General features: G+C 49.7%; 4 long non-coding RNA genes across 5 annotated transcripts; all 4 read right to left on the bottom strand.

Moving 5' to 3' along the window:
* Positions 1–21,201: 21,201 nt before the first annotated feature.
* Positions 21,202–23,275, bottom strand: LOC114815599. The gene is made up of 4 exons (XR_003763397.1): positions 23,067–23,275; positions 22,401–22,530; positions 22,007–22,128; positions 21,202–21,282 (listed from the first exon to the last, which is right to left on the bottom strand). It is a non-coding gene; the product is annotated as an uncharacterized LOC114815599 (long non-coding RNA).
* A 2,431-nt stretch (positions 23,276–25,706) lies between these two features.
* LOC114815600 lies at positions 25,707–33,044 on the bottom strand. Its single transcript, XR_003763398.2, has 3 exons — positions 32,339–33,044; positions 27,150–27,231; positions 25,707–25,860 (listed from the first exon to the last, which is right to left on the bottom strand). It is a non-coding gene; the product is annotated as an uncharacterized LOC114815600 (long non-coding RNA).
* A 2,652-nt stretch (positions 33,045–35,696) lies between these two features.
* Positions 35,697–59,369, bottom strand: LOC114815466. 2 transcript variants are annotated; one of them, XR_005660646.1, is made up of 6 exons: positions 59,333–59,369; positions 42,509–42,639; positions 41,344–41,467; positions 41,081–41,206; positions 40,345–40,423; positions 35,697–36,060 (listed from the first exon to the last, which is right to left on the bottom strand). It is a non-coding gene; the product is annotated as an uncharacterized LOC114815466 (long non-coding RNA). The 2 variants fall into 2 exon arrangements; XR_005660647.1 differs by lacking the exons at positions 42,509–42,639; positions 59,333–59,369 and adding an exon at positions 42,341–42,393.
* LOC120638745 lies at positions 51,042–54,275 on the bottom strand. Its single transcript, XR_005660648.1, has 4 exons — positions 54,003–54,275; positions 52,890–53,015; positions 51,900–52,024; positions 51,042–51,762 (listed from the first exon to the last, which is right to left on the bottom strand). It is a non-coding gene; the product is annotated as an uncharacterized LOC120638745 (long non-coding RNA).
* Positions 59,370–72,089: the final 12,720 nt, after the last annotated feature.

The raw sequence follows: 72,089 nt of genomic DNA, 5'->3' as shown, positions 1-72,089 counted from the left end.
TCTACTCTACTCTACTCTACTCTACTCTACTCTACTCTACTCTACTCTTCTCTACTCTACTCTACTCTACTCTATTCTACTCTACTCTACTCTACTCTACTCTACTCTACTCCTACTCTACTCTACTCTACTCTACTCTACTCTACTCTACTCTACTCTACTCTACTCTCTACTCTCTTCTCTCTACTCTCTACTCTACTCTACTCTACTCTACTCTACTCTACTCTCTACTCTACTCTACTCTACTCTACTCTCTACTCTACTCTCTACTCTACTCTCTACTCTACTCTACTCTACTCTACTCTACTCTACTCTACTCTACTCTACTCTACTCTCTACTCTACTCTACTCTACTCTCTACTCTACTCTACTCTACTCTACTCTACTCTACTCTACTCTACTCTACTCTACTCTACTCTACTCTACTCTACTCTCTACTCTACTCTACTCTACTCTACTCTACTCTACTCTACTCTACTCTACTCTACTACTCTACTCTACTCTCTACTCTACTCTACTCTACTCTACTCTACTCTACTCTACCTTACTCTACTCTACTCTACTCTACTCTACTCTACTCTACTCTACTCTACTCTACTCTACTCTACTCTACTCTACTCTACTCTACTCTACTCTACTCTACTTTTACTCTACTCTACTCTACTCTTACTCTACTTCTTACTCTACTCTACTCTACTCTACTCTACTCTACTCTACTCTACTCTACTCTACTCTACTCTACTCTACTCTACTCTACTCTACTCTACTCTACTCTACTCTACTCTACTCTACTTCTACTCTACTCTACTCTACTCTACTCTACTCTACTCTACCTCTACTCTACTCTACTCTACTCTACTCTACTCTACTCTTCTTACTCTACTCTACTCTACTCTACTCTACTCTACTCTACTCTACTCTCTCTACTTCTACTCTACTTACTCTTACTCTACTCTACTCTACTCTACTCTACTCTACTCTACTCTACTGCTACTCTACTCTACTCTACTCTACTCTACTCTACTCTACTCTACTCTACTCTACTCTACTCTACTCTACTCTACTCTACTCTACTCTACTCTACTCTACTCTACTCTCTACTCTACTCTCTACTCTACTCTCTACTCTACTCTACTCTACTCTACTCTACTCTACTCTACTCTCTACTCTACTCTACTCTACTCTACTCTCTACTCTACTCTACTCTACTCTACTCTACTCTACTCTACTCTCTACTCTACTCTACTCTACTCTACTCTACTCTACTCTACTCTACTCTACTCTACTCTACTCTACTCTACTCTACTCTACTCTACTCTACTCTACTCTACTCTACTCTACTCTTACTCTACTTACTCTACTCTACTCTACTCTACTCTACTCTACTCTACTCTACTCTTCTCTACTCACTCCTCTACTCTACTCTACTCTACTCTACTCTACTCTACTCTACTCTACTCTACTCTACTCTACTCTACTCTACTCTACTCTACTCTACTCTACTCTACTCTACTCTACTCTACTCTACTCTACTCTACTCTACTCTACTCTACTCTACTCTACTCTACTCTACTCTTACTCTACTCTACTCTACTCTACTCTACTCTACTCTACTCTACTCTACTCTACTCTACTCTACTCTACTCTACTCTACTCTACTCTTCTCTACTCTACTCTACTCTACTCTACTCTACTCTACTCTACTCTACTCTACTCTACTCTACTCTACTCTACTCTACTCTACTCTACTCAACTCTACTCTACTCTACTCTACTCTACTCTACTCTACTCCTCTACTCTACTCTACTCTACTCTACTCTACTCTACTCTCTACTCTACTCTCTACTCTACTCTACTCTACTCTACTCTACTCTACTCTACTCTACTCTACTCTACTCTACTCTACTCTACTCTCTACTCTACTCTCTACTCTACTCTCTACTCTACTCTACTCTACTCTACTCTACTCTACTCTACTCTACTCTCTACTCTACTCTCTACTCTACTCTACTCTACTCTACTCTACTCTACTCTACTCTACTCTACTCTACTCTACTCTACTCTACTCTACTCTACTCTACTCTACTCTACTCTACTCTACTCTACTCTACTCTACTCTACTCTACTCTACTCTACTCTACTCTACTCTACTCTACTCTACTTACTCTACTCTACTCTACTCTACTCTACTCTACTCTACTCTACTCTACTCTACTCTACTCTACTCTACTCTACTCTACTCTACTCTTACTCTACTCTACTCTACTCTACTCTACTCTACTCTACTCTACTCTACTCTACTCTACTCTACTCTACTCTACTCTACTCTACTCTACTCTACTCTACTCTACTCTACTCTACTCTACTCTACTCTACTCTACTCTACTCTACTCTACTCTACTCTACTCTACTCTACTCTACTCTACTCTACTCTACCTCTACTCTACCTCTACTCTACTCTACTCTACTCTACTCTACTCTACTCTACTCTACTCTACTCTACTCTACTCTACTCTACTCTACTCTACTCTACTCTACTCTACTCTACTCTACTCTACCTCTACCTCTACTCTACTCTACTCTACTCTCTACTCTACTCTACTCTACTCTACTCTACTCTACTCTACTCTACTCTACTCTCTACTCTACTCTACTCTACTCTACTCTACTCTACTCTACTCTCTACTCTACTCTACACTCTACTCTCTACTCTACTCTACTCTACTCTACTCTACTCTCTACTCTACTCTACTCTACTCTACTCTACTCTACTCTACTCTACTCTACTCTACTCTACTCTACTCTACTCTACTCTACTCTACTCTACTCTACTCTACTCTCTACTCTACTCTACTCTACTCTATCTACTCTACTCTACTCTACTCTACTCTACTCTACTCTACTCTACTCTACTCTACTCTACCTACTCTACTCTACTCTACTCTACTCTACTCTACTCTACTCTACTCTACTCTACTCTACTCTACTCTACTCTACTCTACTCTACTCTACTCTACTCTACTCTACTCTACTCTACTCTACTCTACTCTACTCTACCCTACTCTACTACTTACTTTACTCTACTCTTACTCTACTCTACTTACTCTACTCTACTCTACTCTACTCTACTCTACTCTACTCTACTCTACTCTACTCTACTCTACTCTACTCTACTCTACTCTACTCTACTCTACTCTACTCTACTCTACTCTACTCTACTCTACTCTACTCTACTCTCTACTCTACTTACTTCTACTCTACTCTACTCTACTCTACTCTACTCTACTCTACTCTACTCTACTCTACTCTACTCTACTCTACTCTACTCTACTCTACTCTACTCTACTCTACTCTACTCTACTCTACTCTACTCTACTCTACTCTACTCTACTCTACTCTACTCTACTCTACTCTACTCTACTCTACTCTACTCTACTCTACTCTACTCTACTCTACTCTACTCTACTCTACTCTACTCTACTCTACTCTACTCTACTCTACTCTACTCTACTCTACTCTACTCTACTCTACTCTACTCTACTCTACTCTACTCTACTCTACTTTACTCTACTCTACTCTACTCTACTCTACTCTACTCTACTCTACTCTACTCTACTCTACTCTACTCTACTCTACTCTACTCTACTCTACTCTACTCTACTCTACTCTACTCTACTCTACTCTACTCTACTCTACTCTACTCTACTCTACTCTACTCTACTCTACTCTACTCTACTCTACTCTACTCTACTCTACTCTACTCTACTCTACTCTACTCTACTCTACTCTACTCTACTCTACTCTACTCTACTCTACTCTACTCTACTCTACTCACTCTACTCTACTCTACTCTACTCTACTCTACTCTACTCTACTCTACTCTACTCTACTCTACTCTACTCTACTCTACTCTACTCTACTCTACTCTACTCTACTCTACTCTACTCTACTCTACTCTACTCTACTCTACTCTACTCTACTCTACTCTACTCTACTCTACTCTACTCTACTCTACTCTACTCTACTCTACTCTACTCTACTCTACTCTACTCTCTACTCTACTCTACTCTACTCTACTCTACTCTACTCTACTCTACTCTACTCTACTCTACTCTACTCTACTCTACTCTACTCTACTCTACTCTACTCTACTCTACTCTACTCTACTCTACTCTACTCTACTCTACTCTACTCTACTCTACTCTACTCTACTCTACTCTACTCTACTCTACTCTACTCTACTCTACTCTACTCTACTCTACTCTACTCTACTCTACTCTACTCTACTCTACTCTACTCTACTCTACTCTACTCTCTACTCTACTCTACTCTACTCTACTCTCTACTCTACTCTACTCTACTCTACTCTACTCTACTCTACTCTACTACTCTACTCTACTCTACTCTACTCTACTCTACTCTACTCTACTCTACTCTACTCTACTCTACTCTACTCTACTCTACTCTACTCTACTCTACTCTACTCTACTCTACTCTACTCTACTCTACTCTACTCTACTCTACTCTACTCTACTCTACTCTACTCTACTCTACTCTACTCTACTCTACTCTACTCTACTCTACTCTACTCTACTCTACTCTACTCTACTCTACTCTACTCTACTCTACTCTACTCTACTCTACTCTACTCACTCTACTCTACTCTACTCTACTCTACTCTACTCTACTCTACTCTACTCTACTCTACTCTACTCTACTCTACTCTACTCTACTCTACTCTACTCTACTCTACTCTACTCTACTCTACTCTACTCTACTCTACTCTACTCTACTCTACTCTACTCTACTCTACTCTACTCTACTCTACTCTACTCTACTCTACTCTACTCTACTCTCTCTCTACTCTACTCTACTCTACTCTACTCTACTCTACTCTACTCTACTCTACTCTACTCTACTCTACTCTACTCTACTCTACTCTACTCTACTCTACTCTACTCTACTCTACTCTACTCTACTCTACTCTACTCTACTCTACTCTACTCTACTCTACTCTACTCTACTCTACTCTACTCTACTCTACTCTACTCTACTCTACTCTACTCTACTCTACTCTACTCTACTCTACTCTACTACTCTACTCTACTCTACTCTACTCTACTCTACTCTACTCTACTCTACTCTACTCTACTCTACTCTACTCTACTCTACTCTACTCTACTCTACTCTACTCTACTCTACTCTACTCTACTCTACTCTACTCTACTCTACTCTACTCTACTCTACTCTACTCTACTCTACTCTACTCTACTCTACTCTACTCTACTCTACTCTACTCTACTCTACTCTACTCTACTCTACTCTACTCTACTCTACTCTACTCTACTCTACTCTACTCTACTCTACTCTACTCTACTCTACTCTACTCTACTCTACTCTACTCTACTCTACTCTACTCTACTCTACTCTACTCTACTCTACTCTACTCTACTCTACTCTACTCTACTCTACTCTACTCTACTCTACTCTACTCTACTCTACTCTACTCTACTCTACTCTACTCTACTCTACTCTACTCTACTCTACTCTACTCTACTCTACTCTACTCTACTCTACTCTACTCTACTCTACTCTACTCTACTCTACTCTACTCTACTCTACTCTACTCTACTCTACTCTACTCTACTCTACTCTACTCTACTCTACTCTACTCTACTCTACTCTACTCTACTCTACTCTACTCTACTCTACTCTACTCTACTCTACTCTACTCTACTCTACTCTACTCTACTCTACTCTACTCTACTCTACTCTACTCTACTCTACTCTACTCTACTCTACTCTACTCTACTCTACTCTACTCTACTCTACTCTACTCTACTCTACTCTACTCTACTCTACGCTACTCTACTCTACTCTACTCTACTCTACTCTACTCTACTCTACTCTACTCTACTCTACTCTACTCTACTCTACTCTACTCTACTCTACTCTACTCTACTCTACTCTACTCTACTCTACTCTACTCTACTCTACTCTACTCTACTCTACTCTACTCTACTCTACTCTACTCTACTCTACTCTACTCTACTCTACTCTACTCTACTCTACTCTACTCTACTCTACTCTACTCTACTCTACTCTACTCTACTCTACTCTACTCTACTCTACTCTACTCTACTCTACTCTACTCTACTCTACTCTACTCTACTCTACTCTACTCTACTCTACTCTTCTCTACTCTACTCTACTCTACTCTACTCTACTCTACTCTACTCTACTCTACTCTACTCTACTCTACTCTACTCTACTCTACTCTACTCTACTCTACTCTACTCTACTCTACTCTACTCTACTCTACTCTACTCTACTCTACTCTACTCTACTCTACTCTACTCTACTCTACTCTACTCTACTCTACTCTACTCTACTCTACTCTACTCTACTCTACTCTACTCTACTCTACTCTACTCTACTCTACTCTACTCTACTCTACTCTACTCTACTCTATTCTCTACTCTACTCTACTCTACTCTACTCTACTCTACTCTACTCTACTCTACTCTACTCTACTCTACTCTACTCTACTCTACTCTACTCTACTCTACTCTACTCTACTCTACTCTACTCTACTCTACTCTACTCTACTCTACTCTACTCTACTCTACTCTACTCTACTCTACTCTACTCTACTCTACTCTACTCTACTCTACTCTACTCTACTCTACTCTACTCTACTCTACTCTACTCTACTCTACTCTACTCTACTCTACTCTACTCTACTCTACTCTACTCTACTCTACTCTACTCTACTCTACTCTACTCTACTCTACTCTACTCTACTCTACTCTACTCTACTCTACTCTACTCTACTCTACTCTACTCTACTCTACTCTACTTACTCTACTCTACTCTACTCTACTCTACTCTACTCTACTACTCTACTCTACTCTACTCTACTCTACTCTACTCTACTCTACTCTACTCTACTCTACTCTACTCTACTCTACTCTACTCTACTCTACTCTACTCTACTCTACTCTACTACTCTACTCTACTCTACTCTACTCTACTCTACTCTACTCTACTCTACTCTACTCTACTCTACTCTACTCTACTCTACTCTACTCTACTCTACTCTACTCTACTCTACTCTACTCTACTCTACTCTACTCTACTCTACTCTACTCTACTCTACTCTACTCTACTCTACTCTACTCTACTCTACTCTACTCTACTCTACTCTACTCTACTCTACTCTACTCTACTCTACTCTACTCTACTCTACTCTACTCTACTCTACTCTACTCTACTCTACTCTACTCTACTCTACTCTACTCTACTCTACTCTACTCTACTCTACTCTACTCTACTCTACTCTACTCTACTCTACTCTACTCTACTCTACTCTACTCTACTCTACTCTACTCTACTCTACTCTACTCTACTCTACTCTACTCTACTCTACTCTACTCTACTCTACTCTACTCTACTCTACTCTACTCTACTCTACTCTACTCTACTCTACTCTACTCTACTCTACTCTACTCTACTCTACTCTACTCTACTCTACTCTACTCTATCTACTCTACTCTACTCTACTCTACTCTACTCTACTCTACTCTACTCTACTCTACTCTACTCTACTCTACTCTACTCTACTCTACTCTACTCTACTCTACTCTACTCTACTCTACTCTACTCTACTCTACTCTACTCTACTCTACTCTACTCTACTCTACTCTACTCTACTCTACTCTACTCTACTCTACTCTACTCTACTCTACTCTACTCTACTCTACTCTACTCTACTCTACTCTACTCTACTCTACTCTACTCTACTCTACTCTACTCTACTCTACTCTACTCTACTCTACTCTACTCTACTCTACTCTACTCTACTCTACTCTACTCTACTCTACTCTACTCTACTCTACTCTACTCTACTCTACTCTACTCTACTCTACTCTACTCTACTCTACTCTACTCTACTCTACTCTACTCTCTACTCTACTCTACTCTACTCTACTCTACTCTACTCTACTCTACTCTACTCTACTCTACTCTACTCTACTCTACTCTACTCTACTCTACTCTACTCTACTCTACTCTACTCTACTCTACTCTACTCTACTCTACTCTACTCTACTCTACTCTACTCTACTCTACTCTACTCTACTCTACTCTACTCTACTCTACTACTCTACTCTACTCTACTCTACTCTACTCTACTCTACTCTACTCTACTCTACTCTACTCTACTCTACTCTACTCTACTCTACTCTACTCTACTCTACTCTACTCTACTCTACTCTACTCTACTCTACTCTACTCTACTCTACTCTACTCTACTCTACTCTACTCTACTCTACTCTACTCTACTCTACTCTACTCTACTCTACTTCTACTCTACTCTACTCTACTCTACTCTACTCTACTCTACTCTACTCTACTCTACTCTACTCTACTCTACTCTACTCTACTCTACTCTACTCTACTCTACTCTACTCTACTCTACTCTACTCTACTCTACTCTACTCTACTCTACTCTACTCTACTCTACTCTACTCTACTCTACTCTACTCTACTCTACTCTACTCTACTCTACTCTACTCTACTCTACTCTACTCTACTCTACTCTACTCTACTCTACTCTACTCTACTCTACTCTACTCTACTCTACTCTACTCTACGCTACTCTACTCTACTCTACTCTACTCTACTCTACTCTACTCTACTCTACTCTACTCTACTCTACTCTACTCTACTCTACTCTACTCTACTCTACTCTACTCTACTCTACTCTACTCTACTCTACTCTACTCTACTCTACTCTACTCTACTCTACTCTACTCTACTCTACTCTACTCTACTCTACTCTACTCTACTCTACTCTACTCTACTCTACTCTACTCTACTCTACTCTACTCTACTCTACTCTCTACTCTACTCTCTACTCTACTCTACTCTACTCTACTCTACTCTACTCTACTCTACTCTACTCTACTCTACTCTACTCTACTCTCTACTCTACTCTCTACTCTACTCTCTACTCTACTCTCTACTCTACTCTACTCTACTCTACTCTACTCTACTCTACTCTACTCTACTCTACTCTACTCTACTCTACTCTACTCTACTCTACTCTACTCTACTCTACTCTACTCTACTCTACTCTACTCTACTCTCTTTTTACCTTTTCCCTTCTTCTTCTCCTCCTCCTCCTCCTCCTCCTCCTCCTCCTCCTCCTCCTCCTCCTCCTCCTCCTCCTCCTCCTCTCTCCAGCTGCTGCACCACCAGCACTGCTGCTACACCTGTAGAGACACACATACACACAGAGAGAGAGATAGAGACACACAGAGACAATTGCAATTACATGGCACAACCGAGACTTGAACCAACAACCTTAGCATACAGAGTCAGAGACCTTACCTCTACTCCACTTACCTTGGCACATCACAACTTTCATTTTTATCACTCTTAAACGTCAAAAACAGAATATGTTTTTAGAGTGGACCCACTTACCTACACCATTCAGAGAGAAAAACCCTTCTAAACTGCACCAGAATCATGCGCCAGCCACAAAAACACATTGCTGCTGAAAAACACCCCAGATGAGCCCCAGAACCCCTATTTAATGCCAGGACGCACACAGGAACAACACGAGGTGGACGCCCCATTGCCACGACCCCCACGCCTCAATTCCACAAGGCATTGCAAAACTACAAAAATTCAGAGAGATTCCCTACTACAGCTATTTACCTTCCCCCTTTAAGAGAAGCCATGTAGCTCATCCAGTGAGGAACTGGCCTGGGAAGGAGAAGGTGGTAGGTTCTGATCCCACCTCCACCACTTGACTCCTAAATTCACTACTTTGTTGTCAAAGGTGAGAGGAAGGATGCAAGTCGAGTACAATGACATTAAGTTGCCTGTAAGCTGCTTTTTTAAATAAAATCTGTAGTAATAAATTTTCATCCTGGCCATTCCCCCCTTTCCCTCAGAATTGCTGATTTGCCAAATGCCTAGCAACCCTGGTGAAGGGCACGTGATGGTGACTTGACAAACTCTATCCAGTCTGCTTGATGAAAACGATGACTATTAGAATCAAAATATTATTTTTATTAGGATACGAACCATCTTACTAGGTTACTCAACCACGACCGCTACACTGTGGAGAAGAGAGATGGAACCCTCCAACGAGAAGAGGGGTGCGGCTTCGAGTTCCACGAGGGATGTTTCTGTCGTGACGTAGTCCCTTTCCTCCCAGGCGGCCTCGAGTGATGCGTCACGGACGGAACGGATCTCTTCTGGAAACGGGGCGACCCCACGACGCTCGCCTCGCAGACGTTGGGGTTTGGCCCATGGCGGGACCAGATTGACTCTCTTGTCAGACGGCGTTGTGAAACGGACAACCTCCCCCCCCAAGGAGTAGAGCACACAGTGAGTCACATCCGTGTCCTCCCGGATCAGGACCGTGTGGGACGTTCCACGGTGATGGGCACGGGATCACACTCTGACACTGCAGAATCCAACAGAACGAATGTACCCGTTTCAGGGGACCGCCAGCTCTCGGACGAGAAGGATCGTGTCGAAGAGGATGAAGATCAGATGACGGACCGTCGATTCAGGGATGCTTCGGAGGAATCCGTCGACAGATGGTAGTGGCGGATTGGGCACCGTGCGGACGTCACGTGGGACCCGAGTGGGAAGGGACGTTTTTCCCACCCACAGCGACTGCGGGCTCTGGATGGAAACACGGTCATTAACAAGCATGCACAGAGGAACGCAGACCTGACGCAGACTGACCGGAGTTCCGTGGGGTACGCCGCTACGCCCAGGGCTCCGAAGGTTACGATCCGCGACTGCCACGTGCACGGCTTGCTCGTTACCATCTGGTGATCTAAGGGTGGAGACAAAGGTGAACGCAAAGGAACCTGTCTTTGATAGGGGATTATTTTTTCATCCATTCATTCATTAGCATTGACTGAGCGCTGACTATGTTCAGGGCACTGTACTGAGCACTTGTCAAGTACGATTTGGCAATAGATAGACACAATCCCTGCCCGATGCCGGGCTTGCACGCGAATCGTTCCTAAAAGTCTATGGGGGAGGAAGGGGGAGCGATAACAGATCTGCCCGACCGCTTGCCACGGAGCTCCGTATGCCATCTACGTCATGATTCTACCCGGCACGGCGACCTACACCCAGATGGGGATGCCGTCGGAACCGAGATGCCCGTCAAAATGGACACCGTGAAGACGCCAGCCGTTCCGACACCGGCCCGACTGTTTCCGAGACGACGGCCCGCCTCTCCGAAAGACGACGGATGCTTGCCGTGTCAAAAATGCCGCACCGGAGTTCGGTACGGAGGATGCTCTCGGGCCCACGTGTCCCCGGCTTCGGACTCGGCCACTTCTCTGTTTCGTGACCCCGGCTGATTCCCGTTGCTTCTCCAGGCCACGGTGTGCTCGCCTAGAAAATAGAGATGGACGCCGGGAATCACGTAGGGGATGTCGTCTGGGGTCGTCCTGATTACCCTGGAACTTACTCCCCAAAAACTTACCACGGAGGCCGAAACAGGTGAACTACTTCACCGGGAAAAACTTAACCAATATGTTCGGGACGCTTCTCGGCGCAAGCCAAGCGTCGGAGATATACCGTCTGTCGATCCTCACCTTCGAAACCCACCGACTCCCTGGCTCCCATCGTCTCGCCTTCTCGACGGCCGATGACTCTCCTCCGGGTCCGGACTGCCATCCGCGACCACCGATGGCCAGATGATTTCCCTGCTTGGATTCGCTCGAGACGGTGACCTCGTGACGGTCGGGGAAGGTCACTACGGACGCTGTGAAACGTGCGTGGCATGCCCACCCGAGCGGTTAGGATGGCGCTCGTCCGGTTCCGGCCGCTCCGGAAAAGAAGATGATCGGAACGATGGTATCTGCGAAGTGCTTATACGAGGTGTCGGGCACAGTTCGAAGCACTGGGGTACACATAAACTACTCACAGTTTCCTACGTGGGGCTCACGTTCTCACAGCCCCATGATACAGATGAAGTCACTGAGACCCAGGGAAGTTCATCGAGACCCAGGGAAGTTCATCGACTAGCCCAGAAACACATACTCGACAACTGACAGAGGCGGGATAAGAACCCAGGTTGTCCGACTCCTAACGCCATGCTCCTTCTGTGGAGCGACGAAGAGACGGATCCCTCCCGCGACTGCCCTCGAGCCAAAACGTCCCACCTCCCCGAGCGGACCACCGAGGATAGATCCACGGGTGAGATCTGGGCGGTTGCGGAGAGGGGACCCCGGATGTCCTCGCCGGGGGTGGTTTTGTCGAATTAATAATAATAATAATAATGTTGGTATTTGTTAAGCGCTTACTATGTGCAGAGCACTGTTCTAAGCGCTGGGGTAAACACAGGGGAATCAGGTTGTCCCACGTGGGGCTCACAGTCTTAATCCCCATTTTACAGATGAGGGAACTAAGGCACAGAGAAGTGAAGTGACTTGCCCACAGTCACACAGCTGACAAGTAGCAGAGCTGGGATTCAAACTCATGAACCCTGACTCCAAAGCCCATGCTCTTGCCACTGCGCCACGCCGCTTCTCTAGCCGTGCCGAAGCGGGAACTGACCGACGCCACCTGCCTCTCTAGGCTCACGCGGTGACGGTGGACCCGTCGGAATGGGGAAACGGGGAGGACGTCTCGTCGACGGGACGGTCCGTGGCGTCGAAGCCGATGGAACTGTGCTGAAAGACCTCGCAGAATAGCGTTCTGACAGATTTAGGGAGGAGGAGATAATACTAATGATAATGATAATAATAATGGCATTTTTGAAGCGCTTCCTATGTGCCAAGCACCGTTCTAAGCGCTGGGGCGGATACAAGGTGATCAGGTTGTCCCACGTGGGGCTCACAGTCTTCCTCCCCATCTTCCGAATGAGGTCGCCGAGGCACAGACAAGTTAAGTGACTTGCCCAAGGACACACAGCTGACAAGTGGCGGAGTTGTGATTAGAACCCATGACCTCTGACTCCCAAGCCCGGGCTCTTGCCACTGAACCAAGTTGCTTCTCACATGCAGAACCAACGGAGATATGGATCTCGGTCTCGCCTATCCCGCCGTCGACCCCTGGGTCACGTCCTCCCGCGGTCCTGGAACGCCCTCCCTCCTCACCTCCACCAAACTGATTCTCTTTCCCTCTTCAAAACCCTACTTAAAACTCACCTCCTCCAAGAGGCCTTCCCAGACTGAGCTCCTCTTCTCCCTCTACTCCTCTGCCATCCCCCCTTTACCTCTCTTCAGCTAAACCCTCTTTTTCCCCTTTTCCCTCTGCTCCTCCACCTCTCCCTTCCCATCCCCACAGCACTGTACTCGTCCGCTCAAATGTATATATTTTCGTTACCCTATTTATTTTGTTAATGAATTGTACATCGTCTCGATTCTATTTGGTTGCCATTGTTTTTATGAGATGTTCTTCCCCTCGACTCTATTTATTGCCATCATTCTTGTCTGTCCGTCTCCCCCGATTAGACTGTAAGCCCGTCAAACGGCAGGGACCGTCTCTATCTGTTGCCAACTTGTTCATCCCAAACGCTTAGTACAGTGCTCTGCACATAGTAAGCGCTCAATAAATACTATTGAATGAATGAATGAATGAATGGATGGAAACCATCGGTCTGAAAGGAGACCGCTCCGTCGTAGAAGAACCGAGGAGGGGCCGGGAGCCCCGATGGGACTTAGAAAAACCCCGAGCAAGTGGCACTGTAGACAGGCAGAGAAATGACCCATCTAAAGACATCAAGCTCCATTCCTCCTCTCTCTCCCCGCTCCAGTCTATTCTTCACTCCGCTCCTCATCTTCTGAGCGCCTCATCTTCCCTCCCAAGCCCTGTCCTCTTCCTGACTTCCCTATCACCGGGGATGGTACGGCCATCCTTCCCGTCTCTCAGGCCCGCAACCTCGGTGTTGTCTTTGACTCGGCTCTCTCGTTCACCCCACGCAGCCGATCTGTCACCGAATCCCGCCGGTCTCACCTTTATAATATCGCCGAGATCCGCCCTTTCCTCTCCACCCAAACGACTATCTTCCCAGTACGGGCTCTCGTAATATCCCAGCTGGATTATTTTGTCAGCCTTCTCTCTGATCTCCCTTCCTCCTCTCTCTCCCCGCTCCAGGCTATTCTTTACTCCGCTGCTGCCCGGCTCATCTTCCTGCAGAAACACTCTGGGCATATCACTCGCCGGCTCATCTTCCTGCAGAAACGCTCTGGGCATATCGACCTCTGCACGAAACAAAAACTTCTCACTCTAGGCTTCAAGGCTCTCCATCACCTTACCCCCTCCTACCTCTCCTCCCTTCTCTCTTTCTACTGCCCACCCGGCACGCTCCGCTCCTCTGCCGCCCACCTCCTTGCCGTCCCCCGTTCTCGCCTATCCCGCCGTTGAGCCCCGGGCCGCATCCTCCCGCGGTCCTGGAACGCCCTCCCTCCTCACCTCCGACAAACTGATTCTCTTCCCCTCTTCAAAACCCTACTTAAAGCCCACCTCCTCCAAGAAGTCTTCCCAGACTGAGCTCCCCTTTTCCCTCTGCTCCCCCTCTACGCCCCCTTCACCTCTCTTCAGCTAAGCCCTCTCTTCCCCCCTTTCCCTCTGCTCCTCCCCCTCTCCCTTCCCCTCCCCTCAGCACTGTACTCATCCGCTCAACTGTATATATTTTCATTACCCTATTCATTTGGTTAATGAGATGTACATCACCTTGATTCTATTATTTTGTTAATGAGATGTACATCACCTTGATTCTATTTATTTGCTATTGTTCTAATGAGATGTTCATCCCCTTGATTCTATTTATTGTTTTTGTCTGTCTCCCCCGATTAGACTGTAAGCCCGTCAAAGGGCAGGGACTATCGCTGTTACCGATTTGTACATTCCAAGCGCTTAGTACAGTGCTCTGCACATAGTAAGTGCTCAATCAATACTAGTGAACGAATGAATGAATAAAGGCCCTCGGGGCTCAGGTCCCACAATCCACTCCAAATAAACCGGTGTCCCGCACGGAGCCTATTTCCATAATTGGCATCCAAGTCAACGATGCCAGCCTCTTCTGTGCTGTGCCCTCCCCGGCCCCCACCCTTCTCTCTCTCTCTCTCTCTCTCTCTCTCACACACACACACACACACACACACACACACACACACCAGCCTTCCTCAGCAGTAGCACGGCAGCCCCTACCTGCACCTCGATAGCAAGTCGAATCTGAAAATTGACCTGATCATCCCCACTGCAGAGGGAGGGTCCTCGAGGCTGGAGAGATGTGTGAAAATGCACCCGTAGAGAGAGTCAAACCTACTCAGAGCCGCCCTTGGGTCAGCCCGCCCGACCTGTGCGTGAATGAGCTTGGAAGCCGTGGGGATTCCTTCCAGATCCCCGGCTCGTCCGGACGCACGACTGCGGTGACTTGACGCCGAGGCCTCTGCCGGCGACACCGAATGTGAGGTCGGTCCCTTACGGGCAGGGTGTGCTCGGAACTTCTCTGGGATTTCCGGTCACTGAGCGTGGGAAACCTCGGTGTGGACACCCGAATGGCAGAATGAAAAGCCTGGGGTCTCTCCCCAGACCCTCCGTCCACAGATGCCTCTCGCCGGACTCCGAGGTCTCCGGGACAATCGTCGGTCTCAAAGCGGGGGTACCGCTCTCCTGCTCGTTTCGACCCGTAAGCTTTGGACTCCAGAAACGTCTGTTCTCAAAGCTGGAAACGGAGAGATAGGAGGTTGCAGACCTTCTGATTTGGAAAGTTGCTTTTGGGGGGCAGGTAAGGGATGGATGCTTTATTCAACTTCTCTGGAGGCCATGAAACTCTGACCACCACAATAAAGATGACTGCAATGCTCTGCCATATCCACGCTCAGTTGCCCCCTTCTCAGAATCCCACGAGGGGCTCATTCGTGCTCCGGCGACCCGACACCCGAACCACATCTGGCACAAAACCTGCCTGCTCTGTGGTCGGTGGTCTCGGGCGGGAGTCCGCAAGACGCGTCTGCTTCTCCGAGAGGGATGGGGTGTACGCGTGTGACCTGCCCTTTTCCGGGCCTGACCCTACACTCCTGGAATGCTCCCCTGGCGAGCCCAGAGTTTTCCCTTCTCCGAGGGTTAAGCACGTGCCTCTCCGTCCCGCGGATGGGGTCGTGGGCGCACGGGTGTCCCACCCATCGACAGAATCGAGGGCCCCGGCTATTCTAGGCCCCGTGGCCGAGTCGGATGGGACCCGCTCCCCGCACGGAGGCTCGGACGGTACGGATCCCTTGAGCCGAGAGAGGCAGCTGCTTCTTTTCTCACTTACCCGGCAGCTGACCCCTCTGTCCGACTGACCTGTGGTGACGCTACATCTCACCTTTGCTATAGTGATGGATTCCAGGAATTCATCTTTCAATGTCCAGCGAGCGTGAGAATCGATTTGACAGAGCCCCACGCTGCAGAGGGATGATCCGCCGGGCCGAGGTGATGCCCTGAATGGCCTCTGCTTGGAGTGTGATACTCTATCGGATGTTTCCTCGACTCATCCTACCCTGATCCGTGCACCGTTGAGATCGGCGCGGGGCTCCTTTCAGAGTGTGATCCGACGGCTTCGACGCGCACCTCCCCTTCTCCCCATCTGCCCCGTTCTAAAACCCGAGACTCACTGTAGGAACCTCCGCTGGGTAGGAGGTGGTAGAACGTGGGTAGGATGGAAGAATGATGGGACTGAAGCTTTTCTACCGGTCCCAACCAAAGCCCGCCCAAATTTATGGAACCCGACCTAAAGAGACGCGTGGGGGACGGTGAGCCCGAGTGGCCGGTCTCCTTCGCCCCGTCCTCTGAGGCTCTCCTCTGTGGCCAAACTCTCCGGTCTCCGGGACATCCTGTCATCTCGTAGCCTGAGAGGGACCGGTAACGGAGTTCGAAAAACAGAGGTTTCTTTCGCGGACGCCCTTCTCCCTCTCCCCGACCCAACTTCGAACCTATCGTCGAGACAGATGAGGACCGTAGACGGGCCACGTCGGCTGAGCTGACTGCAACTCTCCGCACTTTTGACGCTTAACGGCCGTCTCCAAAGACGGGCACGCTGGACTTCCGGAAGACAAATACCAACATTATTATTATTATTATTATTAAGACACATCTGTCCCACGGTGTGAGGTCCCTTCTCCGAGAACTGAATGTGTGTGGGGAGAACCCGCGTATGGGACGGCAGACGCGGTGAGGTTGACCCCTCTGTGGAATCGAGGGCCCCGGGCCTGCTCGGTCCCACGGTCTAATCCGACGGAGCCTCGGCTTCCGAAACCGACCCGGGTGGTCTGTGGGCGGTCCCTTCCCCCCGTCCTTTCCCGAGTCTAAAGGATGACTGGGTCTTTACATGACGAGTGTATCCATCCGAGGGGGTGCGGGGAGGAAAACGGACATGAAAGGTGAACCGCAGGCCGCCTCCTGGAGAAGATGTCATCTGACGGGATCCTTAAAGGTGCAGGTCAAGGATCATCCGTGGGGGAAGGGTGGAGGTCCAAGAAAAAAGGGAAAGCGAGACAATATTAAGAGATGAGAGAAAAACATAGAACACAAAGAGAGGCAGGCATGATGATTAGCTCACCTCAAGAGTGAAATGTAAGGGCTAAGTTGTAGATGAAGTAGGGAGACTAGGTAGTGAGAAGCTGGGAGACCATCTGAAACCTAAAAAGACTGGGGATAGCGTGAGAGCTGAAGAGTATTCATTAGATTGTATTTAGGGAGCAATTAGTGTGTGCACAGCTTGGTACTCACTCCGGAGGATACACAGATGCGTTCCCTGCTCACTATGACTCATCGCCCTCTCCGCCACCCCCCCCACCCCTGTAGCCCCATCATCCCCGACGCCACCGTCCCGGCCAACGCCTCGGTCCTCGCTCTCTGGGCCCACCCACGGTCCGCGTTCGATTCTTATACCGGACCCAACGCTTCCCCTCTCAGGGTCATACCTGGAGAGTTTCCAGGGCTCTACCGGTCTCGAAGACAGAACGGAGACTTGAGGCTTATCCGTTCGGTTCCTAGCGTGTCGGCTAGCGACCGGCAGGCGATCCGCTCAAAGTCAAAACTCCCCCGGGCTGGACGGGCCGGGAGAGAGTCGAGGGCGGGGACTCGGGTTTACGGTGCAGAAGGAGGTGAAGGTAGACCGCTTTTGCATTTTGACCGAAAATACTCTAGGGATACGTTAACGGAACAATGGAGTTGGGGAATTCCCGGGAAAGATGCTTCTGCGGCAACACTGTGGGTGAGACACGACTCGGTGGCGTAAAACAAGACGAGACACGGCACTCGAGAGAGGACGAAAGAACCATCGACGGCCACGCCTTTTGCCCTTTATGAGCTTAAGGGCTGCGGTGGGAGACAGTCATTGTCATATGCAAACATATTACAGAAACACACAGCATTGGAGTTGAAAGGCAAACGATTTGGTTTGAGACAGACCGAGCCACAGCGACACCGCAGACGAGGGAGATGTCAGAAGTGACGGGAGATGCACGTTGCGCGAGGAAGTTCCTCCCGGCCCCGGCGACTCCACGTGATCTGCGCCGAACGGAACGGCCGGCGGCCGGTCGGTCGCGACCTCATCCGTGCTTTGGGCCCCGTCCCTCTCATCTCAGCTCCCCCGGGAAAGCGGGCAGACATCTGTCGGTCGAAAAGGATGGCCCCGGTGACGAGCGTCCTATTAGGGTGGACGGCTTAGGACTCTCTCTCTCCTGCCTTCTCTGTACCAAGAAAGTCAAGACGAGTCCTTGGGGGAGCAGACTGTTCATCCCAGATAGGCCTCGAGATTCCCCTGGGCTCACTGGGTCTCCTCTGGAGACGGGGGTGGGGGATGGACACACATGGACACACACGGACACACACGGTCTCACCGTTGATGCTGACCTCCCACACCCCTGGGAGCAACCCGTAACAGATATGCAAAGGTCCCTTCTTTAGGAGCTTTCTAGAAATGGGCAAGGTGGTGCCAATAAAAACTGTTCACTACTCTGCTCTACCTATCTTTTCATACTGGACGCCCCCTCTTCAACAGAAATCAATGCCCTCACCCCCTTCTGCCCCCACCAAATATCAGGCCTATAGACTGGCATTCCCGAGTCCAGACATCCCCAGTACGTTTGTACACTGGGCACAAGTCGGTGTCTAATACAGGGCCTGCATTTTCAGCTCCAGGGTCTACGTGCTTGACGCTCAAGGAAACCTATCTACTGCACCTCAGTGAGTCTCTTTACATTGACATGCATCTCCTACCAAAATTTCTAGAACTCAATTTCTCAGAAAAGGATAAGGTAGATAGTGACAATCCATGCCTTCCTCCATACTACCACCTACCTGGCTTCCTCAGAAACCATCGTCACACACAGAAGAGTCCCTTCTTTGGGGACGGTTGATGTGCCAGGCGAATCTGAAGTGATGGGAAGGTTTGATCCGTCAACAGAAGCGAGGGCCCCGGGCCTTCGGTCCTACGGCCGAGTCAAACGGAACCGGACCCCGTTTCGGTAACCGGCTTGTGTGTCCACGGTGACGTCCTCTTCCTCGCGGTTCTATCCCCCCCAACCCCCACCAGGTTCACACGCACACACTCAACACCTTCCCTTGGATGGAACGGTATGGACCATGAGTCCTTCTCAATAACGGGGCAAGTCTGAAAATTGACCTGACAGTCAAAAGTGTGGAGGGATGATCCTCAAGGCTAGAGAAATACAAGGGGCAGCCTCTGGATTTTCCTAGAGTCATATTTCTTGAGAATTGACTGTATTAAGCATTCGGGAGAGTACAATGCACACAGACACATTCCCTGCCCATAGAGCTCACAGTCTAGAAAGGGACGGGACAGACAATTTACATACACGAATCACTAAATACATAAATTACAGATAGATTGATAGACATTCACACACGGGCTGTGGGGATAGGAGGAAGAATGAATAAAGACCATAAGTCAGGGTGACGCATAAGGGAGCGGAAGAAGAGGGCTTAGGTAAGGCCTTTTAGTGGAGATGTGTCTTCGGTAAGGCTTTGAAGTGGTGGAGAGCAATTATCAGTCTGATAGGGGGAAGGAGGATATGTGGAACAGGTCGGTGGGGAGATAGGTGAGATCGAGAAGGTTGGCGTTAGAGGAACAGAGTGTGTTGGCTGGGTTGTACTTGGAGAATAGTGACGTGACATAGCAGTAGTGGTTACTTTTGTTTGTTGCAGAGGTGGATGGTCAACCCCTGGAGTTTTCTGAACAGCGGGGAAACTTGGTGTGAACATTTCTGTAAGAAAACCATCCGGGTAGCAGACCAGAGTATAGCCTGGACGGGAGGCCAGCGAGGAGGCTGATGTGATCGTCGAGGCGGATAGGATGAGTGCTTGCATTAATGCGGTAGCAGTTTGAATGGAGAACTAGGGGCAGATTTTAGCAATGGATAGAGACCGTAGAGAGAGTACAGTACTCTCTGTAGAGAAAGTAATCGCTAGTCAGAGTCTCCCCTCTCCCATTCCCGCCCCCAAACCATGGACGGTAGGGACTTGAGGCCATGGAATTTCCCACCGAGTAGCGGAGCTGTTTGAACAAGTGACTCCGGGGACTCGCCGCCGAGGCCTTTCCCGGCGACACGGTACCAGACCCCGGAGCATCGGCCCGAAGAAGGTGGGGGGCGAACGGGGCCGCTCCACCGGTCCTGGCTGACGTGCATCCGAAACCTCGGCGGGAATGCGTCGATCTGTGATCCCCAGTTTGCCTCTCTCGGCCTGCCCCTCCGTCCTCGGGCGAGAACCGCTACTGAATCGCCGGATGCCGACGTCTCCGGGACAGCCGGGGGCCTCCAAGCTGGGGAGAGAAGGGTAGGGGTTTCAGGTGACTTTTTGTCTTAGCAAGCATTCAATTCTCCCACCTACCAAAAACCTCGACGCCGTGAGAGGGCAGGTCTCCAAGACCGGGCACATTTGAAAACAGTGGATAGGAATTATTTTGGCACAGAAGTTCTGCTTGGAGATAGTAATCAGAAAGGGTAGAAAAGTGGATGCCAGTGTTCAGACAATGCAAAGGAAGGGAAATCAAAGGCAAAATTTGAAGAGACCGATTTTGAAATCTGGAAGAGGTGAGATAGCTCGGAAGGATGAGGAGTGGGGGAGTTAGGCATGAGAGTCCATGAGGGAGGGGAGGCATTGTTGCTGAGGGGAAGAGAGAGCCAATTTAAATGCATTCTCACTGGCTAGCGGATCCTTGAGGGGTTTCTAGTGGCGGGAATCTCCACCACAGCCCTCCATGGCATGAGGGATCAGATGGTGCTCCTGTGAGTTGAGAAGGAAATGGCAGGAGATTCATACAATGCAGTTTCTCCCAAACAGACATTCCTCGACGCCCCACCCTCTCAAATCAACCTATTGTTCAACAGGCAGGAGAGAAGTCCCTTTTTTGAGGACTGAGTACATGCAGGGTGACTGAAGGCGGGACCTGGATCCCTCCATAGAGTTCAAGGACCCGGATCTTCAGTCCCACGATCAAATCTGACAGAGCCAGTGCACGGCACGGAGCCCCACACCCCACTTCCCGAACCGGCTTCCGTTTCCACAGTGGCATCCGCTTCCTCACTCTTCAATCCCCTCCACCTGGCTAACACGCTCCACTGTCATTCATGTATGCACAAAACCAATCCCTTTCCTACGTGGTAGAGATACAGCCCGTGGCTCCATCTCAATTGCAGGGCAAGGCTAAGAATTCACCTGACAGTCCAAACGGTGGAGGAATGGTCCTCAAGCCCTGGGGAACGCATTGGGGGGCCTCTGGAGAGAGTGTAATTGCGAGTCCAAGTTTTCCCGCCCCAACCTGTGCACTGCCAGGCTTTGAGGCTGTGGGACTTCCTGCCGGGTCCCAGAACCACCTGGACACACAACCTGGGGGGACTCACTGCCGGGGTCTCATTGGGCAAAATGGTACGCGACCCGGGAGCTTCGGTCTGAGGGAACCGAGTTATCATTGGTGCTCATCCGCCGGTTCCGGCCGTCGTTACGTTACCTCGGTGGAGGACGGCTGTGCTAGTGATGTTGAAGGTTTGTGCTCCTGACCGTGCCCTCCATCTACGGCTGAGGACCACAGCTACATCGCCGCACGCTCACGCCTCTGGGAAAATCGACCGTCTCAAAGTGGGAGAGAGAAGGGTAGGGATGTCAGATAGTTTGTTTAGTGGGCAAATATTCCATTCTCCCTCCTCCCAGGGACCCCAACACCAGAAAAGGTGAGATCTACAGACACAATCAATCACACCTAAGCTGAATGAAAAACTCCACCCTACTAATACCTATCTGCTAGTCCAGGAGGAGCTTGTATGCCAGGGACTTCAGGTCCAACCCAAACTGGGCAAAAATCAGTTTTGAGTACGATGCCGGCACTCCACGCACGCGGTCCGTACCTGTGATGACTCAATCCACTAACTCTGCTTTTCAGAGAAGAATGGCATAGATACACTGACAGTCCACACCCCGATTGCCGACAGCCTAGGCAGGTTCCTTCTCCAGGGCCACGGGGTGTACTGGTTGACCCTGCCAACAGGACGGTAGGTGCAGAGATATTTGCCCTAAGTAGAGAATTAAGGGCCCCAGATCTTCTCTGGCCTTAAGTCGGACAAAACCCATTCCCTGCAAAGAGCCCCAGGCCCAGTTCTATAACTAGCCTCCATACTGAGAGTGTTAGCCTTCTCCTATCCTTCCCCAAATGCTAGCCCCATTATTCTCTTCTACTCTCTCTCTCTCTCTCTCTCTCTCTCTCTCACACACACACACACACACACACACACATATGCAGACACACAAAATCTCCTTTCCTTTGTGGTGGCAACATGGTCCCCACAGTTCAATCCCTCACTGGTGGGACAAGTCAGGGGATTGATTCGACTGTCCCCACACTGCAAAGGGGACGGTACCCAAGGCCAGGATGATGCATTCTCTCTGGAGAGAAACAGCTGGTCAGATTCTTCCCTTGGCCATCCTACCCCAAATGATACATTACAGGCCACTTTCTATGTCTGTACCAGCAAGACAAGAAGGTGGCAAGGGTGTGGAAAAATCTTGGGACTCACCCCAAGACCTCCTCTGGGGCTCTCTGCAGCCAGGCACAATACCCGGGAACAACTGTTAGTGGAGCTTCTCCAACCGTCCTGGCTGAAAACCATTTGGGGTTGAGCAAACTGGCCTTGGATCCGTGAGCCTGAGCATCCGGGTTTCCCCGTACTGCCCTTGGAGATCCTCATCTGCTGACAAACACTTCAGTCTCCAGGAGAATGAGTTCTCACACCTGCAGAAGGTAGGATAGGAGATTGCAGACAATCTGTATTTTGGGGGGGTTTTGGGGGGACAAGGGGAAAAAAAACTCTGCCTCTGTCTCCCCCCACTCCCACCCAACACTGACCACCACAGTGAAGCTGACTACAATACTCTGCCCTATCAATCATTAGCTGCTCCCTCCCCAGAATCCCAGCAGGGTCTCATTCTTCAGGGCCTGAAGGCCCAGAACAACTGTACAAGTCCATTTTTAGGGTGAAGCCTGCCCGCTCCGTTCCCGCCGCACCTCACCATTGTGGACGTGGTCACGGATGGGAGTCGGCATGCCTCTGCTTCTGAAAGAGAAATGAAGTGGACACATGGATGTCATCTATCCCACCCACCCTGACCCTACACTCCCAGAAGCCACCATGGGCAGGCGCAGACAGGTACCGTCTCCGGGAATCTATCTTGTACTGGTTCACCCTGCAGAAGGCAGTTGGAGGCAAACAGGGTTTGACCCATCTCTAGAATTAAGGGCCCTGGGTCTTCTCAATCCCATAATTAAACAAGATCACATCCTTGTGCAGAGCCTCAGTCTCTGGTCTTCTTCTTCCCTTCTCCAGGGTCTGAGGATGTGCAGGGTGACCCACATACAGGACTATGGACACAGAGAGATTTGACCCACCTAGAGAAGCAAGGCTCCCGGTCTTCTCGGCCCCTACGGTCACATCCAACAGAACCGGTTTCCTGCCCAGAGCCTCAGCTTCCGGAGCCAGTCTCCTTACCAAGATCGGCAGCCCCCGTCTCATTATTCTAGCCCCAAAACTAAACCCATCGTTCTCTCTCTCTCACACACACGCACAAACACACACATATAAGCCAAACCTTCCCTCTGTGGTGGCAGCGGAGCTTAGAGCCCACCTTTCCAGGGTGGGGGAAATCTGAGAATTGATTTGACTGGACCCACACTGCAAGGGGATGGTTCTCAAGGCCAGGGCGAGCCGTTGAGCAACCTCTACTTGCCGAGTAATAGCTGGTCAGATTCTCCCTCGAGTCATCCTACGCCGAGCTGTGCATTTCAGGGGGTTGGTGCTGTGGGACTCCTGTTTGCGTCCTAGCTGATGGGTCACAGACCTGGTTGGGGGCAGGGGGGAGGGGAGGGGGAAAGAGCAAGTTCATGACCTGTCAAGCTGCAGTATTGCCTAGTACAGAGAGCACAGGCCTGGGAGTCCAAAGGAGCTGGTATCAAGCCTGGCCCTGCCACTTTGCTGTTTTACTTTGGACAAGTCACTTCACTTCTCTGTGCCCCAGTTACTTCTCCTGTAAAATGGGGATTAAGACAGAGAGCCCCATGTGCAACAGGGACTGTGTCCAACCCCATTTGCTTCCATCCATCCTCATGTTTAGTATAGCGCCTGGCACATAGTAAGCACTTAACAAAGGTCATTTTTATTATCGTCATTATTATGAGTGTCACAAAATTCTGAAACACAGGGCTTTGGAGCAAACTTTTCTCCACTCTTTGGGTCGAGTGGAGGGTTGACTGCCTCCTTGCAGTTCTCATTTTACTGATTCTTGCCCCCAAAAGGACCCTGCACCCCATATCGGTCTCACTCAAACTATCACTCCAAAGCTTTCAGCTGAGGAAACTAGTTGCACTCACAATGCAGTTTCCATGAACAACTGTTGCCCTTCCAGAAGCCCCACACTGTTTTGGTCTCAGCCCAGATTCCCTGTTACGCTCTTCTCCCAAGTCATGGGCCACGCACAGACACACAAAACCTGACATGGCAAATTGACCCATTCTTGATGCTGGGTCCTGTTTCTCCCCAGGCCTTCCCCACCATCGGCACCAAGGGGTTCCTTTCTCTGGGCACCAGAGTTCTGTGTGGGGCGATGCTGAAGACCGGGCTGCGGACGCAGGTAGCTTTGACCCATCTATAGATTTAAGGGCACCGGGTCTTCTCCGGTCCACGGTCGAGTCGGCAGAATCTATTCCCGATAAGGAGCCGAGATCCAGGGCCGGCCTCGGGGCTGCGTGAGAGGAGGCCGCCCATCCCCGCCCCCAGTCTAGCACCTACTTGTCACCTTGACGTGCTCCCTTTCTTTGTCCTCCCCCCCCGCCCCGATCCCCACTTATATCAATGTCTGTCTCCCCCACTAGACTGTAGGCTCACTGTGGGCAGGAAATGGGTCTGTTTATTGGGATACTCTACTCTCCCAAGCCCTCAGTATAGTGCTCTGAACACAGTAAGTGCTCAATAAATACGCTGCAATGAATGAACACCACCCTCACGCCTCAAAGTCAACCCCACGATGCAAACACGTATCTCCAACAAACCCAACGCTTTCTGGAGGAGGCAGCAGATAGGCCCTGGCGACACAATATTTCGCCTCAAGGAATTGGCATTGTTGGATTGGGGTTGAGGGATTGGTCTTAACTCAGTCTCTGGAGAAGCCCGGGCAGCCAACCGGTCGGTGTCCACACTGCACGGTCAACAGCCTCGTGGCCGTGGAGAGCTCGAGCGGGCCTTATCCGGATGAAAGGCGGGCGAGTGGTCCATCGCGACCTAGTCCGTTCTATCGGTGCCTTCCCTCACCTCGGCTCCCCTGTGAACACAAGCGATGTTTGGTCAAAAAGGAACACCCAAATGACAGGCATGGTTTTAGGGTGCACAGGGGAGGGGTCTCTACCGTGGCTACTCTGAGCCAACCAAGTTAAGACAAGTTCTTGGGGAAGAACTTTCTTAACTTTCTCTTTCTTCCAGATAGGCCTCAGGACACCTTTGCTCTCTGGGTCTCCTCTGGCCACTTGGATAAGCAAGTGTCCACCCCAGGGGAGAGACAGATGTGTCTCTACTGACCCGGACATCGGGAATGGTGGCTCCTAGCCCCAAATGACACTTGGATTGCTTATAGATCTTTTAGGCCACCCTGCACACGACACACAGAATTTGCTAACTACTAAGTACTTAGAAGGGTACAGTATAAGAAGGAGACACGGTCCCTGCCTTTCAGGAGATTACCTTTTAGCAGGGCAAATAGGTACCCGTCATATTCTAAGACTTCTTCCTACTGGCGCTTTGAATGTCAAGGTGCCATAGGGGATTAGGATTAGTGAATGCCCAGCTCTTGAAGTGCTGAGAGCACTGAAGTAGAAGTTTGGGGGGAAAAATAGGGTGGTAGGATGAAAAGTGAATCGAGAATCACACACTGCCTCCTGGAGAAGATGTCACCTTAGAAGATCCTTAAAGATGGAAGACACTGTCTCTTGAGAAGGTTGGGGAGGACTTAGAGGGTCAAAGGAAGAGTAAGCGAGAGAAGAGTGAGAAATGCGAGACAGAGAGAGAGGGGCACGATGAGGAGCTCACCTCAAGAGTAAACTGTGTGGGCTAAATCGTAGGGAGACAAGAATGAGGCTAGGTATTAGATATCTAGGGGACCATCTGATGTCTACAGGAGTGGGGAGAGCCTGAGAATAGAAGGAGGATCCAACCATGGGGGTCACCCACAGGAAGTGTCAGAGGAAGAGCAAGAAAGAAAAGCCCAAGAAGAAAACCATGAGGGGGCTGTGAAGGGGAAATTGAGAGGACGTAGAGTTCACAGGGGAACAGGGTGGTCCACACTGTCACACGCAGCTGAGAAAACAAGAAAGACATGATGGAGAATGAGGACTCTTTTTTAGTCGTGATAGTATTGACTCATACTTCCTACATGAAGAGCTTGTTATGAAGCACTGGCAGTTGCCTTGGTGACAAGAAGGGAGGTAGGGCCCTGGGGGTTTAAGGCAGGAGTTAAGAGTCTGGGATAGATGGTGAAAGCAATAGGCATGGGAGTCATTCAGGGAGGGGAATCGTTGTAGCTGAGCAGAAGACAGGTTAAGTTAAATTCCTTCTCACCGCCTATGAGATCGTCGAGGTGGTCCTAGTACATACATTCCCTCCAGCAGCACTCTGCCGCCTAAGTGGTCTGACGGTGCTCCTGTAAGTTGAGAAGGAAACGGGAGGAGATGCAAACCAATGCGGTTTCTCCAAAATAAAGGCATCCCCCCACCCCACTCAATCAAGTTACTTCTCAACAGCTCTGAGAGGACCACCATCTATGCCCTGGCTTCTCCACTCTTCCCTCCCCCTGCCTTTGGATTCCCACAGTCCCAACCTGGGAGAGGTCTGGACTTCAAGAGCAAGAAGGTTCCAGTGCATTGGCAGACTAAGCGGGAGAGTGATAAGACCTGCAGTACCCAGGACCCAATCTTTCTATGCTCCCTACAAAAACTCAGGTTGGAGGTTAAAGGATACCATTCATTCATTCGGATTTATTGAGCATTTACTGTGTGCAGAGCGCTGTACTGAGTGCTTGGCAAGTACAATCCAGCAATAAAGAGAGAGACAATCCCTGCCCTTACCAGAACAGAAAAGAAGGGAATGTGTGGACACTCGCCACCCCCTCCCCGCAAATCCTTCCTTTTGTGGTGGCAACATAATCTATAGTTTAATCTCTTACTGGTGGGGATAAGTCTGGGGATTGGCTAGAGGATGCCCACACTGCAAGTAGATGGTCCTCAAAGCCAGGGCCAAGAGGTGAATGGAAACTATTTCATCTGGTATCTGTGAATTGCTTTCTGGGTGCCAGGCACTGTACTGAGCGCTGGGGTCGATACAAGCAAATCATGTTGGACCCAGTCCCTGTCCCATGAGGGGCTCACAGTCTTCATTCCCATTGAACCTATGAGGAAACTGAGGCACAGAGAAGTGAAGTGACTTGACAAAGGCCACCCAGCAGATAAGCAGCGGAGTCAGGATTAGAACCCATGACCTTCTGACTCCCAGGCCTATGCCTTATCCACTATCCCATGCTGCTTCTCCATCTATTTGGAGAGGAATAGCTGGTCAGATCATGCCCTTGGTCATCCTATCCCGAGCTGAGCTCTATGGGGCTCTTTCTGTCTCTGATCTGAGAAGGCATGGAGCTGGTAATGGTGTGGGCAAAAATTGGGTTCACCACCAAAACCTCCTTCGGTTGCCTGGTGGAGAGGCCTGGAGCATCGCTGGCACGGAACTGAATTGTCATGGGAGATTCTCCACCGGTCTTGGGTGAAACCCATTTGGGTTGAGGAAACTGGCCTTGGAAGGCACATGTGGATTCCTGAGCCAGAGGGGCCGGGTTCCCCCATCCCGCCCTCTGACGTTCTCATCTGTTGCCCAACACTTCAGTCTCCAGGAGCATCACTTCTCCCCTTCACAACACCACTAAAGTCTGCCCTTTCCTCTCCACCTAAACTGCTACCAAATTACTGCAGTCATTCATGCTATCCCACCTAGAATACTGCATCAGCCTCCTTTCTGACCTCCCAACCTCCTGCCTCTCCCCACTCCAATCCATACCTAACTCCGCTGCCCGGATCATCTTTCTACAGAAACCCTATAGGACATGTCACCCCCTTCCTCAAAAATCTCCAGGGATTGCCTATCCACCTCCATATCAAACAAAACTCCTCACCACTGGCTTCAAAGCTCTCCATCACCACGCCCCCTCCTGCCTCACCTCACATCTCTCTTTCTGCAACCCAGCCCAGAACTTAACTCCTCTGGAACTCACCTTCTCACTGTGCCCTCCAACTCTCCTGTCTTGCTGCCGACCACTGGCCCACTGATCTGGAACGCCCTCCCTCCTCAAATCTGCCAGATGATTACTCTCCCCCCACCCTTCAAACCCTTACTGAAGGAACATCTCCTTCAGGAAGACTTCCCAGCCCCACTTTTCCTCATCTCCCACTCCCTTCTGCATCTCCCTGACTGGTTCCCTCTGTTCTTCCTCCTTCCCCTCGGCACTTATGTATCCATCTGCAATTTTATTTCTTTATATTGATGTCTGTTAATTTGTATGGATGTCTGCCTCCCTGCCCAAGACTGTGAGCTCCTAGTGAGCAGGGATTGTCTCTTTATTGCTGTACTGTACTTTCCCAACTGCTTAGTACAGTGCTCTGCACAGAGTAAATGCTCAATAAAAATCACTGAATGAATGAGTGGTAAGAGATTACAGACAACCTAGGCTTTTTTCCCCCCTTTTGGCCACTCTTTTCCCCCTCCTTGCCCCAAAACACTGACCACCACAGCTAAGCTGACTGCAACCCTCTGCTCTATCAATACTTACCTGCCTCCTTCTGAGAACCTCAGTAAAGGCTCATTTTCCAGGGACTGGAGGTCCAGAACACCCAGTCAATTTCTATTACAAGTCACTCCAGTGCTGCTCCTCCCCACCACACCCCTGTTGGAATGGTCTCCGACAGGAATACGTACAACGCCACTTCTCAGAGAGGAATGGGGTGGACACACGGATGCCACCCTGTCCTGCTCCTGAAACTACACTTCCAGAAGCTGCCACACTAGGCCCAAACTGGTCCCTTCAGTTGACCCCGCACTCAGGGCTGTGGGCACACGGATGTTTGACCCATCTAGAGCATTAAGGGCCCAGGTGGTTCTCAGTCTCTCTGTCAAGTCAAACAGGGTGGGTTCCCCACGCCAAACCTCAGCCTCCATTTGAGTCAGTCTCTGTACCAAGAGTGGCAGCCCCATTTTCATTCTCCTTACCCCAAAGCTAACCCCACTCACATACATATACAAGCACCAACACAAAAAGAAAACCAACCCTTTGTAGCGGGAACATAACCCACAGCTCCCTCTCTCAATGATGGGGCATTAGGAGAATTGATTTAACTGTGCCTACACTGCAAAGGGATAGTCCTTAAGGTAAGGGTGATGAATTGAGCAGTCTCTGTTTGGAGCATAATAGGAGGTCAGATTCTTCCTACCCTGAGCTGTGCACTGCTGAGGTTGGTCCTATGGGGTTCCTTTCTGAATCAGAGCTGACAGGACAGACTCGCACACCCATTCCTGCCCCCAACCCGCTCCAAGACACGGGACTCACTGCAGAGCCCTGCATTGGTTAGGAGGCAGTAGATCCTGGGTCTGATGGAAGTGAAATGTCACCGGAGCTTCTCCACCGGTCCTGTCTGAAACCCTTCTGGAGTTGAAGAACCTGGCCTTCAAAGACAAATGTGGATGAATGAGTCTGAGGGGCCGGGTTCCCCCACCCTCTGCTCCAGATGCTAGGCCCAGAGAGGATACTGCCTACAGACAGAGAAGGATTCTCCTTTCTCCAGGAACTGAGGATGTGCAGTGTGACCCTGCGGACAGGATGATGAACACAGGGAGATTTGACCCATATCTAGAATTATGGGCCCCGGATCTTCTCTGTTTCACAGTCGAGTCCTACAGAACCTGTTCCCTGTCAGAGCCTCAGCTTTCAGAACCAGCCTCTGTACCAAGGTTGGAAGCTCCCACCTCTCCATCTTTTCCCAAAAGTTAACCCCATCACACATTCACAAACTCTACCCCACCCCCGACCTCCACCCCCTGCTACCTTGCCTTTGAACAGCTAGTACAGGTGTTGGCTCCATTTCTGCACGGGAGTGGGTTGCAGTTCTGGGAACCTGACACTGGGGTCCAGAACTCCACATCTTCCCACTCATACCTTGTCCTCCCCCTTGATTTCCATTAAGGTAGATGACACCACCATCCCTTGTGTCTCACAAGCCCACAACATTGCTCAAATCGGCCCTTTCCTCTCTATCCAAACTGCTACCACCTCCATATAATCACTCAGCCTATCCTTCCTACATCAGCATCCTTGCTGACCACCCAGGCTCCTGCCTCTCCCAACTCCAATCGACCTTCACGTGAAACAAAAACTCCTCACTCTTGGCTTCAAAGCTCTCCATCACCTTGCCCCCTCCTACCTCACCTCCCTTCTCTCTTTCTCAGCCCACCCAGTACATGCCGCTCCGCTGCCCTTCACGTCCTCGTGGCCCCTCGCTGGCTCATGTCCCACCGTCGATCCCTGGCCCACGTCCTACTGCTGCCCTGGAATGCCCTCCCTCCTCACATCTGCCAAACTAAGTCCCTTCCCTTTTTCAAGGCCCTACTGAGAGCTCACCTCCTCCAGGAGGCCTTCCCAGACTGAGTCCCCATTTCCTTCTGCTACTCCTCCTCTCTCCATTCCCCCTTCTCCCACCCTCTACTCTTCCCCTCCCCACAGCATTGTGCATATTTGTATATATCATTAATTACTCTAGTCATTTTGTTAATGAGGTGTATATATCTATGATTCTATTTATCTTGGTGATATCTACGCCAGGCTACTTCTTCTGTTCTGTTTTGCTTTGCTGTCTTTCTCCCCCGTTTTGACTGTGAGCCCGTTATTGGGCAGAGATTGTCTTCATCTGTTGCCAAATTGTACATTCCAAGCGTTTAGGATAGTGCTCTGCACACAGTAAGCACTCAATAAATACGAATGAATAAATGAACACTTCATTTTGCTGACCAGATCATTTTTCGACAGCAATGTTCAGAATGTGCCACCCGCTCCTCAAAAACACTCCAGTGGTTGCACATCCACCTCCTCCTCAAACAACAACTCTTTACCCTTGGCCTTCAAGCAGTTCATCACTTTGTTCCCCCCTACCTCACATCACTACTCTCCTAATACAATCCAGCTCTCTCCTAATACAATCCAGCTCCTCTCCTCTTGGCTCCTCTAATGTCAACCTTCTCACTCTGCTGTGATCTCCCCTATTTCATCCCCGACCGCTTGCTCACATCCCGCCTCGGGCCTCAAACGCTCTCCCTCCTCAAGTCCAACAGACAACTACGCTCCCCCACTTTCAAGCCTTATTGAAGGCACATCTCCACCAGGCGGCCTTCCCCCATTGCTCTTCTCCCACCCCCTGCCGCGTCGCCCTGACTTGCTCCCTTGGTTCTTCCCCGATCCCCTGGCATTTATGTACATATCTGTCATTTATATATTTCTATTAATGTCTGCCTCCCCCACTCTGGAACATCAGCTTGTTGTGGGTAGGGTATGTACTCTCCAAAACACTTAATACAATGCTCTGCATCCAAGAATACCTCAATAAATACAATGGAATGGAACTGGATCCCACCACAACTCGAGCACTGCCTTGCATTGAGAATGTGGGATTTCCTGCAGGGTCCGGGAGCTGGCTAGAAACTGAACTGGGGAAACTTACTGCCGAGGCCTCTTCCGGCACCACGGTAAAGGACCCCGGAGCATCGGTGGCGTATAATTGGAGCTCCTCTGCTGGTCTGGTCCGATGCCCATCTGAAACCTTGGCAGGGACATCTGGATTGATGCTCCTGAACGCTTGGGTTTCTCACCCTGCCCTCTCTCAGCACCTGAGGACCACATCGCAGTCACCACATATTGATGTCTCCGGGAGAATCAACGACCCGGAAGCTAGTGAGAAAGGGGTAGGTGTTTCAGGCAACCATTTCTGTTGTTTTGTAAACGCTCAATTCTCGCTCTTTCCAATGACCCCAACCTCGGGAGAGGTGAGGTCTACAGACACAGACAATCAATCCCACTTCAATTGAATGCAACTCTCTGCTCTACTAATACTTAGCCACCCCTTCCAAATCGGTTAGTCCAGGAAGAGCCTGTACTCCAGGGACTGGAGGTCCAACCCAAACTGGACAAAATTCAGTTTGTTTGTCTTCCATGTTCCCTGTCTACATCTGTGACAACTCAATCTCTGAACTCTGTTTTTCAGAAAGGAATAGAGTTCACACACTAATAGGCTTCCTGGCTGACTCCGGACCCTAGATTCCCAGAAGCAACCACTGGCAGGTCAAGACAGTTCTCTTTGTTCTATTCCTTGCTCTACCTCTTATCTGCTGTGTGATCTTGGACCAGACACTTCACTTTCCTGAGCCTTGGTTACCCCATCTGTAAAATGGAGATTGAGTTTGTGAGCCCCAAGTGGGACAGAAACTGTGTCCAACCCAATATGCTTGTTTCCACGCCAGCACTTACAACAGTGCTTGGCACATAGTAAGCACTTCAATAATATACCAATAATAAGTATTATTATTATTCTCCAGGGCCTGAGGGTGAGCAGGTTGACTCTGCAGACAGGACTGTGGGTGCAGGAAGTTTTGACCCATCTGGAGAATTAAGGGTCCTGGGTCTTCTCAGTTCCACAGTCAAGTAAGGCAGAAACAGTTCCTTGCACAGACCCCTGGGACCCTATTTCCAGAACCGGCTTCCTTGCCAAGAGTGGCAGCCCCCTACTTGTTGTAACCCCTTCATGTACACACACATACACACACACACACACACCACCATCCCTTTAACATGGCAGTATAGCCTGTGGCTCCATCTGTCCACAACAGGGTGAGTCTGGAGATGCATCTCACTGTGCCCACACTGCAGGAAGAGAGTCCTCCGCTGGGGAGATGCAACAAGCAGCCTCTGTAGACAGAGTAGGAGACAGTCAGATTTGCCCGTTGGTCATCCAGATCTGAGCCGTAAACTGCCAGGGCTATGGTTCTTCGGCCAAGGTCTCAAAACTAGCTGGACACAGTGGTGGAGGGTTTGGGAGTCACCGTCAAAACTTCCTCTGTGGACGGGGGCAAAAAAGCCTCAAGTTGACACGAGCGGGGCAGTGCTCAAGCTTCTCAAATGGTCCTGGCCGAGGAATTCCCGGACTTGGGAAATCTCTCCTCTGAGCGGACCATCGACCGCCGCCTGGGACGGAGGATGCTGACATCTCTCCGCCGAGGCATCCCAAACAGGTGCAGACGGTGGACCGCCAGCCGGGATGGACATCTCCCCGAGGACACGACACGCATGATGACGATGGAGTTGATGACGACAGAGGGGTTTCTGTTTCAAAATCTGGAAATGTTCCATGTACCTGCAAAATAGGACACCACTCAATTGAAAGAAACGTCCAGTTTTTTTTGACACTTCCCCGTTTTCAGTCACATCTCAAAGTCAGATTGGGACCCCCTGCAGCTCTGATTTCCAGAGAGGAATGGCAAGGCAACATTCCTGCACTTCTCCCGCCCCTACCCCCCCAACACATACACCCCCTAGGGGAAAGGAGAGAGACAAGGTGACTCTGCAGGTGGGATTGGGGGCTCAGGGAGGTTTGACCCACCTAAAACTTTAAGGGCCCTGGGTCTCCTCAGCTTCCAGAGGCAAGTCAGATGGAATGGGTTTGCTGTGTTAACTCCCAATTCCAGAACGAGCCACTGTGCTGAGAGCGGCAGCCCCTTCCTCATAAGACTAACCCCCATCATGCAGGCACACACCGACACAAACACACGCACACTTCATCTTCCCTTTGGACAGGCAGTGTGGCTCCTGGCTCCATTTCTCCACTTGAGTGGGTCACGGTTCTGGGACCCAGACAGTTGGATCCTCTCTCCAGAACTCTAAAAATGCACTGAGCAGCCTCTACAGAAGCATTAACATCAGCCAGCTACCCCTACAATCCCACCTCCACTCACCCAAGTCATCCACACCCAAGCTGCTCACTGCTGGGCTGGGAAGACAAGAGGAGCCGTCCTCCCTGGCAACTCTGGGTTGGGATTCTGGGTGATGGTTCCTTCTGGGACCGAGAGCAAAGGGAGTCATTCGCCATCGCCATCCAGGGGCTTCTCTGGGGATGGGAAATGAGGAGAAAAGAAAAGAACATCTGCCCTGGAATCTCTCCACTGAGAAAGAAAACAATAGAGACACCTGAATGGAGTTAGAAAGTGCTCTCTCTGCCCTCAAAACTCAAGGCAGCAGCACCACCCGCTCTCCTTCCATTCTCCAAGCTCAATACCCCTCCATCTCCCAAACAGCTCCCGTCTGGCCAGATGGACACTCAGACCTAGACAGTCTTCGGGTGTGTGAGAACCACCATCTTTCACTCCTGATTCTAACTCCACAACCCCCCAAAAGCAGCTAAGGATGCCCTTCCCCAAATGTCAGCATGGACCACCCTCACCTCAGGAAGCAGAGAGGAGCTTGGGCCAGTGGCTCAGCAGCGAGTGAAGCCTCCATTTAGGCCATCCGGGCTTGGGGCGGGGGCAAATAATCCACATGGGCCCTGTGGATATCAAATGACCCACGTGGGCCCTTGTCTTTTCTTATGCCTTCGAGTCGTGTCCGACCCACAGCGATGCCATAGACACATCTCTCCCATAACACCCCACCTCTATCTGGTCATGTATCCATAGAGTTTTCTTGGTTAATAAAAAAAAGTCCATGGCTTACCATCACTTTCTTCCATGCACATTAGCCCCCAGGGCCCCAATAACCCACTTGGGGCCCCGGGTGCCACACCCACCCCAACCACAGTCCCCACCCCCTAACTACACCCCACCCCCTACCCTCCATTCCCACTGCCCACCCTACTTCCCCCATCCCTCTCGTGCCATATGTCCCCACCCCCCTCCACTACTCTCCACTCCCAAGGCCCCCATCCCCCTCCACCCCACCACCCTGTCCCCCTCCCTCCAATTAACCCATTCCCCCCAACTAACAACCCCCATGCCCCCACGCACCCATTCTAGCAGGCTCCCCAGACTTCATGGTTGTTCTCAAGCCCAATCCTCTCTTATTCAACTCTTACACTGTCCACAGCCTTGGGGAGAGTACAGTTGCTTCCCCACTCTGGGCTTACAGGCTAGGTGGGAGATAGACATTATCATACATAAACCTATTACAGGAACATACACCATCGGGGTAGAAAAATCAACAGTTCCAGTTTAGTCACTGTAAACCGTGGGAAATGTCAGAGACGAGGGAGGTGTCCGAGGCGACGGGAGACCCACGCTCTACCCTGAAGCTCCTCGTGGCCATGGTTATTCGTCCTGGTCTGTGTCCAGAGGAACGGCCGGCAATCGGTCAGGCGTGACCTAGTCCGTTCTTCGGGCACCTTCCCTAGTCTCTGCTTCCCTTGGAAATACAAACGATGGTTGGTCAAGAAGGATGGCCCAGATGACAAGCACAATTTTAGGGTGGACTGGGTTGGACTCTCTATCCTGGCTCCTCTGAGTCCAAGTCAAGACAAGTTCTTTTGAGGAATGTCTAGTTCATTCCAGATGGGCCTCAATATTCACGTTTGCTCTCTGGACCCCCTCTGGCTATGTGGATAAGAAAATGCCCATCCCCGGGGTGAGACAGATGTTTCTCTACTGGTTCTGAGCGGGGCACATCTGCAGTGGTGGATCCTGTGCCCAAAATACACTTGGATTAGTTACAGACCTGGCAGTCCATCATCCTGTATGCTGCTAACTGCCCATTGCGACATTAAATTCTAGCAGGGGAAACAGGTACCTGTTATTTCTAGTACTTCTTCCTAGGCTCTAGGGGGCCATAGCAGGTTAGGATTAGTGAATGCCCAAGTCTCTTAACCACAAGAGCATTAAAGTGGCAGTTTGCAGGGGGGAAATAGGATGGAGAGGTGAAAGATTCATCACACACCACCTCCTGGAGAAGATGTCATCTTAGAAGATCCTTCAAGATGGAAGGCAACGGTCTTCCACATGAGAAGTTTGGGGAGGAGTTTGAGGGTCTAAGGAAAAAAGATAAGCAGGAGGATAGTGATAGCCTAAGGGTGTGGAACTGAGAGAGAAGCCCCATGAGTAGCTTACCTCAAAAATCGAGCGGGTGGGCTGGGTTGTAGGGGGAGAAGAATGAGGCTAGGTTGGGGATATCTGTGCTACCATCTGAGGCTCAACGAAGTGGGAAGAGCATGAGAAGAGGATCTAACCTTGGGGGCCACCCACAGGTAAGAGGAGGGAGGTAGAGCAAGTGTCAGAGCAAAAGCAAAACAAAAGAGGCCAGAGGAAGAAAACCAGGAGGGGGATGTGTTGGGGAAATTGCCAGTAAGTAGTGTCCACAGGTGAACAAGGTGGTCCACGATGTCAGAAGCAGCTGACAGGCCGAAAAAGACAGGACAGAACAGCATCCTGACAGATTTAGGGAGGAGGAGCATAAGAGTCTAGTGGCAAGAGCGGGGACCTGTGCATAAGGAGGATTTGGGTTCTAATCCCCACTCATCCACTAATCTCATCAGTCACTGTCTGCTGTGGACCTTGGACAAGTCACTTCACTCATCAGTCTCAGTTACCTCAGCTGTAAAATGGGCATTGAACCCCATGTAGGACAGGGTCTGGGTCCAATCTGATTAGCTTCTATCTACCACTGTGCTTAGAACAGTGCTTGACCCAGAGTAAGCACTTAGTCAAAACCATCATTATTATTTTTTTAAATTTTACTATGGAAGTGAAGGAGGATAAGGATAAGGATGAGGAGGAAATCTGCAGTCTCAAACAAGTGGAGCTTGATTTTAGAGGGATTGAGGAGGTGGTTGAAAAGGAACAAGAGGCAGCTGGTATAAACATCCCATTCTAGAGTTAGGGACAAGAATGGTAGGAAGGAGTCAAAGCGAGCAGTGCAGCGGGATTAAGGGGTACAGGGCAGGTTCTTTTTTTTTTCGTAAGACTTGCTGAGGTGTGGGCATGTGTGAAAAGCAGTGAGGAAGGAATTGATTCAGCAGCGCGACTGGTTTTAGATGGTCATCGGGAAGGCAAGACAAGGGGATACAAGTGTTCAGGCAGTGAGAAGCAGGAGAAAACAGAGGTCGGGTTTGAGGGGACTGATTTTGAAATCAGACCAATGAGAGATAGCTGGCAAGGATGAGGACTATTTGGGGACAGGGCAAATCCAGTGGCTTCAGTTTCACTAGAATCTTTGGTGGTAGTAATACCATAGTAGTAGTAATAGTAGCAACAGAACCACACAGGATGAAGCACTGCCAGTTGCCTCCATGACAAGGAGGGAGTTGGGGGACAAAGTTGCTCTTGCTCTAGTTAAAAGTCTAGAACAGAGGATGAAGGAAAAAGTCATGGGAGTCAGGGAGGGAGGGAAATCATTTTGGCTGAACACAAAGTTAAATTCATTCTCACCAGCTTTGAGATGGATGAAGGAGGCCTAGCACCAGGATTCCCCCTAACAGGGTTCCCTGGTCTGTTAATGCTCCCCAAAGGTGAGAAGCAAATGGGAGGAGACACAAAAAACATACTTTCTCCAAAATATAGACATTTCTCCGCCCCCTACCCTCTCCCCCCGCCCCCCAAATATCAACCTATTGTTCAAAAGACATAAGAGGACAGTCACAGACACCCTGGATTCTCCACTCTTCCCTATCCCTGCCATTTGAGTCCCACACTTCCAGAATGAGAGAGAGAGCTGCACTCAAAGGCCAAGAGGGCTCTAGTGCAATAGCAGACTAAACAGGGGAGTGGCAAGGCCTGCAGTATCCAGAACCAAATCTTTCTATGCTCCCTTACAAAGTCTCAGTCTGAGGCTACAGAACCTCAGAGAAGAATGGAGCCAGACAGACACACTGACACACACGCGCACACACGCTCATTACATGTCAGTCACCCCTAGCAGATATGCCAAATTCCTTCTTGAGAGTTAGAGATGTGCAAGGCAGTTCCAAAGAGAGGACTGTTCACTAATATGTTCTAACCCTACTCTTGACACTAAACCCCTCTTTGCCCAAGAAACCACTCTTCTGCCCACCCCTTCCCTCCTTCCCCGCCACTCCCCCCAAAAAATCAGGCCTGTAGGACTTGCATTCCTGAACCCAGAGATAGCTGGCATATTTGTACATTGACCAGCACTCAGTTTCTAGTACAGTGCCTGCATTTTGAGCTCCCCAGCCTGTATGCTCCACTCTAAAAGAAATATATCTACTGCACCCCAGTGTGTCTCTTATCACTGACATCCATTTTGTACTAAAATCCCCACAACTCAATTTCTCAGGATGACAGGATGAGGTAGACAGTGATAATTCCTGCCTTACTCCTGACAAAGCACTCCTTACCCAGCTTCTCTAGAAGTCCTTGTCAGACACATAAAAGTCCCTTCTTCGGAGCCTGCAGACTGCAGGGTAATTTGGAATGCAAGATGACAGGCACAGGAAGTTTGACCTGTCTAGAATTAAGGACCCCAAATCTACAGTCCCACCGTCAAGACAAACAGAACCAGCACCCTACACAGACCTACAGACCCTATTTCCAGAACCAGCTTCTGTATCAACAGTGGCATCCTCTTCCTCACTGTTCTATCCCCTCGACCCATCACATTTTCACACCCACACAACCACATACCCCTTTCTCTTTGAGGTAGCAGTACAGACACCTCAATACCAGAGCAAATTTGAGAAGTGACCTGACTGTCCAAACTACAGAGAGATGATCATCAAGGCCAGGGAAACGTATTGGGCAGTTTCTGTTCATTCATTCATTCAATAGTATTTATTGAGCGCTTACTAGGTTCAGAGCACTGTACTAAGTGCTTAGAATGTACAAATCAGTAACAGATAGAGACAGTCCCTGCCCTTTGATGGGCTTACAGTCTAATCAGGGGAGACAGACAGCCAAAAACAATAGCAATAAATAGATTCAAGGGGATGAACATCTCATTAAGACAATAGCAAATAAATAGAATCAAGGTGATATACATCTCATTAACAAAATAAATAGGGTAATGAAAATATATACAGTTGAGTGGACGAGTACAGTGCTGAGAGGAGGGGAAGGGAGAGGGGGAGGAGCAGAGGGAAAGGGGGGAAAAGAGGGTTTAGCTGAGGAGAGGTGAAGGGGGGGTATAGGGGGAGCAGAGGGAGCAGAGGGAAAAGGAGAGCTCAGTCTGGGAAGGCTTCTTGGAGGAGGTGGGCTTTAAGTAGGGTTTTGAAGAGGGGAAGAGAATCAGTTTGTCGGAGGTGAGGAGGGAGGGCATTCCAGGACCGTGGGAGCAAATGGTCCAGGGGTCGACGGAGGGATAGGCGAGAACGGGGGACGGTGAGGAGGTGGGCGACAGAGGAGCGGAGCGTGCGGTGTGGGCAGTAGAAAGAGATAAGGGAGGAGAGGTTGAGGGAGTACTAGCTAGTTAGGGAGTCTCTCTTCAGTCATCCCACCCCCAACCTATGCACTGCCAAGCTTAGAGGCTGTGGGACTGCCTTCCAGGTCTCAGGGACCTTTGGACATACTGCTGGGGGCGACTCACTGCCGAGGCCTCCGCTGCAAGCATGATATTGGACCCCAGAACGTCGACTTGATGAAGGGGGGGAATAATTCGAGCTGCTCCACTGGTCCTGGCCGGTATTTACTGAAACCTTAGAAGGGGAAACCTGGGTTAGTGATCCTGAAGGTTTGGGATTCTCACCATGCCTTCTGTCCACAGCTGAGGACCACATCTAAATCACCAGGCACTAATTCCTTCCGGAGAATCAGTGGTCTCCAAGCTGGAGAGAGACAGGTAAGTTCAGATGACTTTTTTTGACAAGCATTCAAGTCTCCCTCTCAGAGACTCCAACACCATCAGATGTGAGGTCTCCAGAAAGAGACCATCTTTCACACAAGCTGACTGCAGAACTGTACCTGACTAATCCTTAGCCACCCCCTCCAAATTTGTTAGTCCAGAAGGGACTTGTACTCCAGGGACTGGAGGTCCAAACCAAACTGGACTATTTTCATTTGTGATGCCTGCCTTCTGTGCTCCCTGTCCACACCTGTGACAACTCAATCACAGAAGTCTGCTTTTCAAAGAGGAACAAAACAGACACAGTGATAGTCTTCCTGCCTGACTCCAGACACCGGACTCCCAGAAACTACCACTGGCAGGCCCAGATAGGTCCCTTCCCCAGGGCTTGAGGGTGAGCAGGTTGACCCCACTGACAGGACTGTGGGTGCAGGAAGGTTTGCCTCATCTATAGAATTAAGGGACCCGCATCTTCTCAGTCCCTCAGGCAAGTCAGACAGAGCCAGTTCCCTCCACAGATCCCAGACCCAGTTTCCAGAATCAGACTCTATACCAAGAATGGTAGCCTCCTCCTAACTGTTCTTCCTCAAAAGCTAACCCCATTTTACACACACACACACACAGACAAAAACAAAAATACCTTCCCTTGGTAATGACCACATGGTCCACACAGTTCAATCTGGTGGGGCAAGTCTGGTAATTGACTTGTCTGTGCCCACACTACAAGGGGTTGATCCTCAAAGCCAGGGCTTGCATTTAACAGCATCTGTTTGGAGAGAAATAGTTGGTCAGATTCCTCTCTTGGTTATACTACTCCAAACAGAGCACTGCAGGACTTCTTTTTGTGTCTGATCCAGCAAGACATCAACTTAGTAGGGGTATGGGCAAAAACTTGGGACTCACCACCAAAACCTCCTCGAGGTGCCTGGCGGAGGAGCCTGGAGCATCGCTCTGAGGGAAGTCAGTTGTTACTGTAGTTTCTGTGCTGGTCCTGGCTGAAACCCATATGGTGTTGAGAAAACTGGTCCTGGAAAAGACGGCCCCAGGATTAGTAAGCCTGAGAGGTCGGGTTTCCCCATCTGCCCTCTGAGGTCCTCATCTGTTACCCAGCATAGTCTCCCATAGCAAAGGTTCTCACAGCTGTAGATGGAGTAGAAAATTGCAGACAACTTTTGTGTTTGCTTTTTTTTCGGGGGGGGGGGTGGCGGGTGACTGGAGGGCAACTAACACTGTTTTCCCCCTACCTGGCCACTGATCCCCCTGAAAAAGTCACCACCCCAGCTTAGTTGATTTCAACATTCTGCCCTATTGATTCTTAGTGCGCTCCCCCACCCCAGAACCCCAGCTCTGTTACTCCAGGAGGGGCTCCTTCCCCAGCGACTGGAAGTCTGGCACAACTGCACAAGTCACCTTCTAGTACCAAGCTTCGCTGCTCTTCTCCCAATCCACACCCCTGCTGCCTTGGACTCAGACAGGAGTCCCTCAAGGCTCTGCTTCTCAGGCATCAATGGAGTGGATACATTGATGCTACCCTGTCGTGCCCCTGACACTAGATCTCCAGAAGCCATCATTGTCAGAGACAGAGGGGTCCCTCGTCCAAAGTCTGAGAATGTGCAGGGTGAATCTGCATACATAACTGTCGACACAGGAAGAGCTGACTCATCCTATGGAATTAAGGGGCCTGGGTCTTCTCAGTCCCACAGTCACATCCAACGGAGCCAATTCTCCGCACAGAACCTCAGTTGCCAGAATCAGCCTCTGTACCAAGAGTGGCAACCCCTGCTTCACTATGCCATCCCAAAAGCTAACCCCATCAGACACACATATACACTTCCCTTTGTGGGGGCAACGTGACCCTTTGCTCAATGGTGGGGCAAATCTGAGAATTGATTGTACCCACACTGCAAGGGGATGGTCCTCAAGGCCAGGATGATGTGTCGCGCAGCCACACTGTTTAGAAAGTAATACCTGGTCAGATTCTCCCTCAAGTCATCCTACCCCGAGCTGTGCACTGAAAGGGGTTGTTGCTGTGAGATTCTTGTCTGCCTTAAACTGATGGGACACAGACCTGATGGAGCTGGGGGAGCCGGAGACGAGGGAGACATCAGAGCCGAGGGAGATGATGAGGACGGAGCCGCAGACGTCCGAGTCAACCGAGGCGAAGGAGATGCCGACCGTGGAGATAGACATCTGATACGTCTGCCACGAGATGTGAATTAACCCACATACACCCTCAGTTAATAACTCACATTGCTCTGAAATAACCCCCATTGGCCTGTAATAACCCACAGCCCACCGACCCCTAAGTTTCACACACCAGACAAGCTCACTATCATTTCTTTTAAGCATATGACAAACTAAAACTTATTTCACACAGATAACACACTGATGGCACTGGGTGTGAGCGGGAGTAGAGTGTGTTAATGTGAGAAAAAGCAGCATTGTCTAGTGGTTAGAGCACAGGCCTGACAGTCCCAAGGTCCTGGCTTTCAAGCCTGGCCCTGCTATTTGTTGGCTGTACTACCTTAGGTATGTCATGTAACTTGACCGTGCCCCAGTTACTTCAACTGTAAAATGGAGATTCAAATTGAGAGCCCCATGTTGGACAGGGACCCTGTCCAACCTGATTTGCTTGTATCTACCCCCACGCTTAATACAGTGCCTGACACATAGTAAGTATTCAAATGCCAATATCATTATCATTGTGAGTTTCACAGAACATTGAATCACAGGACTTTGGAGCAACCTATTCTGCAACCCTGGGTTGAATGGCACTTTCAGAAGCACCTTTCAGCTCTCAGTTTACAAAACTTCTTGACACCAACAGGATCCTGAATCCCACATGAGTCTCTGATGCTTTCAAGTCAGGAAACTACTTGCACTAACAAGGCAAATTCCATCAACCACTGTCATACTTCCAGGCCCCACTCATTTGGTTTCAGCATGGATTCCCTACAGTGCTCCTCCTCCACGAGTGAAGGGACACACAGATACACAGACTCGGAAAACCTGATATTGCCATTCCTGATGCTCGGTCCCTTTTCTCTCGGGCCCCGCCACCCCCTACTCCCTCACCCCCAACAGCGCCAAAGGGCTCCTTTCTCTGGGGGCCAGAGTTCTGTGAGGGGCGATCCTGAAGACTGGACCATGGACTCTGGTAGGTTTGACCCGTCTATAGATTTAAGTGCCCCGGGTCTTCTCCAACCCTCAGTCCAGGCAGCAGAATCTATTCCCGGTACAGAACCCCGGCTTCCAGATCTAGGGCTGGCCTTGGTGCTGAGACAGCAGAGCTCCCCCCCCAACTCTTCTGGCACCTTCTCCCACTTCTAGGTCAACCCCACAATGCACAAACAGACCCGACACAAGCCCATTACTTGCTGGAGGAAGCAGCAGATAGCCCCTGCCAGTATAACATTTTGCCTCAAGGAAATCGCATTGTTGGGCTGGGGGCAAGGGATGGTTCTTAGCTCAGTCTCTGGAGAGGCCTGGGGTTGGTTCTTAGCCTCTGGAGAGGCCTGGGGAGCCCTCCAGTCAGTATCCATGTTGCACAATGAAGACCCTCACGGCCGTAGAGACCCCAAGCTGTCTGTGTCCTGTGCAAACTCCCAGCAGGTCATCAGTTGTGACTTAGTCGATTCTTTGAGCACCATCCCTCTCATCTCCCCTGTGAACTAATGGGGGTGGGGGTGGGAAGTGTAGGGCAAAGGACAGAATTTTTTGCCTAAAACAAAGCCCAGAGTGGGTTTGTCTGAAAATAGTGGGGAAAGAAGTGATTTGGCAAAGACGGTCTGATTGAAGATGGTAATCCGGGAAGGGGAGACAAGTGGATACCAGTGTTCGGGCAGTGTGAAGGAAGGGAAGTCAGAAGCAAAGTTTGAGGAGACTGATTTTGAAATCGGGCAGATGTGAGATAGCTGGAAAGGATGAGAATGGAGAGGAAATGCGTGAGGGAGATTTGGGGACAGGGCAAATCCAGTGGCTCCAGGGTCACTAGAATCTTTGGTAGTAGTGACAGTATCAATTAAATACATCCTAAGTGCAGAGTGCAGTACTAAGCGCTGGCAGTTGACTTGATGACAAGGAGGGAGTGGGGAGCACTGGGGGGTTTAAGGCAGGAGTTAATGTCTAGAACAGATGGTGAAGGCAATAGGCATGGGAGTCAGTGAGGGAGGGGAAACATTGCTGCTGAGCAGGAGAGAGAGCCAAATTAAGTTTCTTCTCACCAGCCATGAGATGGCTGAAGGAGTCCTAGTGCCTAGATTCCCCACAAAAGCCCTCCGTGGCATGAGCGGTCTGATGGTGCTCAAGGTCAGGGTGAGGTGTTGAGCAGCCTCTGTTTGCAGAGTAATAGCCTGACACATTGTCCCTCATGTCATCCTACCTGTGCACTGCAGGATGTTAGTGCCGCAGGACTCCAGTCACAGACCTGGGAGAGGAGGGGGGAAGGAGTTGGAAAGAGCATGTTCACAACCTGACAAGAAGCAGCATGGTCTAGTGGGCAAAACACAGGATTGGGCGTAAGAAGGACCTGAATTTCAAGCCTCGCCCTGCCACTTGTCTGCTGTTTTACCTTGGACAAGTCACTTCACTTGTCTGTACCCCAGTTACCTCACATGTAAAATGGGGATTAAGACTGACAGCCTCATGTGTCCAGCCCCATTTGCCTCCATCCACCCTCATGCTTATTACAGTGCTTGGCACAGAGAAAGCACTTAATAAATGTCACTATTATTGTTATCATCATTATGAGTTTCACCAAATCCTCAAACTGTCTTCCTGGGTCAATTGGAGGGTTTAGAACCTCCTTCCAGTTCTCATTTTACCTCCTCTGGACACCAAAAGGACTCAACCCTCCACTGGAGGGTTAAGAAGCTCCTTCCAGTTCTCATTTTACCTACTCTGGACACCAAAAGAACTCTGAACCCCACATCAGTCTCCCTCAAACCATCGCTCCCAGGCTTTTAGGTGAGGAAACTAGTTGCACTAACAATGCAGTTTCCATGAGCAACTGCTGCTCTTCCAGCAGCCCCACACTGTTTTGGTCTCAGCCTAGATTCCCTATAATGCTCTTCTCCACAAATCATGGGCCCCACACAGATACACCAAACCTAACAGGGCAGATTGACCCATTCCTGATGCCGGGTCCCCTTTCTCCCCAGACCCTCCCCACCATTGGCACCAAAGGGCTCCTTTCTCTGGAGGCCAGAGTTTGGTGTGGGGTGATGCTGAAGACTGGACTGTGGACTCATGTGGGTTGGATCCTTCTACAGATTGAAGGGCATCGGCCCTTCTCCGGCCCACAGTCCAGTCGGCAGAATCTACTCCCGGTACAGAGCCCCGGCCCCTGGATCGGGGCTGGCCTTGGTGCTGAGAGAGAGGAAGCCCTCCCTAGCACCTGACTCGTCACCCTTTCTTCATCCTCCCTCTGATCCCCACTTATAACACTGTCTTTCTCCCCCTCTAGACCATAAGCTTTCTGTGGGCAGAGAATGGGTCTGTTGTGATATTGTACTCTCCCAAGCCCTTGGTACAGTGCTCTGCACACACAGTCAGTGCTCAATAAAAACGATTCAATGAATGAACAGCACCCTCACATCCTAAAGTCAACTGCATGATGCACACACATAGCCCACACCAACCCATCACTTCTAGAGGAGCCCGCAGACAACCCCTGGCAATATAATATTTAGCCTCAAGGGAACGGCACTGTTGGACTGGGGGCAAGGTCTTGTTCTTAGCTCAGTCTCTGGAGAGGGCTGGAGAGACATCCAGTCGGTATCCACGCTGCACAGTCAATATCCGGAGAACCCAAGAGGTCCATCGTGACCTAATCCATTCTTTGGGCACTCTTTCTCTCATCGCCCCTGTGAACACAAGCGATGGTTTGTCAGAAAGGACGACCCAAATAACCTGAATGGTTTTAGGGTGCACTAGGTAGCGGTTTCTACCATGGCCACTCAGAGCCAACCAAGTCCAGACAAGTCCTTGGAGGGAGCTTCCTGTTTGTTCCAGATAGGACTCAGCACTCACCTTAGCTCTCTGAGCCTCCTGTGAAGACATGGAAAAGAAAATGCCCATCCGAGGGGTGAGACTCATGTTTCTCTACTGGTCCTGATCTGTGCACATCTGGAATAGTGGCTCCTACCCCTAAAATATACTTCGATTAGTTAGAGAACTTTCAGTCCATCCTGCACATAGCAAACAGTAGCTATTAAGTACAATCCAAGGAGACATGGTCCCTGCCCTTCAGGAAAGAACAGTCTAACAGGGGAAACAGGCACCTGTCATTCTAGAACTGCTTCCTACTGGCAATTTTAATGTTTAAGTGCCTAGCAGGTAAGGATTAATGAATGCCCAAGTCTTTAAGCAATGAGAGCATTCGAGTGGCAGTTTGGGGGGAAAACAGGGTAGAGAAATGAAAGGTTAATCCTGCACAGCCTCCTGGAGAAGATGTCATCTCAGAAGATACTCAAAGAGGTAAGACAATGGTCTGCCACATGAGATGGTTGGGGAGGAGTAGGAGAGTCAAAGGAAGAGTAAGCAAGAGAATAGTGAGAGATGAGAGAGAGAGAGAGAGAGAGAGAGAGAGAGAGAGAGAGAGACTTATTGAGAGAGGCATGATGAGTAGCTCGCCTCCACAGTGAAGTGTGGGGGCTGAGTCGCAGAGGAAGAAGAGAAAGGCTAGGTAGTGGGTTTCTGTGAGACTATCTGTGGGCTAAAGGAGTGAGGATAATAGGAGAATAGAAGAGAATCCACCCTTGGGGGCACCCACCGGAAGTTTCAGAGGAAGAGCAAGCAAATAAGGCCACAGGGGGCAAGCCAAGAGGGGTCTCAGATGGGGAAACTGAGAGTATGTAGTCCACGGGGTCAGACACGACTGCGAGGTCGAGGAAAAACATGACAGAGAAGGAGGATGAGGAGTCTTAGGTAGTAGTGATAGTATTGATTCAATACTCCCTAAATGCAGAGCATGTTATTAAGCACTGGCAATTGCCTCAGTGACAAGAAGGGAGTTGGGGGCACTGAGGGTTTAAGGCAGGAGTTAATAGTCTAGAACAGATGGTGAAGGCAATAGGCATGGGAGTCACTGAGGGAGGGGAATCACTGTTGCCGAGCAGTGAACAGGCAAAGTCAAACTCCTTCTCACAGGCTATGAGCTTGTCGAGGTGGTCCTAGTGACTGGATTACCCCCAAGAGCACTCTGTCGCAGTGAGTGGTCTGATGGTGCTTCTGCAAGTTGAGAAGAAAATGGGTGGTGATGCAAACAATGCAGCTTCTCCAAAATAAAGTGATCCCAGTGTCCACCACCTCCAAGTCAACCTACTGTTCAACAGACCTGAGACAATCACCACAGATGCTGTTGCTTCTCCAATGTTCCCTACCTGCCATTGGATCCCCACACTCCCAGGCTGGGAGAGGACTGGACTTATAGAGCAAGAAGTTTCCAGTGCAATGGCAGACTAAAAAAGGGGGAGTGGCAAGACCTGCAGTACCCAGGACCAAAACTTTTTATACTCCCTACAAAGACTCAGATTGGAGGCTACAAGATTCCAGAAAAGAATGAGGTGGATGGACAGATGGACAGACACACACTCAGTCAGTCTGGACACTGATCGCCCACTCCCCTGGGAGCAACACATATCAGATAAAGGTCCCTTCTCTAAGAAATAGAGATGTGCAAGCAAGATTCAATGAGTACTGTTCACTACTATGCTGTACCCTATGCTTCACACTGGACCCCCGTGTACTCCAGAGACCATTCCCCTCCAACTATCTGGCCTGTAGGGCTGGTATTCCCGATTCCAGAGGTACCCAGCACATTTGTATATGGGACAGAAAAATCAGTTTCTAGTATGGTACCTGCATTTTCAGTTCCCCAGCCTGTATACTTGGCTGTCAACCCAACGTATCCACTGGGCCTCACTGTGACGTTTACCACTAATATCCATTTACAAAAATTCCCATTACTCAATTTCTCAGCAGATGATGAAATAGAGAGTGACCAGCCCTGCCTTATTCCAGACAAAGCACCACCTACCTGGCTTCCCCAGAAGCCCCTGTCAGATACAGAAGAGTCCCTTTCTTTGGCATCTGAGGATGTGCAGGGTGATTGGGAAGGCAGGATTTTGACTCGTCTATAGAATTAAGGGGCCCGGGTCTTCAATCCCACAGTCAAGCCAAGCAGAACCAGCACCTTCCACAGAGCCCCAGACCCATTTTCCAAAACCAGCTTCTGTCAACTACGGCATCTTCTTCCTCATGGTTCTGACTTCCCACCCAGCTAATGTTCCCCCCAACCCCTCCCCCGAACCTCCATGCATCATTCATTCATTCAATCGTGTTTATTGAGCGCTTACTGTGTGCAGAGCACTGTACTAAGCGCATGGAATGTACAATTCCGCAACAGATAGAGACAATCCCTGCCCAACAATGGGCTCACAGTCTCAGCGGGGGAGACAGACAACAAAACAAAACAAGTGGTCAGGCATCAGTGTCCACCCACCACCTAAAATTCAACATGTCCAAGACTGGGTTCCTTATCTGCCCTCCCAAACCCTGTCCTCTCCCTGACTTTCCCATCACTGTGGACGGCACTACCATCCTTCCCGTCTCTCAGGCCCGCAACCTTGGTATCATTCTTGACTCTGCTCGCTCTCATTCACCCCACACATCCAATCAGTCACCAAAACCTGCCAGTCTCACCTTCACAACATTGCCAAGATCCACCCTTTCCTCTCCATCCAAACTGCTATCTTGCTGGTACTAGCCCTCATAATACGCTGACTGGATTACTGCATCTGCCTCCTGTCTGACCTCCCATTCTCCTGTCCCTCCCCACTCCAGTCTATTCTTCATTCCTCTGCCTGGATTATCATTCTACGGAAATGCTCTGGGCATGTCACTCCCCTCCTCAAAAGCCTTCAGTGGTTGCCTATCAACCTTCGCATGAAACAAACTCCTCACTTGTGGCTTCAAAGCTCTCCATCACCTGGCCCCCTCCTACCTCACCTTCCTTCTCTCTTTCTACAGCCCACCCAGTACACTCTGCTCCTCTGCCGCTAACCTCCTCACGGTGCCTCATTCTCGCCTGTCCCGCCGTCGACCCCTGGTCCTCATCCTACCGCTGCCCTGGGATGCCCTCCTTCCTCACATCAGCCAAATTAGCTCTCTTCCCCTCTTCAAAGCCCTATGGACAGCTCACCTCCTCCAGGAGGCCTTCCCAGACTGAGCCCTCCCTTTCCCTCTGCCTCTCCTCCCCATTCCCCTATTCCCTCCCTCTGCTTTTCCCCCTTCCCCTCCCCCATATGTGCATGTTTGTATATCATTTATTACTCTATTAATGATGGACTTATTTCTACAATTCTATGTATCTTGATGGTATTGATGCCTGACTACTTGTTTTGTTTTCGGTCTCCCCCGTTTAGACTGTGAGCCTGTTGTTGGGCACGGATTGTCTCTGTTGCCGAATTTTACATTCCAAGAGCTTAGTACAGTGCTCTGCACATAGTAAGCGCTCAATAAACACATTTGAATGAATGAATACTATCAAGGTAAAGAGAATCGTAGACATACACACATCATTAATGAAATAGAGTAATAAATTATACAAATTTGCACAAGTGCTATGGGGAGGGGAAGGGGGAAGAGCAGAGAGTGGGAGAAGGGGGAATGGGGAGGGGAGGAGGGGCAGAGGGAAAGGGATGGCTCAGTCTGGGAAGGCCTCCTGGAAGAGGTGAACTCGCAGGGCTTTGAAGAGAAGAGAGTTAGTTTGGCGGATGTGAGAGGGAGGACATTCCAGGCCAGCGGTAGAACGTGGACCAGAGGTCGACGGCGGAAGAGATGAGAATGAAGCACCGCGAGGAGGTTAGCAGCAGAGGAGTGGAGTGTACGGGGTGGGCTGTAGAAAGAGAGAAAGGATGTGAGGTAGGACGGGGCCAGGTGACGGACAGCTTTGAAGCCAAGAGTGAGGAGTTTTTGTTTCATGTGAAAGGCATTCACCAGCACACACACATGCCCATACCCCCACAACCCCGCAGCACCTTCCCAATGAGGTAGCAACACCTTCCCATGCTTCCATCTCAATAGCTGGAATAATCTGAAAACTAACCAGACTGTCCAAACTACGGAGGGATGATCCTTTAGGTCAGGGAAGTGCACGGAGCTGCCTTTGTACAGCAATTAACAGCTAGTCAGAATCTCCTCTCTGTCATCCAACCCTAACCTATGCACTGCCAGACTTCGAGGCTGAGGGACATCCTGCTGGGTCTCAGAGTTGTCTAGACAAGGAACCAGGGAAAGAATCACTGCTGAGGCCTCCTCTGGCAACATGGGATCCTGGAGCATCTGTCCGAAGAAGGTGGGGTACTATTGGAACTCCGCCGCTGGTCCTGCCGATGCACATCTGACACCTGGCTTAGTGATCCTGAAGATATGCGTTTTTCAGAGTGCCCTCTATCTAAAGCTGAAGATCACATTTAAATCTCCAGACGCTATTGTCTCCAAGAGGATCAGTGGTCTCGAAGCTGGAAAGAAAAGGGTAGGGTTTCAGACTTTGTTTTTTGGGGGTTTTTTAAACAAAGCATAAAGTTTTCCCTCCTCCAAATGACCTTACCACCAGGAGACGTGAAGTCTACAGACCTAAACAATCAGTCGCAAAAACTCTGCCCTACTAATACTTAGCCACCCCCTCCAAATCTGTTAGCCCAAGAGGTGCCTGTAGTCCCTGGACTGGAGGTTCAATCCAAACTGAACAAAGTTCAGTTTTGGGTACAATGCTGGCACTCCGTGCACCTTGTCCACACCTTTGACAACTCAATCTCACTACTCTGTTTTTTAGAGAAGAATGGAGTAGATTCACTGATCATCTTACTGCCTGACTCTGGACACTAAACTCCCAGAAGCCTCCGCTATCAGGCCAAGTCAGGTTCCTTTTCCAGGGCCTGAGAATGTGTAGGTTGACCCTGCAGAGAGGACTGTGAGTGCAGGGAGGTTTAACCCAGGTATAGAATTTAGGGCCCTAGGTCTTCTCAGTCCCACAATCAAGTCAGACAGAACCAGTTCCCTGCACAGAGCTCCAGGCCCTGTTTCCAGAATCAGCCTCCATACCTAGAATGGCAGCATTGTCTTAACTATCCTTCCCCAAAGACTTAGCCCCTTTATACGTACATACAAAGGCACACACACACAAATCCTTCCCTTTGTGGTGGCAACATGGTCCACAGTTCAATCTCTAACTGGTGGGGCAAGACTGGGGATTGACTTGACTATGCCCATGCTGCAAGGGGATGTTCCTCAAGGCCAGGACAATGCATTCAACAGCATCTGTTTGGACAGAAAGAGCTGGTCAGATTCCACCCTTGGGCCTACTACCCCAAGCTGTGCACCACAGGGCTTCTGTCTGTGTCTGAATCAGCAAGATATGGAGCCGGCAGGGGTGTGGGCAGAAACTTGGGACTCACCACCAAAAACTCCTCCGGGTGTCTGGAGGAGGAAACTGGAGCATTCCCCTCATGGAAGTTGATTGTTACTGGAGCTTCTCCCACCCATCCTGGCTGAAATCCATATGGGGTGGAGAAAACTGGCCCTGAAAGACACTCGTGGATTAGTGAGCCTAAGGTACTGGGTTCCTGCCTTCTGAGGTCCTTGTCTGTTACTGAACATCTCAGCCTCCAGGAACATCATTTCTCACAGCTAGAGATAGAGGGGTAAGGAGTGGCAGACAATCTAGTTTTTGGGGTTGATTTTTTTGTTTTGTTTTTGGAGGGGGAGCAGCAGCCTGGTGGTCACAAATACTGACCACCACAGCTTAAGCTGACAGAGCACAGGCTTGGGATTAAGAGGACATGAGTTCTATTCCCAGCCCCGCCACATGTCTGCTGGGTGACCATGGTCAAGCCACTTAACTTCTCTGTGCCTCAGTTACCTCATCTGTAAAATGGGGATTAAGACTGTGAGCCCAATGTGGGACAAACTGATTGCTTTGTATCTACCCCAGCACAAAGAACAGTCCTTGGAACATAGTAAGCACTTAAATACCATAATTATCATTATTATTACAATACTTTACCCTATTAGTACATAGCAGGCTCCTCCTCAGAACCCCAACAGGCACTCCATCTCCAGGGACTGGAGATTCAGGACAACTGGACAAGTCAATTTCTAATAGAAAACCTCCTGCTCCACTCCTCCCCACCACACCACTGTTGACTCCCTCAGATCATCCTACCCTGACCTGTGCGGTTGGAGATTTGGGATTCCTTTCTGGGTTTCAGCCAACAGTAGAAACTCGTGCCACCTTTCTCTCCCCCCACTCCCCAAACACACATTCCCCACCACCTCTGAGGCATGCAACCCACTGCAAAGACACCCTCTGGGCACAAAGCAGAACCTGGATTTGATGGAAACGAGGTGTCACTGGAACTTCTCCTCCAGTTCTGAGTGAAACCCACCTGGAATTGTGGAACCTGGCCTTAAGACACACAGGGATTAGTGAGCCCGAGTGGATGGGGCTCCCCCATCCTGCCCTCTGAGGTCCACTTCTGGAGTCAAATCCTTCAGTCTCCAGCAGATTCAGTCTGTTACACAGATGGAGAGAGGGCTAGGAGATTGCAGACAACTGAGGTTTTATGGTGGGTTGTTTGTTTTTTTTGCAGACACAATTTTCCCACTTCCCCACCAGACATGGAAGCCATCATCGGGAAAAATTAGGTATAGAGACATACCACAGCTAAGCTAACTGCAATACTCTGCCCTATTTATACTCAGTGGCCCACTCTCAGAAACTCACCTTAGTTACTCCAAAGGGAGGTCCAGCAAAATTGTATAAATCAACTACCACTACCAAGCCTCACTGCTCTGGTCCTCCCAAACCACACCCCTCCTGTCTTGTTCTCAGACACGAGTCCACAAGGCTCTGCTTCTCAGAGACGAATGGAAAATGGACACACCAACGCCACCCTGTCCTGTTCCTGACACCGCACCTCCAGAAGCCACGACTGCCTGACGCAGAAAGGTCTCTTCTTCAGGGACTGAGTATGTGCAGGGTGACCCTGGACACAGGACTGTCGACACAGAGAGATTTGACCCGTCTACAGAATTAAGGGACCCGGGTCTTCTCCGTCCCGCAGTCTTGTCCTACAGAGCCAGTTCCCTGCACAGAGCCTCAGCTTCCAGAACCAGCCTTTGTACCAGTAGTGGCAGCCCCCCACCTCACTATTCTATCCCAAAAGCTAACCAGTCTCTCAGTGTGTCTCTCTCTGTCATGCATGCACTCCCCCCCCGCCAAAACCTTCTCTTTGTCGTGGCAATATGGCCCACAACTTCAGCTCTCCAGGGTGCAGTTAATCTGAAAATTGATTTGCTTGGATCCACACTGGAAGGGACTGGTCCTCAAGGCCGGGTGAGTTGTTTACAGAGTAATAACCTAGCAGATTCTCTCTCGATTCATCCTACCCCAAGCAGTGCACTGCAGTGGGCTGGTGATGTGGGACTCTTGTCTGCGTCCAAGCCGACAGGACACAGACCTGGTGTGGGAGGCAAGGGGGACGAGACTTGTGACTCACCACCAAAGTCTTCTCTGGATAAGGGGCAGTAAAACCTGGAGCATGAATCTCACAGAAGCGACTTGTCACTGGAGCTTCTTCACCGGTCCTGACTGAAATCCATCTGGAGTTGTGGAACCTGGCCTTAAGATACACGTGGATGACAGAATTTAAGAGTCCTTATTCCCCTCTCCTGTCCTTTAAAATCTCTCTGGCTAAGCTCTTTAGTGTCCAACCAAATCAACTGTCTCAAAGCTGAAGAACGAGGAGTAGGAGATTGCAGATGGCTTTTTTTTTGTTTTGCAAACATTTCCTCCTCCCCCCGCCCCCACCTCACCCGTCAGTCATCTGTACTTACTGAGCTATTATTGTTTGCAGAGCACTGAACTAAGTGTTTGGGGAGTACAAGAGACCTATTGCCTGCCCACAAGGAGCTTACCCTCTAGAGGAGTGGACAGACATTAGTAGAAATAAATGACAGATATGTATGTAAGTGCTGTGGGACTGAGGAGTGGTAGTGATAAATGAAGGGGCAAGTCAGGGTGACAAAGAACAGAGTGGGAGAAGAGGAAAGGAAGACTTATTGTGGGAAGGCCTCTGAGAGGAGATGTGCCTTCAATAAGGAAGATAGAGTAATTGTCGGTCAGCTATGAGAAAGGAGGGGCTTCCAGACTTCCAGAGGCGGGACCCCGGTGAGAGGTCAGCAGCAAAGTAGATGACATCAAGATTCAGTGAGAACATTAGCATTAGAGCCAAGTGTGTGGGCTGGGTTGGAGAAGGAGAGTAGCGAGGAGACGGTAGGAGGGAGCAAGGTAAATTGAGTGTTTTAAATAATAATAATAATAATAATGGTATTTGTTAAGGATTTACTCCGTGCCAGGCACTGTTCTAAGCACTAGGGTAGATACAAGTAAATTGGGTTGGACACAGTCCCTGTACCACATAGGGCTCACGGTCTTAATGCCCATTTTCAGATGAGTGAACTGAGGCCCAGAGAAGTTAAGTGACTAGCATAAGGCCACACAGCAGACAAGTGGCAGAGCTGGGAAAAGCCAATGGTAAGAGTTTCCTTTTGATGCAGAGGCAGATGGGCAGTCACTGGAGAGGGGAAACATGACCTGACTGTTTTTGGAGAAAAATGATCTGGGCAGCAGAGTGAAGTATCAAGTTGAGGGGGAAGAGACAGGAGGCAGGGAGGTTAACCAGGAGGTTGATACAATAATCAAGGCGGGATAGACTAAGTCATGGGATTAACATGGATAGAGGAAAGGGAGGATTTTAGCCATGCTATCAGGATATAGTGATGGATTAAATGGGAGAGAGAAGTGGAGGACAATGCCTAAGTTATGAGCTAGTGAGACAGGAAGGATAGTAGTGTCATCTACAGTGATGGAAAAGTCAGGGGGAGGCCAGGTTTGGGTGCCAAGGTAAAAAATTCTGTTTTAGCCGTGTTAAATTTGAGGTGACATGAGGACATCCAAGTAGGCAGGAAGACATGTGAGACTGTCCAGAGAGAGAGACTTCAAGGATCAAGAACCTCCAGTAGTTGATCATCCACCTGCACATCAAACGGCAACTCCTTACCCACAGTTTTCAAGGACAGTCACCTTGTCCCCTCCTGCCTCACTATCGTACTACATCCCGGCCTACACACTTTGCTCCTCTACTGACAACCTACTCACTCTACCTCAACTTCGTCTATCTTGCCGATGACCTCTCACCCATGTCCCACCTCTGGACTCAAACACCTTCAGTCTTTATATCTTACACAAAATGACACCCTCCAGCCTCCAAAGCCTTTTTGGAGACACGTGTCCTTCAAGATGCTTGGCCTAAGGCCACTTTTCCTTTTGTTCCGCTCCCTTCGGTGGGTCTCTCCTCTTTCCCAATCCCAGCACTAATGCATATAGGGATTTTTTTTTATTTATATTAACGTTTGTCTCCCTCTCTATATTCTAAGCTCCCTGGGGGCAGGGAATGGGACTCTTCGTACAGTGCTGTGCACACCTTAAGTCCTCCATACAGTTGATTGATTGGAAGACACCTGGATTAGCGATCATAGAGGCCCAGGTCTCGCCACCCTGGCCTCTGTCAGTGGCCGAAAGCCCCAGATGTCAGACACTTGGTCTCCAGGAGAAACATCTGTCCAACAGAAAGGAAGAGAGAGTGGGTTGCAAAAAATCTAGCTTTGCAAACTAGAGCTCCCCCAAAACATGGATGGTCTAGGAGAGGTGGGGTCTACAGGCACAGCTCAGCATTAGCTACATTATGCACCTCTAACCTCCACCTTCAGATCCATCTCTGTTAGTCCAAGAGGGGTTCATTCTCCAGGGAAGAGAGGTCCAGCACCAACTGCAGACTAGACAAAGTTCAGCCTTATAATCATAATAATCATCATAACTGTGGTATTTGTTAAGGGCTTACTATATGCCAAGCACTGTTCTAAGCGCTGGGGTAGATATAGGGTAATCCAGTTGTCCCAGGTGGGCCTCATACTTTGAATCCCCATTTTACAGATGAGGTAACTAAGGCACAGAGGAGTGAAGTGACTTGCCCAAGGCCACAAAGCAGACAAGTGGTGGAGGCGGGATTAGGACCCACGTCCTCTGACTTCCATGTCCGTGCTCTTTCCACTAAGCCACGCTGCTTCCATGTCTCTTCCACCAGCACCCCCATCGAATTACTCTGAGACGGAAGTCCGCAAGGCTCTGCTCCTCAGAGAGGAGTGGGATGGATCTACCGATGCCACTCTGTCCTACACTAGAACCCCCAGAAGCCACCACTGTCAAGTCCAGAAGGGTTCCTTCTCTGGAGACTGAGGACGTGCAGGGTGACTCTGCAGACAGGACTGTGGGCACAGAGGCCTGACCCGCCAATAGAATTAAGGGGCCCCAGGTCTGCTCGGTCCCACAGTCAAACAGAACCAGTGCCCTGATCAGACCCTCAGCTTCCAGAACCAACTGCTGTGCTGAGAGTGGCAGTCCTCTCACTAACCCTCCCATCCCCAACTCACTACATACACACCGTTCCCTTTTGGGTGGGAGCTCAGACCATGACCATCTTGACAAGCAGGGCATTTCTGGGAATTGGTTTATGTCCACATTAGAGAGATGGTCCATGAGGCAAGGTGTCTCGGTAGACAGAGCAACAGGCAGGTCAGATTCTCCCCGTGACCATCCTGCCCTGAGCTGTGCGCTGCCAGGACTGAGCCAACATGCCACCGAGGGATTTGGGACTCACCACCGAGGCCTCCTCTGGGGATGGCGCAGAAGAGCCCCTACCCGATGGAGTGGTGTGTCACAGTGGAGCCCTTGAAATGAGGTCTGTGTCTGGACCTGTGGAACCTGGCCTTGAAAGCCACACTTGAATTAGTAATGTTGAGGGGTGTGGATGCCCCACCCTGCCCGCTATCAACAGCGAGTGGTCTCAGCTGGAGAAGGAGTTGGAGGATAAGGGGAGAATTTGCAGACAGCCTAGTTTTCTTGCAAGCACTTGGCCCTCCACCCTCCACTCCCCAAGACACTGGCCCTAACAGAGAGAGGTATAGAGACAAGCCACCCTTAAGCCAGATGCTTACTCTACCCAACCAATACCAACCTGCACCTCTGATCCAACTGTGTAACTCCAGAAATGGCTTGTCCTCAAGGGACTGGAAGGCCAGCAGCTGTGCATGGGCTAATTCAGTTTCTAATATAATGCCTACTTGTCCTCCCCACCCACACCCCTGATGACTCACAGGGAGCCCACTCAACTCTTCTCAGAGAGGAATGGGGTGGACCCACTGATGGGCACTAGGCTCCACCTAGCACTCTATTGCCATAAGCCAGCAGCCCTCACAGAACTGTTCCTTCCCTGGGAGAAGAGGACGCAAAAAGTGATCTTCACACACACACACACACAAACCTCCCCGCTCCCCCCACCCCCTAATAACACACTTTATTTTCCCTTCCAGCTCAACCACTAAGCACTGAAGAATTCACACCACACCAATTAGGTACATATCCTTATACTCAAATCCTTCCCTTCACTGCAGTAGATCATCTGGACCCACCCCCATTCAACTGATACCAGACCTTCAAGATTGAAAGGGAACTATTTTGGAATGCAGAAGACAAGTACATCTGAATGTCTAAGGGAGAGAGACACCATAATGAGAGCAGAAAAGTTGGGACAGGTATACCGAGGTGGTGAGTGAGGGCTGCAGGGAACATGCCTGCTAATTCCATTGTATTGTCCTCTCCCAAGCACTTAGAATAGTATTCTGCACAGAGTAAGCACTCAGTAAGTACCATTGATGGATTGCAAGAGGGAAGGGTCTCTGAGAATTCCCACAGCCACAGAGAGAGGCTGGAGATCAAAGACACAGTTTGAGTGGCTAGGGAGCCTTCTGAGATGGAGTATTAGGCCCTTTTGCCCTCTACCCACCCCCAACACCCAAAGGAGGCATGAATGATGTCAGGATAGGTGAGGGATGATACCTTCACAGAACAGCCCTGCAGGGAGGCCTAGAAGAGCCCCAGCTAACAAACCAGAAAGCACCTAGCTAGCTATATTCATAACAGTTTACTCTCCCCACCACCCCCAACTCCCTCAGAGGCAGTCCCAGAGGCATTCTAAGCTCTGCAGGGGAGGAGGATGTGCAGGATGACCCTGAGGACAGGAACGGGGGTTCAGGGAGGATGGAACCATCTATAGAATTAAGGGCACCGGATCTTCTCAGTCCCACAGTCAAGTCCAACAGAACCAGTTCCCTACACAGGGCCTTAAACCCCATTTGCAGAACCGGCCTCAGTGCTGAGAATGACAGCCCTCTCTCCTCACCACTGCCTCCTCCTCCTCCTGCTACTGTAACCCCTAATCATCCACATTTACCCCCATCATCTTTCCTTAGAGATGGTACCTCAGCTTTTGATTCTACCTCTCCATGGCAATCAGCTGCTCTGTGTCCTCACTGGAGGGGGAACAGTCCTTATGGCCAGCAAGTGTGGTGAGAAGCTTCTGGGAGGAGAAGTGAGCCTGGTTCCTCTCTTCCCCTCACCAGGACCCCTTGGACATCCACCTCCCAATCTGAGGTTCTGAGTTGGATTTAGGAAGTCCCTGAAAGCTCCAGCCTGCTCACTCTGTCTCACTGGGTCCACCTCCACCCTCAACCCATCCCCACACATCCTCCCATCCCTCACCAACATACTGCACATGCCAGCCATTTTCCAAAACTTTGAAAACCTCACTGAAATTCTTTCTTCTCCAACAAGTTTACCCTGAGTAAAGCTCTCATCCTCCCCACCCATCCCCAACCCCACCACACACCTTATTTTCCCTTCCAGCTCACCCATGCAATTAGGCTCACCCACCAAGCACTGAAGTATTCACCACGTATCCTTATACTCAGATCCTTCCCTTACCATTGTTGTATCATCAGTGTCCTCCCCATTCAACTGATGCTGGACCTATAAGATGCAAAAGGAACAACGTTACAATGTGGAAGACAAGGATAACTGAAGGTATAAGGGAAGGAAACACCATAATGAGAGCAGAGAAGTGGGGGACAGGTGTGCTGAGGTGATGCATCAGGGCTGCATAACTCATTCTGTTATATTACACCCTCCTAAGCATGGAGTACAGTGCTCTACACAAAGTAAGCACTCAAGTACCATTATTTGCAGGAGAGAAGTGTCTCAGAACTTATACAGTCTCAGAGAAATGCTGGAGAACAAAAAGGCAGTTTGAGTGGCCAGGAAGCCCTCTGAGATGGCCACCCCTCAGACACCTCACCCCACTATTCACCCCTCACCCCCAACACGGGCATTAATGAAGTCAGGAGAGGTGAGGGATGATACCCCTAACAGAACAGTCCTGCCGGGAGGTCATTAAAAATATTACCCGGCCCAGAAGAGCTCCCAGTTCACAAGCCAGTGTTAACAGTGCTTGGCACATACACTTGGCACTTAACAAATACCATTATTATTAGTAAGCCAGAAAACAGATTCAAGGTTACCCAAAACTCAACACCTCCTTTTTTTGCCTAAACTCACTGAACACTTACAATGATGGAAACACATGCAGCTCTGAGTAGAGTGAGTGAGGCCCTGGAGGCTTATACAGGGCCAGGATGGTACTAATTCCCCTGAATGGAAGCAGCTGGGTTAGAGATCAGGTGTCCCGGGAAGAAGCCCGAGACGCTTCAGTGGAGGAGGGGATGGTTGGGGGAAAGATGGGGTGGGGGGGAAAGGGGAGCAGGGTGAGAGGATCTATAGCATGAAGGTCATGGGTTCTAATCCCAGCTCTGCCACTTGTCTGCTGTGTAACCCTGGACAAGTCACTTCACATCTCTGAGCCTCAGTTACCTCATCTCTAAAATGGGGATTGAGACTGTGAGACCCATGTGGGACAGGGACTGTGTCCAACCCAATTGGCTTGAATCCACCAGGGCTCAGTACAGTCCCTGACACACAATAAGTGCTTAACAAATACTATCATCATTATTATTTAAGGGTTTGTCCAGAGAAGCCCAAATTCCCAACAGCTGTCCAGTGGGTCTCTTCTCTTGACCCCCACCCCACCTTCCTGACCCTTCTCAGTTCCCTCCTCACCTGCCCCCACATCCGGGCAGCTGACACTGGACCCCAGGAACAGTCAGGGCAGCCTGGCCCTTCAAAGCAGACAGACCATCACTCTCCTCACCTTCAGAGCCTTCCTAAAATCACATCTCCTCCAAGAGGTCTTCCCCATCCAAGCCTTCATTTCCTCTATTTAATAGTAATGGTCTTTGTTAAATGCTTACTATGTGCCAGACACTGTACTAAGCACTGGAGGCAATGTACTAAGTGTAGAAGAGAGTGAGAGAAGAGGAGGAGAGCTGATTTTGTTTTTATTTTCTGCATGGTGGTGTGTTTTACTGTTTCATCATTCCCCATGTGTCCGTGCCCAGTCTCTCAGAGCAGGAGAAGGAGGCCTAGAAGATTGCAGACAACCTAGTTTTCGCGGGGTGTCTGCGAGTGGGGGTGGGGGCAAACACTGTTTCTGGGTCTGAGACCACAGGACAGACTCACGATCCCCTTCTCCCTCACACCCACCCCCTGCCTCCTCCAAGACACAGGGCTCACTGCAGAGCCCTCCTCTGGGTAGGAGGCAGTAGAATCTGGGTCTAATGGAAGCAAGGTGTCCCTGGAGCTTCTCCACCAGTCCTGATGGAAACCCATCTGGAGTTGTGGAACCTGGTCTTAAAAGACGCATGTGGATTAGTGAGTCTGAGGAGCCGGGTTCCCCCATTCTGCCCTCTGCAGTCTGCCTCTGTGGCCAAACCCTTCAGACTCTAGCAGACTCAGTTGTCTCATAGCTGGAGAGGAAGGAGTAGGAGATTGCAGATAAACTAGGGGGGTTTCTTGCAGGCTCCATTTCCCTCTCCCCTATGAAATACTGAACCTAGCATCAGGAGAACAGCTCCATATAGACAGATGACCCCAGCTAAGCTGACTGCAACGCTTGGCCCTCTTGATACTTAGGGCCCCCTTCTCAGAACCCCAGCTTTGTTACTCCAGGAGGGCCTCATTCTCCAGAGACTGGAGGTCCAGCACAACTGCACAAGTCAACCTCTACCACCAAGCCTGGCTACTTGGCTCCTCCCAAACCACACCCCTGTTGATGGTCTTGGACGGGAGCCCGCAAGGCTCTGCTTCTCGGAGTCGAATGGAGTGGACACACTGATGCCACCCTTTCCTACTCCTGATATTAGAATCCCAGAAGCCACCAAAGACACAGAAGGGTTCCTTCTCCAGGGATTGAGTATGTGTAGGGTGACCCTGCAGGCACGACTGTGGACACAGGGAGATTGGACCTGTCTATTGAATTCAGATGCTCAGGTCTTCTCAGTCCCCCAGTCAAATCCAACAGAACCAGTTTCCTGCACAGAGCCTCAGCATCCAGAACCAGCCTCTGTACCAAGGGTGGCAGCTCCCAACACACTAACGTATCCCAAAAGCTAACCCCATCTTTCTCTCTCTCACAAACACAAACAAAACAAACAAAAATAAACCTTCCCTTTGTGGTGGCGACGTGATCCACAGCTCCACCTCTCCAGGGTGGGCATATCTGAGAATTAATTTGACCGGACCCACACTGCAAGGGGATGGTCCTCAGGTCCAGGGCGAGCTGTTGAGCAGTCTCTGTTTGGAGAATAATAGCCTGTCAGATTCTCCCTCTAGTCATCCTACTCCGAGCTGTGTACTGCAGGGGGTTGGTGTTCTGGGACTCCTATCTGCATCTGAGCCAACGAGACACAGATCCAGTGCAGGGGGTGAGGGGCAGGAGACTTGTGACTCGCCACCAAAGCCTTCTCTGGATAGGGCTACCTGTCTTGGCTAAAACCCAGCGGGACTTGTGGAGCCTGGCCTTAAGACACATGTGGATTCTGGGCAGCCTAGTTTTCTTGCAAGCTCTTGGCCCTCCACCAGCCCCCTCATTCCCAAGACACCGGCCGTACAGAGAGATGTAGAGTCAGACTATGATTAAGCAAGCTGCTTCACGCTATACTAAACAAATGCCAACCTGCACCTCAGATCCAACTGTGTCACTCCAGAAATGGCTTGTCCTCAAGGGACTGGAGGACCAGCAGCTAAGCATGGAATCATTCACTTTCTAATACCAATGCCTGCTCAGTCCCCCCGACCCACACCCCTGATGACCCCTGATGGAACCCACTCAACTCTTCTCAGAGAGCAGTGGGGTGGACACACTGATGGACACTATCCTCCACCTCGCACTATATTGACAGAAGCCACCAGCACTCACAAAAGGGTTCCTTTCCTGACCTTGATGCCCAGACACTTTATTGTCCCTTCCAGCTCAGCCATTACCATAATCTCACCCACTAAGCACTGAACAATTCACTCCAAAGCAATTAAATACATATCCTTGTACTCAGATCCTTCCCTTACCTGTATTGTATCATCTGGGTCCACTCCATTAAACTGATCCTGGACCTCAAAGATTGAAAGGGGACTCTTGGAGAATCCAGAAGATAAGAACATCTGAAGGCATAAGGGAGGGAGACACCATAATGAGAGCAGAAAAGTGGAGGCAGGTATACTGAGGTGCTGAATCAAAGCTGCAGGGAACACGCCTGCTAATTCTGTTGTACTGTCCTCTCCCGAGCACTTAGAACAGTACTCTGCACATACTAAGCACTCAATAAATGCCACTGATTAACTGCAAGAAGGTAGTAGTGTCCCCCGAGACCTTCCACAGCTACACAAAGAGGCTGGAGAACAAAGAGGCAGTCTGGAGAGTGAGGGAGCCATCTGAGATGGACGATTAGGATCTTCACCCCACTACTCATCTTCCTACACACAATAAGGGCATGAGGTCAGGATAGGTATCATCCCTCACACACACACACCCCCCCCCCCCCAATACAACAGACCTGCAGGGAGGCCCTTGGCCTAGAACAGCTTCCAACTAGCAAACCAGAAAGCACCTAGCTTCACCCTTAACACTAGACTGACCTCTACCCCCCTGCATCCTCCCAACTCCCTCAGAGGTAAGTCACTGTTAGGGACCAAGGGGATTCAGCTCTGGAGGGGAAAAAGATGAGCAAGGTGATCCTGTGGACAGGACTGTGGGTTCAGGGAGGCTTGACTTATCCATAGAATTAAGGCTCCTGGGTCTTCTCAGTCCCACAGTCAAGTGAGACAAAACCACCTTCCACAGGGCTTTAACCACTGTTTGCAGAACCGGCCTGTGGGATGAAAGTGACAGGCCCCTCTGTTCATTTCCTCCTCATCCTGCCATAACCCTTAATCATCCACACACAGCCCCATCACCTTCCCATAGAGATGAAAGCTCAGCTCCTGATTTTACCTCTCCATGGGAATCACCTGCTCTGCATCCTCACTGCAGGGGGAACAGTCCTCATGACCAAGAAGTGTGGTGAGAAACCTCTGGTCCCTCTCTTCCCTTCACAGGGACCCCTTGGACATCCACCGCCAGATGGCTCTGAATGGGGTTTAGGAAGCCCCTGCAAAGTCCAGCCCCATCATTGTGTCTTCCGTGGACCACAGCCCCCCACCTACATAGTGGACATGCTAGTGGTCTCCCAAAACCATAAGACTGCTACTGAAATTGGTTCTTCTTCAATAAGCCATTCCTGACTAAAGCTCACATACTCCCCATGCCCAACCCAACCAAATACACACACACACTTAATTTTCCCTTTCAGCTCACCTATGCATTTTGGCACACCCACCAAGCACTTGAGTATTCACCCCACAACTCACTACTTGTCAGCTATGTGACTTTGGGCAAGACACTTCACTTCTCTGGGCCTCAGTTACCCAACCTATAAAATGGGGATTAAAACTATAAGCCCCCCCCTTGGAACAACCTGATTACCTTGTATCTACCCCTGCACTTAGAGAACAGTGCTTGGCACAGATTAAACACATAATAAATACCATCATGATGATTATTCTTCTTCTACTCAGACTCTTACTGCATATTTATTTTTATTATCCATACTGCATTACTTGGGTCCTCCTCATTCAACTGATGCTGGACCTATAAGATTGAAAGGGAACTGTGAAGAGCAAGCATATCTGAAGGTGTAGGGGAAGAAGACACCATATTGAGAGCAGATTAGTGGGGTCAGGTACAGTAAAGTTGTGAGTGAGGGGTACAGGGAACATGTCTTAATTCTGTTGTACTGTATTCTCCCAACCTTGTAGTATAGTGCTCTACATATAGTAAGCACTCAATAAATACCATTGATTGATTGCATGAAGGAAGTGTCTCTTTGAATTTCCATAGCCAGAGAGAGGCTAGAGAACAAAGCAGTTTGAGGAGCTAGGAAGCCTTCTGCGATGGAGTGAGTGTTAGGTCCCTACCCCACTACCCACCCCCCTCAGGCTTGAATGACATCAGGAAAGGGGTCAGGATAATAGCTCCACACAACAGCCTGGCAGGGAGGCCTTTAAGGAAATTACCAAGCCCAGAGGAGCCCCTGACTAGCAAGCCAAAAAGTAGATTCAAAGTTACCCAAAACTCAACACCTCATTGCCCCCCTACACCAATAGCTCTTTTCTCCTCCTAAACTCAACAAGCACTTACATTAACACAAACTCATTCGATTCTAAATGACTTCAGGCTCTGAAGGCTTATATAGGGTGGGGCGGGGCCAGACCTGATGTCATTAACCCACCTGATTGGAAGCATCTGGGGTAGAGATCAGGTGTCCCGGGAGGAAGCCCCAGTCTCTTCATTGGAGGAGGGGGTGGCTGTGGGAAAGATAGGGCAGGATAGGAAAGGGGGTAGGGGATAGGATAAGATTGGATCTGTAGCATGAAATGGTTTGTCCAGGGAAGCACAAATTCCAAACAGCTGTTCAGGAGGTCTCATCTCTGGCCTGACCCCCACCCCACCTTTCTGTCTGAGTTTCTTCCTCACAGCCCCCACATCTGGGCCACTAACACTGGATTCCAAGAACAGTCAGGACAGCCTGGACCCTTAACACAGACAGACCATTACTCTCCCCATTTTAAGAGCCTTCCTACAATCACATCTCCTCCAAGAGGTTTTCTCCAACTAAGCCCTCATTTCCTCTAGGCAATAATAATAATTATTATTATGGAGTTTATTTAGCACTTACTGTGTGTCGAGCAGTGTTCTAAGCGCTGGGGTAGATGCAAGAAAATCAGGTTGCCCCACATAGGGCTCACATCTTCATCCTAATTTTACTGATGGGGTAATCGAGGCACAGAGAAATGAAGTCGCTTGCCCAAGGTCACACAGCAGACAAGTGGCAGAGCAGGGATTAGAACCCACATCCTCTGACTCCCAAGACCGTGCTCTTCCCATTAAGCCTTGCTGCTTCTCTATGTGCCAGGCACTGTACTAAGTGCTGGAGTCACTGTACTAAGCACAGAAGGGAGTGAGAGAAAAGGAAAAGAGCTGAGTTTGTTCTTATTTGGTGCATGCGTGTTCTGTTCTACTGTTTCATCGCTCCTGATGTGTCTGTCTCTAGTCTTTCTCAGAACCGGAGGAGACCTAGAAGCCTGCGGACAACCTAGTGTTTTTGAAGAAGGGTTTGGGGGGCTAACACTGTTTCTATGGCCGAGCCAACAGTCAGACTCACTCTCCCCTGTTCTCCCCGCCCAATCCATCCAAAACACAGGACTCACTGTAGAGCACTCTTCTGGGTAGGAGGCAGTAGAGTCCGGGTCTAATGGAAGCAAGGTGTCACTGGACCTTCTCCATCGGTCCTGACGGAAACCCAGCTGGAGTTGTGGAACCTGACCTTGAGAGACACATATGGATTAGTGAGCCTGAAGGCCAGGTTCCCTCCCTCTGCCCTTTGAGATCTGTCTCTGTGGCCAAACCCTTCAGTCTCCTGCAGGCTCTGTTGTCTCATAGCTGGAGAAGGAGGGGTGAGAGATGGCAGGCAATATACGATTCCTTTGCAGACACCATTTTCTCTTTCCCCCACCAATCATTGAACCTATTATCAGGAGAGGTAAGGTGAATAGACAGACCACCTCAGCTTATCACCCTGCCCTTATTTATTGATAAATTTATTAATATTCATGTCTGCCTCCCCCTCTAGACTGTGAACTCACTGTGGGTAGGGAATGTGCCTATTGTTAGATTGTACTCTCTCCAGCGCTTAGTACAGTGCTTTACTCCATAAATACAGTAAGTGCTCAATAAATACAATGGAATGAATGAATGAATGAATGCCCTATTGATAGTGAGTGGCATTTTCCTCAAAACCCCAGCTCTGTTACTCCAGGAGAGCCGCATTCTCCAGAGACCAGCAAGTCAACTTCTAGTACCAAGCCTGACCACTCTGCTCCTCCCAAACCACCCCTCTGCTGAATGAAAATGCAACCTGTGCCCTCTTGGCGGGACAGCAGCGCTTGAGATCATGGAGGTGCCTTGAGCACTCCAGTGATCTCAGAGCTGAGAACAAGGAAGAAAAAGAGAAAGAACTTTCTTACCATAATCTTAGTGTTAATTGATTTCAGCTGTTTTTTATTAGCCTCATTACCTTAGAAACAGTAAAGTAAAAAAAAACTTGACAAAATTGTAGGGGTCCTCAATGGACTAGGGCTCAGGGTTTTGCCTCAGCTAAACAAAGTTGTGAGCTCTAATCGCACCTGTGGAATTAGAATCTTTTAAGATCCTAACACCGGAACCAGGAGTAGAACGCAGGCTTCCAGCCTTTTGGGGGGGCGTTATTTTTCCTCTAGGCTACAGCAGCCCTCATAAGGGAAGGCCTTCTTCATCCTATTTCAAGCAGAGGAGAAAGGAAGGAGAAGAAGGTATTTGCACACAGTGCAGTTTCTCCTTTCTCCCACTCTCCCCCCACCAAAAAAAAACCCCAAACTCCCCACCACCGGATTCCCCAGGAAGGATGGGTGTACAGGCAAAACCTGACAGGCTGACTGCTACACTCGGCCTCACACTTAACACTGGACCCCCAGGGAACATCACAACCCTCAGTACTCCTGGGGCCTGAGATACCCAGCAAGGCTGCAGGTTGGGCAGAAATCTGTTTCCCATACAAAACCTGCCTTCTCTGCTCCCTGGATTCCTCAACCATCGCCCTGCTGACTGCCTCATCCTAAACCCCCCATGGTTCTGCCTCTCAGAAAGGGGGATGGGGTGGACGCAGTCACAGTCCCCACCTTACTGCTGATACTGCACCTCTCCCCTTGCCCCTCCTCTCCTTAAGAGAAAGCCACTGGTTCCACAGAAACACATATTTTGAAGAAATCCAGAGCAGGAAGAAAAGAGTATAAATAATTCAGGGGTGCAAACAATTCCTCTATACAAGTGAAGCTTTTACCAGTCAGACTGTCAAGTTGGCAGTTTTCTATCCGGATGGGGAATTTGGCACAATTTTCTTAGACTTTCACAAATTGTCCATTAGGCCTTGAAACCCAGTTGTACATTGTGTGAATTGATCTCCATGAACCCACACTTCAGTGGGACAGTCCTCCAAGCTGGGGTGATAAGTTAACCAGTGTCTGTAGAGAGAGTAATAGTTGGACGGTCTAAGCTTGGTCATCCTGTGCACTGCTGGGGATGAGAGGGGAGAAAGAGAAGGATTCATGACTCACCACCAGATTCGGCAGGAATCCTCATCTAGAGCCATGGAACTGATCTGGAGACATGACTGGATTACCGATCCCGAGATCCTGGGTCTCCCATCCTGCGCTCTGGAAAAAGTTGAGAACCTTGTTTGTTACCAGACAGATCAGTCTCGGGGCTGGGAGGAAGAAACCAGCAATGTCGGAGCAGGAAAGGGATGGGTAGGGGGTTTTAGACAGCCTGGTTTGGAGCAGACACCAATCTCCCCATCTTCTAAAAACACGGACCCTAATGCCAAGAGAGGATGTATTCAGACAGATACAACTGACTGCTGCAGTGTCCTACTAAGACTAGCCCAAGTTCCCCTTCACCCTCAGATCCTTAATTCCATTACTCCACAAACTCCAGTACCCTCTATACTCTAAGAAGCTTGTTGTGGGCAGGGAATGCGCCTGTCCTATTGGACTCTCTCAAACGCTTTGTACAGGGCTCAGCATACGGGAGGCACTCCATCAGTCCGACTGATTGATTGGAGGGGCAGAACTGCGCGCATGCTGGATAGAATTCAGTTTCTGGTGCAATACCTGCCTTATGCCCTCCCGGCCCACATCCCTGTTGACTTGGTCTCAGACAGGAGTCCGCACAACTCTGCTTCTCAGAGAGAAATAGGGTAGAGACACTGAAAGACACCCCATCCTCCTCCTGACATTAGATCCTATAAGCTTCCACACTAAGCCCAAAAGGGTCCCTTCTCTGGGGACTGACAGTACTGCGCTGCACTTTCCAAGTACTTAATACAGTGCTCTGCACGCAGTAAGCGCTCAATAAATACAATGGAACGAATGAATGACTATAGTCCTAGGGAGGCTTGGCTCATCTATAGACCTAAAGGCCCTGGGTCTTCTCAGTCCCAGGAAAGTCAGACAGAACTGGCTTCCTGCACAGAGCCCAGGTCCCTGTTCTCCCATGAGCGGCAGCCACCTCATCAATCTTCTTCCTCCTCCCACACACGCACACACACACGGCTTTCTCTTTGCGGTAGCACTGCAGCCCACTCGGTAAGGGGGAAAATCTGGCAGTTGACTCTGCCTACATTGTAAGAGAGATGATCCTCGAGGCCGAGGTAGAGGCAAGAAAATCAGTTTCTGATTTTGGACACAGTCCTTGTCCCACGTGGAGCTCACCGTCGCAATCCCCATTATACAGATCAAGTAACTGAGGCAAGGAGAAGTGAAGTGATTTGCCAAAGGCCAGCGGCAGCTGCTTTGAAGAGATGCCCCTGGGCCCTGGACTCAGAACCACCGTCAAGTCTGAGCGCAGCAGCCTGCCCCCTGGTGGCACTAATCGGGATTCGGGGCGGCTGCACCTCTCTAGCGCCACCTGGTGGCAACAGGCGTGGCCTGGGAGGCTGCCCTTTCCAACAGCCCCGCGGTGCTACTACCTATTGTTCTGTGAGGTTCCGACTCTCTATCATCCCCTGGTGGCACCGACCATTTTTTAGGGGGTTTGGGAAGCACTCACCATGTGCTAGGCACTGTACTAAGCGCTGGGATAGAGAGAATAAAAATGTTGGTATTTGTAAAGCACTTACTATGTGCAGAGCCCTGTTCTAAGCGCTGGGGGAGATCCAGGGTCATCAGGCTGTCCACGTGAGGCTCACAGTTAATCCCCCATTTTACAGATGAGAGAACTGACACCCAGAGAAGTTAAGTGACTTGCCCAAAGTCACACAGCTGACAAGTGGCAGTCAGTTGGGACACAGTCCACGCCCCTAATGAGATTCACAAGTCTTAATCTCCATCTGAGAGATGATATAACTGAGGGTCGGAGAAGGGAAGTGACTTGCCCAAGGTCACCCCGCAGACAAGCGGCCGCGTCCGGATTCGGAGCCAGGTCTTTCCGGGATCTAGCCACCAGGCGGCGCTGCTTCACTCCCAGACGGTGGGTCTGGGCGGCCGCGCCTCTCTATCGCCATCCGGTGGCCCTTTGCTCCTACTGCGCCGGCTTCCTCCCTGGACCTCCAGCTCCTCTAGGTCGCCTCTGACTCCTTTCCCACAGCCTCCGCCTAGCCTGTTACTCCCTCCCTCTCCACATAGGCCAGACCACCACTCGCCATCTCTTCAAAGCGTTATTAAGATGGCAACTTCGCCAAGACGGATTCTCTGATGAAGCCCCCCTTCCCCCCTGGCTTCTTTGCCCTTCTGCATCCTCTACGGCCTTGGATCCATGACCTGTGGACATTCCCTATTTTCCCTACAGTATTTATGTGCATATCTGTAAACTATGCATTTTGTGTCTAGAAATGCAGTGGTTGTGAGCACAGAGGGGTTAGTCAATTATAATATTATTAATAATAATAATTATAAGTAACATGGCATTTCTTTAGCATTCATTCATTCAATAGTATTTATTGAGCGCTTACTATGTGCAGAGCACTGTACTAAGCGCTTGGAATGTACAAAGCAGCAACAGATACAGTCCCTACCCATTGACGGGCTTACAGTCTAATCGGGGGAGTGTCTTAGCACTTACAATATACCAGGCACTGTACTAAGCATTGCGGTTGGTACAAGAAAATTGGTTTGGACACAGTCCTTGTCCCACGTGGAGCTCACAGTCGCAGTCCCCATTATACAAATCAGGTAACTGAGGCAGAGAGGAATTAAGTGACTTGCCAAAGGCCACACAGCAGACAAGGGGCAGAACCAGGATTGGAACCCCTTACCGTTTGACTCCCGGGCCCCTTTTCTAGCCACTAAGGGGAGAATGAGGTGAAAACATACTGGTGATGACCGAGCATTGACTTTGTGTGCAGTACTGTAGGATATCCTGAGGAAGTACTAATCTAAATTATTGTTATGGTGTTTAAGTACTTACTACATGCCAAACACTGTAATAATAATAATAATAATGATGGCATTTGTTAAGCGCTTACTCTGTGCAGAGCACTGTTCTAAGTGCTGGGGTACATACAGGGTAATCAAGTTGTCCCACATGAGGCTCACAGTCTTCATCCCCATTTTACAGATGAGGTAACTGAGGCACAGAGAAGTTAAGTGACTTGCCCACAGTCACACACAGCTGACAAGCAGCAGAGCTGGGATTCGAACCCGTGACCTCTGACTCCCAAGCCCGGGCTCTTTCTACTGAGCCACGCTGCTTCTAGGGTAGATAAGAGGTAATCAGAATATTCCACATGGGGCTCGCAGTCTTTATCTCAATTTTACAGATGAGGTAACTGAGGCCCAAAGAAGTTAAGTGACTTGCCCAAGGTCACACAGTAGACAAGTGGCAGAGACAGGATTAGAACCCACATCCTCTGTCTCTCAAGTCCATGCTCTTGCCATTAGGCCATGTTGCTGGAGGCAGGTAATGTGTGTGTCCTATTCTACTCTTCCAAGAGCTTCATACAGTGCTCTGCACACAGTAAGTGCTCCATCATGTCTGGAGTTGGGAGATCTGGCCCCAGAAGACATGCCTGGATGAGTGACTGTGGAGGCGCAAGTCTCGCCGCCCTCCATCACCTGCTAAAAAAGACATCTGTGGGACACTTTGGGCTCCAGGAGAACCATTTGTCTGATAAAAAAGGGAGAGTTAGGAGCATGAAAACACTCCAGTTTCGCAAACATGAGTCTCCGCCAAAACATGGATTGCCCAGCAGAGGTTAAGTTTGACAGTCGCAGCTAAGCAGACTGCTGCATCTTAGTCTTAAGACCCTTAACTAACCCCATCTTCATATTTCCAAGTCCATTAGTTATTCTCCAGGGACTGGATGCCCAGAACTACTATAGACTGGGCAGAATTCAGGCCCTGCATTCCTGCTGAATTATGCTAGAACTGAAGTCCACATGGCTCTGCTCCTCAAAGAAGAACAGCGTGGACATGCTAATGTTACCCTCTCCTACTCCTGACAATAGACCCTTCCCCCATCCCCCCGAAGCCACCACTGTCAAGGCCACACTGTCAGAGAAGCATCCCTTCTCTGAGGACTGAAGCTGTGCAAAATGAGCCTGCAGACAGGACCGG

The sequence above is a fragment of the Ornithorhynchus anatinus genome, chromosome 12 (assembly GCF_004115215.2).
Source record: "Ornithorhynchus anatinus isolate Pmale09 chromosome 12, mOrnAna1.pri.v4, whole genome shotgun sequence".
Taxonomy (NCBI): domain Eukaryota; kingdom Metazoa; phylum Chordata; class Mammalia; order Monotremata; family Ornithorhynchidae; genus Ornithorhynchus; species Ornithorhynchus anatinus.
This window is presented reverse-complemented; position numbering and strand designations above follow the sequence as displayed.